Source organism: Schistocerca serialis, chromosome 8 (genome assembly GCF_023864345.2).
Source record: "Schistocerca serialis cubense isolate TAMUIC-IGC-003099 chromosome 8, iqSchSeri2.2, whole genome shotgun sequence".
In the NCBI taxonomy this organism is placed as follows: Eukaryota; Metazoa; Arthropoda; class Insecta; order Orthoptera; family Acrididae; genus Schistocerca; species Schistocerca serialis.
The window spans coordinates 155376754-155448842 of record NC_064645.1 but is presented as its reverse complement, the minus strand read 5'-3'; positions in this window follow the sequence as shown (position 1 = coordinate 155448842).

Sequence of the window (72089 nt, the reverse complement as noted above, 5' to 3'; positions counted from 1 at the left end):
TCCTCAAATTAAGGCCGGTATTTGATGTTAGTAGACTTCTCTTGGCCAGAAATCCCTTTTTTGTCATAGCGAGTCTGCTTTTGATTTCCTCCTTGCTCCGTCCGTCATTGGTTATTTTACTGCCTAGGTAGCAGAATTCCTTAACTTCATTGACTTCGTGACCATCAATCCTGATGTTAAGTTTCTCGCTGTTCTCATTTCTACTACAAAGTGTAATCTCAAGATCGTGGCAACGATTACAGCAGACAGGAAACGTGTCCAGGCGCTACAGGTGTACAACACCACAAGAAGACCGATATATCACCATCAGTACCCGCAGACGGCCACGGAGTACTGCAGGTAGCCTTGCTCGGGACTTTACCGCAGCCACTGGAACAATTGTCTCCAGACACACAGTCTACAGACGACTGAACAGACATGCTTTATTCGCCCGGAGACCTGCAAGGTGCATTCCACTGACCCCTGGTCACAGGAGAGCCAGTAAAGCCTGGTGTGAAGAACACAGTACATGATCACTGGGACAGTGGTCCCAGGCTATGTACACGGACGAATCCAGGTATAGTCCCGAACAGTGATTCTCGCCAGGTTTTCATCTGGCGTGAAACAGTGGCGTTTTGTAGCACGTCTCGTGACGGTTTTCTCAACTTATCGCCAATACCGTGGACTTACAGATCTGTGTCGTGTGTGTTCCCTACGTACCTGCGCTATTAGCGCCAGTTTTGTGTAGTGCCACGTTGTGTGGCACCACTTTCTGCAATTTCCTCAATTTATGAGCATGAGTGTAGTTCTGACACGGTAATAGGAGGTATCCCATGACTTGTGTCACTTCAGTGTATGTGCTAGATATTACACAAATTAGAATAGTTGGTTCCCATTAAGGCTCTCCACGATGCATTGATTATGAAAAGTTAAATATTGCTAGAGTTTAAACATGTATGACGTGTAACAAATTGTACGAAGTTTGTCAACAGTTTAAAAGTAAACGGGAAATGCTAAGAACGGACATGGGTCAGACAGTGTACAAACGCTATATTTCCAATGTATGCAGCTCTTAAGTATTTAGTTAATGGGAATTATTACGCAAATTTAAATCGAGGCTTCTTTCAAGCTATTTTTGTTTCATAACATAATGCTACGAAAAATAACCACAAGAGCTAGCGGTTACTACAAAGGCATCGTGTAGAATAAGTTGTTCCTATACGGTCCACGTACATTAATGTGACCATCGGCTATGGTCGACGTCAGTGTTCATTAACCACTCACAGGCAGCGGCTGGCAGCACTAGCAGTGAAAAATCTAGGCAAAACTGCAAAAATTCTAACATTTAGTCGAATTCACCTACCGCCATATTTTTGCGTATTAAGAAGTTACTTTTAGTTATTTAAGGTTTCGTCTACTGGTAAATTCGTAAACAAATTTGTCACATCCCAGGACGCAACCATTGCATCCTCTGGAATATCCACATCCAAAATCCTGTTTCCACTGCTAAAATTCTTTCAGTTCTTTTATCGAGCATGTAATTTAATTATGTGATCAAAAGTATTTGGAAACCCCCAAAAACATTTTTTTTTCATAGTAGGTACATTGTGCTGCCATCTACTGCCAGGTACTCCGATCAGCGACCTCACTAGTCTTTATACACCGTGAGAAACCAGAATGGCACTCGTGGTGGAACTCACGGACTTCGAACGTGGTCAGGTGTTTAAGTGTCACTTGAGTCATACGTCTGTACGCGCGATTTCCACTCTCCTAAACATCGCTAAGTCCACTGTTGCCGATGTGATAGTGAAGTGGAAACGTGAAGAGACACGTACAGCACAAAAGCGTACAGGCCAACCTCGTCTGTTGACTGATAGAGACGGCCGACAGTTGGTGAGGGTAATAATGTGTAATAGGCAAACATCTATCGAGACCATCAGGATCCACTGCAAGTAATATGACAGTTAGGCGGGAAGTGAGACAATTTGGATTTTATGGTCGAGCGGCTGCTCATAAGCTACACATCACGCCAGTGAATGCCGAACGACGCCCCGCTTGGTGTATGTAGCGTAAACATTGCGTGATTGAACAGTAGAAAAACGTTGTGTGGAGTGACGAATCACGGTACACAATGTGGCGATCCGATGGCAGGGTGTGGGTATGGCGAATGCCCGGTGAACGTCCTGTGCCAACGTGTGTAGTGCCAACAGTAAAATTCGGAGGCGGTGGTGTTGTATTGCGGTCGTGTTTTTCATGGAGGGGGCTTGCACCCCTTGTTGCTTTGCGTGGCACTATCACAGCACAGGCCTTCATTGATGTTTTAAGCACCTTCTTGCTTCCCATTGCTGAAGAGCAATTCGGGGATGGCGATTGCATCTTTCAACATGATCGAGGACCTGCTCATAATGCACGGCCTGTGGCGGAGTGGTTACACGACAATAATATCCCTGTAATGGATTGGCCTGAACAGAGCCCTGACCTGAATCCTACAGAACATTTTAGGATGTTTTGGAAGGCCGACTTCGTGTCAGGCCTCACAGACCGACTTCGATACCTCTCCTCAGTGCAGCATTCCGTGAAGAATAGGGTGCCATTCCCCAAGAAACCTTCCAGCACCTGACTGAACGTATGCCTGCGAGAGTGAAGGCTGTCACCAAGGCTGAGGGTGGGCCAACATCATGTTGAATTCCAGCAGTCTTTTCAGCCAGGCGTCCGAATACTTTTGATCACATAGTGTAGCTCACTATTGAAAGTATCTTCATTATTATTGGCTGTCTGGTTTGTGAAATTTTACTTGTGCCCTAGCGGTGAGAAGTGTCGGACTCATTAACTTTAGTCTAATTTACTCTAATGGATCGAACACGAAACTGATAACATTCAATTTTTCTTTTTAACTCACTATGCTTATATGGATAGGGCTGCTACGCCCTCAGCGAGAAATAATATTTCCTGCTGTTTAAACTTAGCATTCATTCGACCAGAAAGTTTACGTTAACTGTACAAAACCAACTTACTCTATTTTATGTATGACGGCGACGCTTTCCACAATCAAAGATAAGGGGGTGGACAAAATACGGAAATACCATGAGAAATGTATCCTTGACCATGTAAATGCGAACCATGCCTGCAGGTTGCACTGCTGTGGTTGACCACGAACGGTACCTGTCAAACGGTATCACTACGTTGCGTGTGTCAGACATGATCAGAAAAGTGTTCCGTGTGGTTATTATAGCGTTACGTTGGAGCTTAGTGCGCTCGAACGTGCTCATACGTTGGGCGCTTCTGTATTCCGTAACCAAGACAGTCGAAATGTTTGATGCTTCCAGAGGAACTGTGTCGAAGATTGATACCGCACACAGGTAAAACAAGAAAACGTTATCCACTAAGTGACGACGTGGACGAAAGCGTATGCTCAGTGATGGTGACGGACGATAACTGAGGAGGACTGTGACGCAAAATAAGAGGATGACAACTGTGGAGGTCACTGCAGAACTGAATGCCGCACTCTCTAACTCTGACGGCACCAAAGCAACAAAGTGAGACCTCCAGAAGGAGGGAATTGCAAAGCGAGCTGGAAAGCCAAAACCACATTTCATGGATGCGGATGCCCGTAACGGGAAAACGAGGTGCTGAATCCAATGGAAGATTGTCATTAGGTCTCATGAGTCTTGTTCCACACTACTTTGAACTTCTGGCCGAGTTTACATCTCAGGAGCGCAACATGGCGAAGCTGCAGGGTGATACGGGCAGCCACACCGTGGTATTCCATCGGGCCTATAGCTACTCTCGCCGCACTACTGCTAACTGTTATGTGACCATTTTGGCTGATCACGTCCTTCACATGTAACTGTTTGTTCCCCGATGGTGATCCATTGTTCAGAGATTACAGGGACCGTGTTCCCACAGCTAGTGTCACCCAAGATTGGTTTTGTGAGCGCAAGGACGAATGTTCACAACTCCCATGGCCACAGCAGTCACCAGTCTTTTCACTATTGGCTCTGAGCACTACGGCACTTAACATCTGAGGTCATCAGTCCCCTAGAACTTAGAACTACTTAAACGTAACTAACCTAAGGACATCACACACACCCATGCCCAAGCAGGAATCGAACCTGAGACCGTAGCGGTGGCGCGGTTCCAGACTGAAGCGCCTAGAACCTCTCGGCCACCGGCCGGCCCGTTCGCTATTACTGAGACTTTCTGACCTACTTTGGGGAATATAAAATCAGAGAAAATCAGTCTAGATTGTGACCTAGACTGTTTCCTTACTGAATTTATATAGCTTACAAGATCTCTGTTTCCCAAAAATGCTACCAAACATCTTGAATACTTTGGAGAGATGGGTGCGTTATCGCATTCCACTTCCATCACTGTTACTTGACCTTGGCACTATTTTGTAGGAACATTGGTATCAGGTTCTTTTGAAAACCATACAAGACCTGTGTTTAGCCATTCCGAGATGAGTGGAAGCTGTTCGGAATCCAATGGTTTTTCTGCACCGTAGTAGACACGGTAATGCGTTTTTGATATTTTCATATTTCTGTCCAACTCATGTATTTAACGTCTAGTTGAGCTGTCGCTGGTTCATCCTATGCTTTGGATTACACCTTGTAAGAGGTATACGCTGCCTGCGACATGTAAGCTATAAGAGAATCTGAGACCAAAGAGCAGTGTTGACTCCAGTACGAACTGTGTAGCAGTAGCAGTAAGTAGTTGCTAGCGATCAGTCTGGTGTATCATGTTGGCTGGGCCGGTCGCGGTGCAGCGATGCCGGAGCCTGAGTATTATTGTATAAGGTAAAAAGCAGCCTCGCCCATGTCTAGTAATGTTATGTGAACTCCCATGTAAATCTTTTGAAAATGTCTTAATAATAATCTTTGTCATATAAAGTAATTTCTAACAAGCATTCATTTCAATTTAAAGAATTTAATAATTTCTCCAATCCATGATCATTCCGATTGTTGCAAAAGAAAAATCAGTTGCTTCCTTTCATAAATAACAAGTGAATAAGGCCAGCATTGCACAGAGCTGTGCCGGAAAAAGCTATTGTAGGAGCAGATAGTTGGCGACTTTATCGAGGTGAGAATTTTTGCTTTTTATTCAGGATGATCTTACAGGGCCCTGACGCAGCACTGCTGTCGTCCAAATTTTACCAGGTTACTGAATTTATTTTTTTATTACGAGGTTTAGGAATTTTTCTGTTTCGAGCTTACATTAAATGAGAAAAGAATTTTGTGGGTACATTAAATGGGAAACAAATTTTGTGTGAAGGTTAAATGTGAATGAATTTCTGTACAGAGGTTACACTAAATTGGAATCACATTCATTATTCATACTAATATTTATTAATTTTTCTGTGGGGAGGTTACAACCTTCATTGTGATTCTGTCTTTAGTCTCTCGCGGTTATCGCAATTATTCTGTTATCCTCTCCTTCCGCGGCTGACAGCAGCGGTGCGTATCGATATTCGTACCTAGGACTATCTTTGACTTGGCGCTTAGAGTTTCCCGCTGGGCGGTGTGCGACCAGTCAGTTGGTTGGCGTGGAGCAGTGAGGAATTCTCGGCGGGGCGTAGTTTTGCCGGGGCCCGCTGTCGGTCTCTACGCGGTGTCGGAGTGTGTGGCGCTGTTCCCATTGCTACGACGTCCGTGGCTCACCGACCCTGGACACGAAAGTTGAATTTTGACTTAACCTACCAGCAAGTCAAGACTGTTCACAATGTGTCGTTCCGAGTTCGTTGTTGGCTTTTGGGATATTCCCGCGATCAACAACGTGGTTTTCAAGTTGGAAAATTCTAGCCACCCTCTCATGGAGTTTCACTGTATTTGGTTATTTGAATTGAAGTGCGCCAGCGGAATCTTCTGCCTTGTGGCCGTTAACGTTCCGGTTACCTGCCCTGGCCGTTGACGTACATTTCAGGCAGTATAGTTTCCTCATCGTGTTGTTGCTGTGCAGCACGGTGTGTAGTTTGGCAACTCCGTGTATGATTGGCTGTGGGCGCCAATATCTCCTACGTTGTTCCGTTGAATTCTCTGTTGTGCCCTGGTCAGGTGAAGTGGAAGTTATCTTGTCGGTGGGTCCGCTGGCTGTTTGTCGGTTGGGTTGTCGTTGGATCCTGAATGGTTGGTCGACTGCCTGTCTCACCTAAGAGAGCGTTAGTTTTTGAATTACAGGCCGACCCTCGAACATTTGGGCGCCTTTGTGTGTACTGCCTTATTGTTTTATTTGTTTTTGTTGTTTATACTTGTATAGCTTCTAGACGATTTTGTTTTAAATTAGAGTTGTTTTACTCTTAAAGCCTTCAGCCTAGTTTCAAGTACTCTTTCACGTAAGCCTTTTAGCATTAAAAAAAAAAGAATCTGAATTTTTAAGTCTTCGACCTTCATCTGATTGTGAGTGTCAGTTGTTTGTCCTTAAGGAATTCAGCCTTAATTAAAGATCTGTTTAACCTAAGGGCATCGGTATTTTAAACAAAATAATGCTTTGTGAGTTTTAAGAGTTCAGCCTTCAGCCGATTTGAATTTAACTTGTTTACTTCAGCATAACTAAAGAATTGTTTTAAGATAAGTCTTGCCTTTTAAATTTCTGATTATGCTTGCGTTTTAAGTTATTGGCCTTCAACCGTTTTTAAATTAAAGCGGCTGTCAGCCGGTAATTACGTCCCAAAAATTAAAGCTGTGTGTTTAAAAAAAAATTTGAGCTCTTGTAACGTTTGATCAAATAATAAAGTTATATGTTCGAGTATATCTGACAGCCCCTTATTTTGGCCCCTTTCCATAATTTATTCTATCCGTCCTGTCCTGTGGGTTAAGCAGGGTACCTCACTAGTCTGTGACTACTTAATGGAAGTTATCAAACTGTAAATTGAATTTGTGATTTATTACATTTTGTTGGTTGTGTAACACATTGTATTTCCATAGTGCTGAAGATGTTCACATATTTCAAGTGAAACGTTAGATTCGACTTGTGGCTGCTGTGTTATTTTAATTTACGGTTCTATGTGTTCGCAGATGATACAATTGCCCTCTATTATTTCTGGAATTTATCTCACAACAATAACATCACGAAAATCTTTCTTTTACAGGTTGCAGTAATATTTCAAGAGTGTCAGCTAATGACTCGTTGCTATTGAGAGAAATGGTAAACTAATTAAAATAATATCTCTGAGTTAAACGTTGAATTATCAGAAAATGTTGCATGTAATATTTTCCCTCTTACTTAATATTTCCCCTGTTACTCATATCTGGATCCAATTGTTTACTTTCTTAAGAAAAAACACAACGATTTCCGCTCAAGCGAAAGTTACTAAGTGGCTTCGACTTGTGAGGTTGCATTTCAAATATATATCAACGGCAAAATTATCTACACCGCGCAACCCAATAAATTATCGAACTTCGAAAGCAAATGAACTGTGCATAGGTTCTGTTGAACGGTAGATACAAGTAATGGCTATAAAGAATGAAAATAAGTTAAGGGCCTGAAGCAAACCACACTGGCTCCCACTAGTACAATTACAGTGACCAAATTTAACTTTAAATGTTACGGAATATTAAAGGATGGTAAATAATGTGAAGAAGGTTGAAAGAATCTTTTCAATCGTTATTATTGCAAATTAGACCAAGAGCTCCATACTGTTTACTTACTCTTACAAGGGGAGGCCACAACGTTTGGAACGCGGATTTACTGCAAACTTCGTACACTCGTAGTACTCCATGAGGACAACAAAATGTGTAAGCAGTAGCTCGTACTTCTCAAGCGTTATTGAGAAAATCGCAAGATAATTTCGGTCGTAAAATATATACCAGCGGGTGGCCATTTTTACCAGGAAGCGAGGGCAGCCGAGTGGTCGGCAGCTCAGCGTGTTCGGTCGGAGAGCTGGTTGGCCTCTGTAATAAAAAAACTGAGTGGGAGGATCAACAACGAACTTAAACGGATGTCATGTGACGCCCGCAACGACCAAACACAACGATCAGCAACGAACAAAATGAAAAAAAAGGAGGATAGCGTTCAAGACCCGTAATCGCTGTATTGCTGGATCGAGTCGCGATCGTTAGTTTTGTTTTTTTTTAATTTTCAACACAGTCATTTTCTTTACTATTTATATTACAATTGATATAATGGGGAAAAACACGTGTAATCGGATGAACTTTTATTAAATTTACAATGTTATTTGGCAGTCTAGAAATTTTTATTATCACAAATAATATAATATTCATAACTTTATGTTTTCCATGTTTTGACGAAAAATACCATCCTGAAACTTGTATTCGTAATGTCGAAAGCGACGATTATTTGTACATCTTTCGAAAGCCGTGTGTGCCGGTCAAAACTTGCAGGTAACAGGTAGTTTCGTACTCCTTTATAAGGGATTTCTCAAATCACGGACAAGCATACATTTTCAGTATCACTTTATGCGTTTGGTCGTTTACTAGTCGATAGTTATGAATGTTACATTATTTGTGATAATAAAAATTTGTAGACAGCCAAATAACATTGTAAATTTAATAACAGTTCATCCGATTACACGTATTTTTCCCATTATATAAATTGTAATATAAATAGTAAAGAAAATGACTGTGTTGAAAATAAAAAAAAGAAACTGACGAACGGGACTCGATCCATCGATCCAGCGAATACGGGGCCTGAACACTAACCACTCAGTAGCCGCCGCTTCATTGTAAAAATGGCCACGCGCAGGTATATATTTGACGACCGAAATTATCTTACGATTTTCTCAATAACGCTTGAGAAGTACGCGCTACTGCTTACACATTTTGTTGTCTTCATGAAGTACTACGAGTGTATAAAGTTTGCAGTATACCGCGCTCCAAACGTCTTGGCCTCCCCTTGTTAGACTAGCATGAAGCTGTACGTGAATCATAACATAGTAGAATACAATTATTTCTACTGTATACGTAGACTCACTTTAAACAACGAGAATTTCTCTTAAATTACTAAGCGGCTCGTAAAGAGGCACCACAACATATAAACAGAAATATTGCCAAAACTTCACTTCATGGAAATGGTTCAGTGACCTGATGGTCACAGAAAGGAATTCCTTGTACGTAGTTAGAGTGTCTTACATTTACTTCTGTGGAATAAATAACTTAAGCCACAGTAGAGTAACACAAGTTAAGCGTTTTCAGTGATTTCGATTGAGGATAGTGTGTAACAAGAAAAAAGGAGCCCGACGGATAGAAAGAGATTTCATTCCGTAATTCAGCACCCCTCTGCTTACGTAAGAACAGCAGTCATTTTATTTTAGACAAAACTGCTATTGAATAGTTCGTTCGAAGAATCCATTCATTGTTAGAGTGTGTCCTGGTTAGGACTGACTATGCGGAATAAATGTTCCAGTATAGTCGAGACAGCGGTTAAGTATTCCGCCTCTGCCGCTGACGCTACATATTTCACCCAGCGAAACAACAGCGCCAGTGTGGGCGTCGCGTAAAGATCACGGACGGCAATGCGCGGTGCAGTGCGTGGGCTGAAAACGATAATTAGCGCGCTAGCTAATTGGATTCCCGGAAAATGCTTTTACGATGAACAGGGTACGGCGATGTGTTCTGTGCTAATGGGAATGGACGTGACTGTGGAGTCCGCTTTGCCGCACGTCTTACAGAACGCTCACCGGCGTTCAAAAAAAAATAATGGTTCTAAGCACTATGGGACTTAACATCTGAGGTCATCAGTCCCCTAGAACTTAGAACTACTTAAAGCTAACTAAACTAAGGCTATCACATACATCCATGTCCGAGGCAAGATTCGAACCTGCGACCGTAGCAGCAGTGCGGTTCCGGACTGAAGCGCCCAGAAACGCTCGGCCACAGCGGCCGGCTCACCGGCGTTCCAAAGTTCTTCAGAGTCACGTATGCACGTTTGGATTAAACTATAGAGTGAATAAATCCCTCTTTGTATTCTCTATTCAAAACTAATAACGATGTTTATTTGAACATTACACTTTATGTAGCTCCGTGCAATTAGCGATAAATCGCATAAAACTAATTATGTGACAACCACGTCAAATGCTGTTATACGGTGTTCATGCATCAGCGGTTTTCCTTGAGTTTACTGAGCACTTCAGATACACATAACAGAGACTTCAGTCATAAATAATATATTATGCTTCACCGCAGCACTGAGGCAACTTTTCGATTTCACGACTGTAGAAATCAATTGGTTTTGAGGTAAAGAACACACGGGCCCGTTTTAACCCGGAAAAGAATTTCGTTGAAGATTGGCTCTGAGCACTATGGGACTTAACTTCTGAGGTCATCAGTCCCCTAGAACTTAGAACTACGTAAACCTAACTAACCTAAGGTCATCACACACATCCATGCCCGAGGCAGGATTCGAACCTGCGACCGTAGCGGTCGAGCGGCTCCAGACTGTAGCGCCTAGAACCGTTCGGCCACTCTGGCCGGCTCGTTGAAGATTGTTCGGTAGAGAGCGGAAAATGTTAAAATCTGTGGGCGCAAGATCAGGTTAATAATTCAACTCCCGCATAGAATTTTTTGTCAGTCTAGCAGAATACGGGTGGGCATTATCGTGGAGCAACATCACTTCACGCAGCCTTCCTGGTCGTTGTACTTGGACTGCGTCTGGAAGACGTCTCAGTTGTTGACAATAAATGTCAGCGGTGATGGTTACACCTCGGGAAGCATTTCATAGTACATCACATGGTCGCCGTTCCACTAGATGCATAACATCATTAAAAAAAATTTTCTTTTTGAAATTCAGTCTTGATCGCACCACTTATGCTACAAGAACATAGGTGACCGGTTTCGGTCACATCACATGACCATCATCAGACCTGAAATTTAATTTAGAAAGTAATAGAAACCTTACTAGATTGATAATAAAATATGACAAAATGCTTATAAGGATAAAATACAATAAGACTTGTTATACCCATGGCATCCTTCGAAAATGGTAGGTGGAGCACTCTTCTCAGCTGCTGTGATATCAACTGGTGCCAGCAAGTGATGGGCATACGCTTAAATACGAAGATGCTCCGCCTACCTCTTCTCCCTCTACCTCACGTCAACCAATCAGTGTAAAGCGGGTTCACACACAATTGTCAAAACGTAAAAAACTACAATAATAACATAAAAATAGTTATGTATAAAATATCTCTTTACAGCCATGGAACCACTTAAATACTGTATAAAATATCAACAAAATATCTTTTGTTCAGAAAATCATAGGACCCAGTTGTATCCATGGCAGAAATGTACCTTAGAACAGTACGTAAATATTTATTTATTTATTTAACCTGGTAAGATTAGGGCCATGAGGCCCTCTCTTACATCTAGCCAGTCATTCTACTCATTTTATATTCATATGTTTTAGTAGGCATGTTAAACTACATCTAGTACAAAAAGTGAAATAAACAATTACAAAGGCACACCTGGAAAAATACATACATATAGAGTTTATATTCGTAGATCATAAGTACTGTTATAATTAGATATTATTGAAGAGACAGATTTTAGATAGGAGTGCTAGCAGCAGGGTGTGTGAGGGAGACTGACAGTGAAGGTGGGAGAAGAATAGAGAGACATGATGAAACATAATTAACGAAGTATAAAAGAAAAGAAGATTGCGTGGCTAATAGAGATAGATGAAGAGGAAGGCATCTCAGGAGCAAGATAGGAGACGCTAGCTTTGCTATTTGACAGATGAGAGAATTGGCCTTGTACATTAATGTTGTGGAGAACGTTATGAGGATGATAGTAGGAAATGCTTTAACTTCTTCTTAAAAGCAGGCAACTGAGAGGGAGTTTGCAAAAGTTTTTGTTTTGTGAGTGGGCACAGTTAGGATACCAAATAAGAGTGACCTCGTGTTTCGATTATGATGGCATGACAGGTTTTTAATCTCTGAAGCAAGGTACTGGGGTGCTTGCGCGACGAGGAGTCGGTGAAGCAGACATAGAGTGTGGTAGTCACGCGGTTTGTCCGGCCGCAGCCACCCTAGCTCGGAGTATGAAGCACTAACATGATCATATCGGCGAATGTTGCAGGTGTAACGCACACAGACATTCATGGTTAGTTCTAGCCGTCTTTGGTTTTCACTACTCATGCCTTGTTGAATTACATCATAAGAGTGGAGGTTCGATAGAACGAGTGCTTACACAAGCTGGCGTTTCAAGTCCTGTGGAAATATGTTCCGAAACTTTTTGAGAGCATAGAGACAAGCATAAGTCTTTCGACACACTGCGACTGTATTCTCCGCCCAGTTGAGATGCTCATCCAAAGTTACACCCAAGTTCTTAACTGTTTTCTGGTATGGTATTGGAGTACCGTCGAGCAGAATAGGAGGAAGCCGTTCGCGGAAATCTGAAGTTATTAATTTCTGATGGGCTATTAAGATTACTCGCGTCTTTTTTGCATTTAGTTTAAGCCCCAGGTTTTTCGCCCATGTCACTACTGAAGACAGATCATCATTCATCTGAGCGATTGCAGTGTTTACATCTTCAGGTCTGACGCTTAGGTAGAGCTGGAGGTCGTCGGCATAGAAATGATATTTACAGGACAGAACCGACGAAATATCGTTGACATACAAAGAAAACAAAAGTGGTCCTAAGACTGATCCTTGTGGCACTCCCGAGGAAACATGTTTCCAGAAAGATTTTTCATTTAGCAGACAACACATTGCTGTCTGTCTTTTAAGTAGCTTTCAAACCATCTCATTGCACTATCTGAGAAATTAAACCGTTGCATTTTTCTGAGCAATATGTCAAAGTTAACAGTGTGAAAAGCTTTGCTGAAGTCCAGTAGCGTCAATATTGTTGCCTCTCGGAAACCGGATTGAAATTTGTCATATAGGCTGAATTCTTGGAGGTGTTCAGTGATTTGGTCATGAACAATATATTCAGGTGCTTTGGAAACAGCACGCAGTATGCTAATTGGTCGGTAATCTCTAGGAAGTGGGGCATATTCCGTTCACGAGGGAAAAATTGAATATGTCAGTTAAGACAGGTACTAAGATATCGGCAACATTCTTAATCATGGTTATACCGATACTGTCGTTGCCTATTGCATCAGAAGAGATTCTCATTATTGCTTTTCTTGCCGTATATATTGTTACATGTTTTAGATGGAAGGTATAGTTGTTAGTTATCGTGTTTGGGGATTCTTGCGGACGGTAATTATCAGCCATGCGGGTATTCAGAGGTGCAGAGAAGAATTCATTTAATTCGTTAGCTGACACATGAAAAGTAGTTTCCGATTTTTACTTTCCGACCCCCAAGCTACGGAGATTCTTCCATAGAGTCGTGGGCGTCAGATCGCTGTATACAAGGGAGCGAGCGTGCCTGATTTTAGCATTGCGAATGCATTGTTTCAGTTCCGTAGCTTTCTATATTCTTCGAAACGCTCGGGGTTCGGATCTGCCTTGAAACGCCTGTGGTCACCATCCCTATTAGTCATCATTTGACGTAATTCAGCTGTCAGCCTTGTAGCAGGAGATTTTCTTACACGGATTGTGCGTACAGGTGCATGTTTGTCATAGAGGGCAGTGAGTTTATCACCAAGTTCATTAATTTTGCCGTCGATTGTAGGTTCTCTGATTGTTTGATGTCATGAGATTTCTGAGCAAACGGCTGTTAGAGCGTCAAGATCAATACGTTTCGTGTTCCTACAAGTTATGTAACGCTATTTGATCCTTGGGGGCTGCACAGAGTAGGCCAGGAATATGACATCATGTGCTGAGAGGCCAGGGGCCGATGTTTGACCAACATCTCTTACTTTGTCATTCTGTTTCGTTGCGATTACGTCTATAAGAGTATGACTGTGCGCCGTATGGTGTGTAGGTTGTAATGGAAGAATGTTCATGCTATTGCAACTAAACAGTCTTCTTAGGTTTATTGCGGAGGGAGTGTCTCTTAGCTGGTCTGTGTTGAAGTCACTCATTACGATGACATGTACGTATTGACACTGAAGTGAATGTAATTCCGACTGAAAGGAACTCACTGAGCTTATTTTTGGCGGCTTATACACGACGCCAGTCAAGAACTTCCGACTTTGTATATTTATTTCAATGAACATGAATTCAGCCTCTTTTTCTGCAGCAGGGTTTGACGTACATAAGACTTTCGCTTTGAGATCTGTTCGTATATATGCGCCTACCCCGCCACCTCGCTTTTTTGATCTGTCTGCCCTAAGAAATGTGTACCCTGGGAGATGAATAGATGCAGAGGATGTGTGTGATTTTAACCACGTTTCGGATAAGAGGATTGCGTGGTAGTTTAGTTGATTGAAGAGGAGGCTTAGTTCTTCGTAATGTGCAGGTAAAGACTGGATGTTGCAGTGAGCTACTAAAAGCTCTGACGCGTTCCGCTGGGATTAGGGTGGCAGACTGGTTTGTGCCTTTGTTAGACACTACCTGCCGCGAAGGCAGTGGCCGGTGCTTCCGCCAAGTGACATAACACAGGGGTGTCCGAGATTTTGAGCGCCCTGTTTGTGACTCCGCGAGTGCCGAAAGAAAGGCGACTGCAAGCTTAAACTTCCAACTAGAAATACTACGAAATATGACTCCATTTTTAATAAATCAGTTTTATGACATTTTTTAAAAAAGCGTATGTAATATCATAGCACTCTGCAGCTGATCATTCCATTATTACATATATCACCAGTGGCAAATGAAGTTAATATAAGACAGACAGACTGAATCTAGCATTGGTGTATATTTGCAGTCGAACCACAACTCACATATCGATATGATGCCGCAATGGCAAAGACCTCCACAACATCGTTGACTTTGAAACCATTCTGGTACTACCACTTTAGCCGATAGAGGGCACACTGAGTATACATCGTCTATACAGTTATTCTAAAGCTTTTAACTGATATTTTATACAATATTTAAGTGGTTCCATGGTTGTAAAGAGATATTTTATACATAACTATTTTTATGTAATTATTGTACTTAGTTTTTTTTACGTTTTGACGATTACGTGAACTCGTTTTCACTGACTGGTTGACATGAGGTAGAGGGAGAAGAGGTAGGCGGAGCATCTTCGTATTTAAGCGTATGCCCGTCACTTGCTGGCACCGGTTGACATCACAGCAAAATGGTTCAAATGGCTTTGAGCACTATGGGACTCAACTGCTGAGGTCATTAGTCCCCTAGAACTTAGAACTAGTTAAACCTAACTAACCTAAGGACATCACAAACATCCATCCCCGAGGCAGGATTCGAACCTGCGACCGTAGCGGTCTTGCGGTTCCAGACTGCAGCGCCTTTAACCGCACGGCCACTTCGGCTGGCGATATCACAGCAGCTGAGAAGAGTGCTCCACCTACCATCTTCGAAGGATGTCATGGGTATAACAAGTCTTATTGTATTTTATCCTTATAAGCATTTTGTCATATTTTATTGTCAATCTAGTAAGGTTTCTCAAAATATCAACGGGTGTACTGCCGGTCTACAGTGTCCAACGGGCACAATATTTCGGCGATCATACATGTCGCCATCATCAGGTGAACTGACGGACTGAGCTCCTGTGAACTTGCCGGCACGGATATCCGTACGCTATGGCTGCTCAGAGGGAACTGGGTTCGGTCGCGGCGGCGGCCGATTTAAATACCCTCCGCCCGCGGCGCGCTCCCTCCGCCGCCCGCGTCCCGCGCCACGGTCGCGCGGTGGAACAGATTGCGACGGCGTCTGAGATGACGTCGGTGTGATGGCTCTGTCCGCCGTGGTCGTCACAACTACACGTTTGCTCGATTTACTCTTGATTAACCCAATCGCTGGTTCCCAAGCCTTGCTAAGATTATAGCCACAGTCACGGTTTATGACGTCGTCATTGGTGCTCATTTCGATGGCCTCTCTAACAACGCTGTCCCAGTATCTCGACGTCTGTAGCAGAATCCTCGTGCGTTCATACTCCATAGCGTGATTTTCCGACAAACAATCTGGTACACGCCGGCCTTCCTCAAACCGAGGTCATCTTTGGCGCTCCCCACCAGTGCACGAGTTTTATTCGGAGGACAAAACACAGTTCCCACCCGGTGTTTCTTCAAAAGTAGTAAGGTTTCTATTACTTTCTAAATTAAATTACAGGTCTGATGATGGTCATGTGATATGACCGAAGCCCGTCACCTATGTTCTTGTAGCATACGTGGTGCGATCGACTGAATTTTAAAAAGAAAGATTTTTAAAAATGTTTTGATCGCTGTTCCAAAAATGTTTATTAAAATTGCATTACATTATCTTTTGTGGATGCGCACCGATCTTTTTCCGGTGAGTTGCTGCTTTGTTTCGGCTCAATCATTACTCGTCACCGGTAATGGTACAGGATAGGAAAGCTCGTTGTTGTTCAAGAGCTATTTGATGCACTGATGGCCACACGCTGATTTTCGTGATTTTGACTTGTTAGAGCATGAGGTACAAACATATCCGATTTTTGAACCTTCTCCATTGCATGCAAATGTCGAACGATGTTGGAATGATCACATTGCATAACATTTGCCATTGGTTGTGGACTAATGCGTTTGAATATTCTTCTTCAAACCTCAAAGGTCTTCCTAACGTGGAGAGTCACTAATGCCAAAACGATCCTCTTTTAAACGAGAAAACCGTCTTCTTGCCGTGCTCTGTCCAATAGAATTTTCCACATACATGGCGCAAATGTTTCTGGGTGCCTCCGCTGCTGTCACCCCACTATTGAACTAAAACAGAAGAATATTTCGGAAAAGTTCCGATTTCTCCGCTTGGCTCTCCATTTTCTAGCGTCCACAGCTCCACTAACTATCTCCAACTGACAAAATGACGATATGTAAACTCAAATAGCAACAGTGAACCACAAATAACAAAGGACAATCGAAAAACAAACCCATAGTATCCGGAATATCAACATGCAAAACAACAACGGTACAAACTTATAAACCGACCTAGTGGTCCAAACATTTAATAATAATAAGTTAGATACATGCCACTGACACTCACATCTCTTTTCAAGTTTAAAACTTTATTTCCATTCGGACTGTCTGAGATATGTTGAGAGGAAAATCGAGGAAGTGGAAATTACTAAGACGAAGAAAACAGTGACCTCGTCGCTGGAATCTAGCAATACTTCTTGTTCGTTTTGGCCATATGAGGACCACCTTAACTCATGTCAGCTTCCTTTCCACTGGTCTTTCTTCTTGTCCCTTATTTTTCCATTCTCTTACTTTGCAACCTTCTTCGCTCTTCTGTCTATGATGAATGTGTACTGAGCCTAGCTCTGCCCTATAGATTTGTGAAAGTCTGAATTCTTCATTTAAAAATCACCCTGTCGTATATCTCCAGTTCCTGTACTTCCATTTTTTCCAGATCTCTTTGTACCTATTTTATCCAGCGTACTTTGGTTCTCTTATTCACCAGACGCCGTATTATCTGCTGTTTTAAGTTTACCTTGTCAGTTCTAAGGATGTGTCCTAGGAAAATGCTCCTTCTTTTCCTGATGTCCGAGATTCCCTCTATCTTTGTTGCTTCGTTCTTCTTGTAAACTGACCATTCATAGTCTTCGAGGTCCCAATATCCTCCTGAGAATCTTTCTTTCCATCAATTCTAGTCTCTTTAGTACGCCTGATCTGACTAGATGAAAAGTTCCTGCTGAGTATAAGGCTTCAGGGAGGTTCATTGTCCAGTAATGTCTCGATTTTGCATCGATCGGAAGATTCTTCTTACTGTAGATGTTCATAGTTAGTTAGTATGCTAAATTCTTTTTGTTTATTCGTGCTACCACTGCTTCCTTTTATCAACCCAGTTTCTATCCATTCTCCCGAGTATTTAAATCTCTCCACCTTCTGAACTTTCCCTCTTTCTATTGTCGTGGATCTAGGAGCTTCCTTGATGTTTGGCATATACAGCGACTTCTCAATAGAGATCTGTAAGCGTGCGTCAGTCGTTGTCTCTGTGGATGCGCGGTTTCACTAATCGCCTGTTCTAATCATACCGACAGTATCACAATATCATCTGCGAATGCTAGAAAATCTATCGGTATTCCTTTTTTCTTGCATCCCAGTCGTACTCCACCCAATCCTTTCATCTCACGTCGGCACTGCCTGAACATCTTATCAATTATATAGCTAAAGAGCAAGGTGGAGAGCGGTAAATTTGGAACAGTGTTCGTCTAACTGCTGATTCATGAGCTTTCTGAACTCTAAAAATGTGAACACGAAACTTTCGCTCTTCTATTTTTGATACACGAATATCAGCTCCAAATTCAAAATTTGTACTGCGCATGGTATCCCCTTTCTGAAGCCTGCTTGGTACTCACCAGTCTGTGGATTTTCTTCTTCCGTTTCGTTCAGCAATGCTTTTGAGAATGCCTTGGAAGTCACTCTTATTAATAATATGCATCTGCAGTTCCCGGGATCCTACTTTCAAAGTGTAGGACATGTTAGTGCCAACGCCCATCTTTCTGGAAGCAGCTCTTCTTCCCAAGCCTTAGTTACGTGCCAGTTTGATGATCATGTTGTCATTCGCATACTTCAAAAGTTCAACGATGACCCCATCTTCCCCAGGAACTCTATCATTCTTCAGGGTGTTTATGACGCTCCTACTCCCTTCGACAGTTGGTGGCTCTAACTCGGGATTTATTTCTTTCTCCTTGTACCTGAATGTCTCATAGTTATGGAGCTATCCGAAATACTTGTTCCAGATCTGATTGTTTTCCATGTCTTCATGTCCTACCTTTCGTTCTTTGTTCATAACATATCTACTTAAGGTTTTCTTGAATGTTCTAAAGAAATTTCGTGTATTGTGCTCTCGGAAGTCCTCTATTTGAGTTAAGCGTTCCTACTCATACGTAATAATAAAATGTTGTTCTGCTTTTTCAAACACAATTTTTGTTTTTTTACTACCAATACAACTTTCGGAGATTTTCTCCATCTTCAGTGGGCTGTATTTATTATCTATTGAACAACATTTATAATATTTACGCATTATGATGTTTACCTGTTGTTGAGATCAAAAATTTTACATCACTGTAAGTATTGACGGAAATGTTAATACGAGGAATAAATATATACCTTATTAATACATATAGGTGTTCGCAATACCAAATTTACAGCACAGCTATAATTATTCCCTTCCAGTATCTTATCTACAATTAATAAGCTTTTATCTGTGTTTTGTTACGTAACTTTTTCAAATTCTTGGCGTAATATGTAATGGGTATTTTTTTCTGTAGCAGTACTATGCGTTGTTTTGCAAACTAAGATTCGCTATTTTACTCTTTGACTACCGTTTTTTATGCTTTGTGAAGTGTTGATTGGGGAGAGGGGAGCAATTTTCGTTATGTTCTCTACATGTCGACAGACACAAACAATCAGAGTGCCCGATACATACAAACAGTAAGAGCACCCTATGCACTCTGACAGCCAAATCACACGATACATAGATATTTTTACGAATCATTAGAAATTGTTTCTTTTTCTTGAGTAAAAAATAGTAAAGTATTAGTTTATCTATATTTATTTATGAAAAAGTAATGACAAAAAATACTACAAATTTATGGTAACATCATTTTTGTAAAATGTTGGAAGACATTTATAATTACTATTTTTACTGTCATTATTGTTTCACTAACAAGTTATTTTAAAGATAACTTGAAAACCATTTCCAACAAACTATTAATCAATAAAAAATCTCTATGAACTTAAAGCAACGGTCTTTGAAAACCATTATCTGTGTAGTACTAATTTGTAACTTCGGTGCGATTTGATCTTTGTGCAGCATGAACTTGGTAAAAAGCGGCTGAACTGTGCTACGAGTGTCGTTTTGTGAAGTTCAGACATATCTGAATAGCAAGATTGTGCAGTATCGGAAGGATGAAAATTAAATATTATGTTTGGAAGATAATGAGCTCGTAACCAATTGTTTCTAAGTACATATTATGATATCAAAACGTAACCTCCCGCATACGGAAAAATAACAGTAGATACTGATCATCAACAAAGACGTGGAAATACAATGGATAAAGGCAAGAAGTTATTCCGAGTGTTGTAGATACTATGAATACCTTTATTTGGCCAAGGCCGCATTGTAGAAAACTAATTACTAGTTTCAACCGCTTAAACGGTCATCTTCAGGTCAGGATACAAATGAGCGGTGCGTAAATCAAGAGAATAAGTAAGACACTGAGTCATTAAAGTGGATCTTATTCTCTTGATTTAGACACTGCATGTTTGTATCCTGATTTGAAGATAACTGTTTAAGCGGTTGAAACTGCAATGGCTATTCGGAAAGTAAGGAAGATCGTCCGCTTAGTGGAAATCACAGTGAAAATTCGATGAAGCTTTGCACAGATGTGTTTGGCAACGTCTCTAGTATGCCCATAGATAGCGCAGCGTCGCTCTTCTCAGCTCTGAGCGCACAGTCAGCGCGTAAATATGGCTGCAAAATAGTGCGGGAGGAGGGGGGGGGGGGGTGCCTGCCGAGAGATTTTGCCTCGTTTCATGCAACTTAACGTAAAGTACCTGTCTTGTATTTCCTTCTTCATGACAGTCCTCGGCCGCAGACTGCAGGGACAATGAGGAAGCTCCTGCAGCGTTTTAGATGGGAAGTGTTTGATAACACACGGTGCAACACGGACTTCGCTCCCTCTGATTTTCATCTCTGCTCAGATTTACCATTGCCTATGAAGACAGTGTTTTGGAACAGACAGCGAGCTGCAGCCCAGACTCGAAAATTGTTGGAAAGTACAGGAGGTTGTCTTCTATGACGAGGGTGTTGAAAAGTTGGTACAACGCTACGACAGATGTCGATATTGGAGTGGAAACTATGTAGAGAAGTAGCTGGAAGGGTAGCTAACTATTGCAAATAAAACAGTTTTAATTTTCACTGTGGTTTCCATTTTGCGACCGATCTTTCCTTACTTTCCGAATAGCCCTCGTAGTAATCACTGTTTTCTACATTGTGACCTCGATCAAATTAACCTGTCAGTAAAATTTACAACATTCAATTATGGAGATCGCTGTCTGCATGCTGACTATGTCAGATAATTACAATAAGTTTAGTAATGAAAATTACTGAATTAATTTTTCTAAGGTGCCGCTAGAGGGAATGCGCTGAGCAATGAGTGGTTCTTGCTCCTTGTTAAAATAATTTTTATTTTTTCCAAACAAGTTCTGCATATTTATTTTCTCATAAAAAGTAGCACAATTTAGAAATTTAAAATATAATTACTTTTTCTAGACCAAAACTGTTACAGTGGGGGCAAACAGCTTTGTAGCTGCTCAACAAGAAGAATTTACTCAACACCAAAATGCTCACGTAACCGTATGAAATTCCAGTACAGTGAAAACACATCAAGTATCAATGCTACTTCGTAATAAAAAACTGACTTAAAATAGTTACATATTAAAAGTCACACACCAAACCATTACGCAAAGAGCAAATTCTGTTTCAAATTTTTAGCATAATTTTCATAATAAAAATACAATCCATACACGCATCACTTGCAACGCGACAGTTAAAGGATGGCCAGCCGCGGTGGCCGAGCGGTTCTAGGCACTTCAGTCTGGAACCGCCCGACTGCTGTGGTCGCAGGTTCGAATCCTGCCTCGGGCATGGATGCGTGTGATGTGCTTAGGTTAGTTAGGTTTAAGTAGTTCTAAGTTCTAGGGGACTGATGACCTCAGTTGTTAAGTCCGATAGGGCTCAGAGCCATTTGATTTGAAGTTAAAGGAGGTTGAAAATGGTTCAAATGGTTCTGAGGACTATGGGACTCAACATGAGGTCATCAGTCCCCAAGAAATTACAAATACTTTAACCTAACTAGCCTAAGGACATCACGCACATCCATGCCCGAGGCAGGATTCGAACCTGCGACCGTAGCAATCGCGCGGTTCCGGACTGAAGCGCCTAGAACCGCTCGGCCACAGCGGCTGGTGAAGTTAAAAGAGGAGCCGGTTGATTTCATAGAACATAACGAAAAATCAAATGACATCAGATACAGAGGCTATGGCTATGGCTCTGAGCACTATGGGACTCAACTGCTGAGGTCATTAGTCCCCTAGAACTTAGAACTAGTTAAACCTAACTAACCTAAGGACATCACAAACATCCACGCCCGAGGCAGGATTCGAACCTGCGACCGTAGCGGTCTTGCGGTTCCAAACTGCAGCGGCTTTAACCGCACGGCCACTTCGGCCGGCTCAGATACAGAGGCCAAAAGAATACGCATCTGAAGAACTTGGGGAAACGAGAATTGACAGATATGAAGCATAGTTAGAAGGCAAGTACTGGTTTCATAATTTGCGTTTATCAGATTGCATTCACTCAGTACACATAGCAACGCACACCACTTAATAACAAATGCAGACCTCTAACACAGGACAACAGCCCTGTGTAGTAACACACTCACACAGGCAATTCCGCTGTCTCCAGGTTCTGCTACTGTAGCAAAAAGCCAGACAGCCCTGAAGGAAACTGGGCACAGTCTCGCCGTATCACTAGTCTCCGGCCAACGCTTTATTCCCTCTTGTTGTTGCCGTCCACCGCGGCAGCCACAGCGTGCAGTTAAATCCAACGGCCGCTTCCACTACCGGTCTCTGGCCCTGGTAAATCGTCGCTCTCCGACCAAAACCAGACTCCTGGCTGTTTTGTGGAAGTTCGCTCGGTGGCGCCTGTATCGCGATGCATGCGGCACAGCGCCGCCACTGAGCTCCTCAACCATGTACGCCGCGTAGTGGTGCGGGTTTTAACGTGTGGCGGCTGGGTGACCTATTCTGACGATACACACTGGTTTCAGGAGCTATGTGTATTAAACTTACTTGGTTGTTTCACTGTCCTCTCTTAGCCTCTTCCGTTTCTTTCTGTAGGTACGAGGGCAGTTCAATAAGTAATGCAACACATTTTTTTTCTCGGCCAGTTTTGGTTGAAAAAACCGGAAATTTCTTGTGGAATATTTTCGAACATTCCCGCTTCGTCTCGTATACTTTCATTGACTTCCGACAGGTGGCAGCGCTGTACGGAGCTGTTAAAATGGCGTCTGTAACGGATGTGCGTTGCAAACAACGGGCAGTGATCGAGTTTCTTTTGGCGGAAAACCAGGGCATCTCAGATATTCATAGGCGCTTGCAGAATGTCTACGGTGATCTGGCAGTGGACAGAAGCACGGTGAGTCGTTGGGCAAAGCATGTGTCATCATCGTCGCAAGGTCAAGCAAGACTGTCTGATCTCCCGCGTGCGGGCCGGCCGTGCACAGCTTTGACTCCTGCAATGGCGGAGCGTGCGAACACACTCGTTCGAGATGATCGACGGATCACCATCAAACAACTCAGTGCTCAACTTGACATCTCTGTTGGTAGTGCTGTCACAATTATTCACCAGTTGGGATATTCAAAGGTTTGTTCCCGCTGGGTCCCTCGTTGTCTAACCGAACACCATAAAGAACAAAGGAGAACCATCTGTGCGGCATTGCTTGCTCGTCATGTGGCTGAGGGTGACAATTTCTTGTCAAAGATTGTTACAGGCGATGAAACATGGGTTCATCACTTCGAACCTGAAACAAAACGGCAATCGATGGAGTGGCGCCACACCCACTCCCCTACCAAGAAAGAGTTTAAAGCCATATCCTCAGCCGGTAAAGTCATGGTTACAGTCTTCTGGGACTCTGAAGGGGCTATTCTGTTCGATGTCCTTCCCCATGGTCAAACGATCAACTCTGAAGTGTATTGTGCTACTCTTCAGAAATTGAAGAAACGACTTCAGCGTGTTCGTAGGCACAAAAATCTGAACGAACTTCTCCTTCTTCATGACAACGCAAGACCTCACACAAGTCTTCGCACCCGAGAGGAGCTCACAAAACTTCAGTGGACTGTTCTTCCTCATGCACCCTACAGTCTCGATCTCGCACCGTCGGATTTCCATATGTTTGGCCCAATGAAGGACGCAATCCGTGGGAGGCACTACGCGGATGATGAAGCAGTTATTGATGCAGTACGACGTTGGCTCCGACATCGACCAGTGGAATGGTACCGTGCAGGCATACAGGCCCTCATTCCAAGGTGGCGTAAGGCCGTAGCATTGAATGGAGATTACGTTGAAAAATAGTGTTGTGTAGCTAAAAGATTGGGGAATAACCTGGTGTATTTCAATGCTGAATAAAACAACCCCTGTTTCAGAAAAAAAATGTGTTGCATTACTTACTGAACTGCCCTCGTATAATTAATAGTAACTAAGGTGGTTGTGGAGAGGGCCAAAGTGGCGTAGTGGTATTCGAACAATCAAACATGACTATGGTGGAACGGGAGTATCAGCAACACCAGATGCCAAATGGCAGAAAGAGCGACATGAACAGTTTCTGGCCGCTATAAACCTGGATAAATGTGGCAGAGGGCCGGTTTTCAGATGAACAGGTATACGTGGCTGTCAAATGTGTCCGCATAGCCCAGAGAAGTCAGCTCAGCAAACTACAGGCGAAGTTGAAATCCAAAAATGTCCTTTGAAAGAAACTGAGGCTCTATGAATATGACGTGCAGATTCACCAGAAGTGCTTCGTATCAGAGAAGCTACGCTGACACTGTAATTCAACAAAAGAGTTGAAGCAGTTTTTCATAAACGATGATCTTCAGCAAAATTTGTGTTAGGCAGTGAGGCGACATTTCACATCTCAGAAATAGATGTTTTCCCCTTTTTGGGGGTGGAGGGGGGAGGGAGGGGAGATCCTCAGTCTTCTAATTGGTTTGATGAGGTCCTACACGAATTCATCTCAGAGAAGTACTTGCACCCAATAACCTCAGTTATTTGTTGGGTATATTCCAATCTCAATCTTTCGCTACAGTTTTTACCGTCTACAGCCTCCCTCAAGTACCATGGAAGTTATACATATTTTTTAACTCCTGTCTTTTCATCCTGACCCTTCATCCTGTCAATGGTTTCCACATACTTCTATGATCGGTTCTTTGGAGAACGTCCCCATTTCTATTCAATTTATGTAATTTTCAACAGTCTCTTATACAACCACATTTCAAACGATTCGATTCTCTACTTTTCTGGTTTTCTCACAGCCCATTACATCAATGCTTCAAACGTATTGAGGCGTGGCTTGCTCATTCTATGTGCTGCATTAAACCTTCTTTGCGATTCTGTGTTTAGTCTCCCGCGGTTATCGGGATTATGCTGTTGTCCTCTCCTTCCACGGGTGGCAGCAGCGGTGTGAATCGATATTCGTATCTTGGACTATCTTTGACCTGGTGCTTATGGTTTCCGGCTGGGCGGTGTGCGAGGAGCAGCGAGGAGTTCTCCGCGGCCGTTGGCGGTCTCTACGCGGTGTCGGAGTGTGTGGTGCTGTTCCCTTTGCTACGACGTCCGTGGCTCATCGACCCTGGACACGAAAGTTGAGTTTGGATTTAGTCTACCAGCGAGTCAAGACTGTTCACATTGTGTCGTTTGGAGTTCGTTGTCGGCTGTTGGGATGTTCCCGCGAGCAACAACGTGGTTTTCAAGTTGAAAAATTCTAGCCATCCTCCGGTGGAGCTTTGGTTATTTGAATTGAAGTGCACCAGTGGAATCTTCTGGCTTGTGGTCGTTAACGTTCCGGTTACCTGCCCTGGTTGTTGACGTAAATTTCAGGCAGTGTAGTTTCCTCATCGTGTTGTTGCTGTCCAGCACGGTGTGTAGTTTGACAGCTCCATGTATGATTGGTTGTGAGCGCCAATATCTTCTACGTTGTTATGTTGAACTCCCTGTTGTGCCTTGGTCGGGTGAAGTGGAAGTTATCTTGTCGGTGGGTCCGTTGACTGTCGGCCGGTTGGGTTGTCGTCGGATCGTGAGTTGTTGACCCGACTGTCTGTCTCACCTAAGCGAGCGTTAATCTTTGAATTCCAGACCGACCCTCGGACATCTGGGCGCCCTTGGGTGTACTGTCCTTTTTTATTTGTTCTTCTTGTTTGTACTTGTATGGCTTCTAGCCGATTTCTTTTTAATTTAAGGTTGTTTTGCCCTTTAGGCGTAAGATTCTTTAGGCCTTCAGCCTAATTTAAAGAACTGTTTCATGTAAGACCTTTGGCATTGTAAAGGTTTAAGGTTGTTGAATTTTAAGTGTTTGGCCTTCAGCCGATTTTGAGTTTGAGTTGTTTTGCTCTTAAGGCCTTCAGCCTAGTTCAAAGAACTGTTTCACGTAAGGCCTTTGGCATTTTTTTAAAAAGAAATAGCTTTATGGAGTTTTAAGTGTTAGACCTTCAGCCGATTTGAATTTAACTAATTTGCTCTTGAAGTGTCTGATCCTTTGGACCTTCAGCCTAAGTGAAGAACTGTTTCAAGATAAGGCTATGCCTTTTAAATTTCTATTTTGGTTCAGTTTTGACTAATTAAAAACTGTTTTACGAAAGGCCTTGTTTTTTAAAAAAAAATTAATGTTGTTTAGCCTTAAGTGCTGGGCTTTCAGCCGACTTTAAATTCAAATTGTTTGTTCTGAAAATCTCAGATTCTTTGGGCCTTCAGCCCAAATAAAGAACTGTTGTAAGACAAGGCTTGCCTTTTAAATTTATGATTAGGCTTGCGTTTTAAGTTATTGCCCTTCAGCCGTTTTTAAAATAAAGTGGCTTTCAGCTGGTAATTAAGTCGCAAAGATTAAAGTTATGTGTTTAAAAAAAATAATTTTTGGGCCCTTGTAATGTTTGATCAAATAATAAATTTGTATGTTCGAGTGTAACTGACAGCCCCTTATTTTGGTCCCTTTCCACAATTTAAACTACTTGTCCTGTCCTGCGGGTTAGCCAGGGCGTTTCACGTATATTCTCAAAATATTTCTTCCTCAAATTAACGCCTATGTTTTATACTACCGGACTTCTTTTGGATCGGAATGCCCTTTTTGCTTAATTTACACTTATTTGACTCTTAAAACACATTTCCAAACCTGTGCGGCTGGTCTCGGCGGAGGTTCGAGTCCTCCCTCAGGCATGGGTGTGTGTGTTTGTCCTTAGGATAATTTAGGTTAAGTAGTGTATAAGCTTAGGGACTGATGACCTTAACAGTTAAGTCCCATAAGATTTCACACACATTTGAACATTCTGAACATTTCCAAACATCTACCGCTTCATTCGCTTCCCCAGAGACTCGACATTCTTGGAGCAAAAATACATCGATGAGCAAACATTAAGACCACAGGCCAGTGTTAGATTAAAGGCCACTTGGTGACGTTTCGTGCTGGCCACATGATTCTGCGCAGAACCTCTTTATTCCTTACCTTATCAGCCCAAGTGATTTTCAACATTCGTCTGTAGCACCACATCTCATATGCTTCGATTCTGTTCTGTTATGATTTTCCCACAGTCCATGTTTCACTACCATACAATGCTGTAGTCCAGACGTAAATTCTCAGAAATTTCTTCCTCAAATTAAGGCCTATGTTTAATACTTGGAGTCTTCTCTTGGCCAGGAATACCCTTTTTGCCATTGCTAGTCTGCTTTTGGCGTCCTCCTTGCTCCGTCCGTCATTGGTTATTTTACTGCCAATGCAGGTCAATTTCTTAATTTTATCTACTTCGTGACCATCAATCCTGATGTTAAGTCGCTCACTGTACTCATTGCTACTTCTCATAACTTTGCCTTTCTTCGATTTACTCTCAGTCCATATTCTGTACCCATTAGATTATTCATTCTGTTCGGCTGATTATGTAATTCTTCTTCACTTTCCCTAAGAATAGCAAATCGTATCATTGATGTCCTTTCACCTTGAATTTCAATTCCATCTCTTGAACCTTCCTTTTATTTCCATCATTGCTTCCTCAATGTGCAGAGTGAAGAGTAGGGGGAAAGATTACATCCCTATCTTACACCCATTTCAATGCGAGCACTTCATTCTTGGTCGTCGACCCTTATTAATTCCTCTTGGCTTTTGTACTTACTGTATATTGCCCGTCTCTCCCTATGGCTTACCCCAATTTTTCTCAGAATTTCGAACACCTTATATCATTTTATATTGTCGACCACTTTTTCCCGGTCGACAAATCCTATAAACGAGTCTTCATTTTCCTTCAGTCTTGTTTCCATTATCAACCACAAGGTCATAATTGCCTCTCTCGTGCCTTTAACTTTTCTAAAGCCAAACTGATCCTCACCTATCACATCCTCAATTTTCTTTCCCATTCTTCTATATATTATTCTTGTCAGAAGCTTAGATGCGTGAGCTGTTAAGTTGATTGTGCGATAATTCTCGAACTTGTCTGCTCTTGCAGTCTTCGGAATTGTGTGAATGATACATTTCCGAAAGTCAGATGGTATGTCGCCAGACTCATACATTCTACACACCAGCGTGAAGTTTTGCTGCCACTTCCCCCGATGATTTTAGAAATTCTGAGGGAATGTTGTCTATCCCTTCTGCCTTATTTGATCTTATGTCCTCCAACTCTGATTCTAATACTGTGTCCCCTATTCCCTTTACACTTATCCGTTATCTCCTCTGCATTTAGCTGTGGAATTCCCGTTGCACTTAATGTTACTACACTTGCTTTTAATGTCACCGAAAGCTGTTTTGTCTTTCTTGTATGGTGACTCTGTCCTTAAGACAATTATTTCTTTTTCGATTTCTTCACATTTTTCATTCAGCCATTTCGCCTTAACTTTCCTGCACTTCCTAATTATTTCAATCCTCAGCGAGCATGATTTCTTCGCAGTTACCTTCTTTTTACCTACGTTTTTCTTTCCAACTTCTGTGATGGTCCTTTTTAGTGATGTCCATTCCTCTTCAACTGTATTGCCTATTGAGCTGTTTCTTATCGCTCCATCTACAGCCTTATAGAACTTCGTGTCTCGTCATTACTTAATACTTCTATATCCCACGTCCGTGCATATTGATTCCTCCTGATTAATCTCTTAAATTTCAGCCTATTCTTGATCACTACTATATTGTTATCTGAGGCTATATCTGTACCTGGGTACGCCTTACAATCCAGTATCTGAGTTCGGAATCTCCGTCTGACCATGATGTAATCCAACTGAAATCTTCCCGTGTCACCCGGTCTTCTCCAAGTATACCTCCTTCCCCTGTTTTTTTTCTTTTTTTTTTTTTAAATCTTATGGGACTTAAATGCTAAGTTCATCAGTCCCTAAGCTTACACACTACTGAACCTAAACTATCCTAAGGACAAACACACACACCCATGCCCGAGGGAGGACTCGAACCTCCGCCGGGACCAGCCGCACAGTCCATGACTGCAGCGCCTAAGACCGCTCAGCTAATTTCGCGCGGCCCCTTGTTATTCTTAAACAGAGTACTTGTTATTAGTAGCTGAAACTTGTGACAGAACTCAATTAGTCTTTCTCCTCTCTCATTCCTTGTCCCAAGCCCACATTCTCCTGTAATCTTTTCTTCTACACCTTCCCCTACACGGGAGGAGGACGGTTCAATCCCGTCTCCGGCCATCCTGATTTAGGTTTTCCGTGATTTCCCTAAATCGCTTCAGGCAAATGCCGGGATGGTTCCTTTGAAAGGGCACGGCCGATTTCCTTCCCCATCCTTCCCTCACCCGAGCTTGCGCTCCGTCTCTAATGACCTCGTTGTCGACGGGACGTTAAATACTAATCTCCTCCTCCTCCTCCTTCCCCTACAACTTCACTTCAGTCTCCCATGACTAATGCATTTTCTATTACCCTTTCAATATCCTCACATACTTTCTCTATGACTTCATCTTCAACTTGCAACGTCGGCATATATACTTTGTCGGTGTTGGTTTGCTATAGATTCCGATAAGACAACCCTATCACTGAACTCGTCATAGTAACACACTCCCTGCCCCATCTTCCTATTCATAACTAATCCTACTCTCGTTATACCATTTTCTGCTGCTGTTGATATTACCCTATAATTATCCGGACGGAAATCCTTATCTGCTTTCCACTTCACTTCACTGACTCCTACTACATCTCTACATCTAGACTGAACCTTTGCAGTTCTCTTTTCAGATTTTCTAATTTCCCTCACACGTTCAGGCTCCTTCGTTGATTATTCAATCTTTTTCTCATGGTCACCTCCCCTTTGGCGGTCCCCTCCCGCAGATCCGATTGGGGGACTATTCCGTAATCTTTTGCCAATGGAGCGATCACCGTGACACTTATCAATTACAGGCCACATGTGTCTAATGCAGTGGTTTCTATTACCTTCTGTATCCCCCTGCCGTTGACCGTTGCTGACTCTTCCGCCTTTAGGGGTAATTTCCCACCCCTAGGACAAGAGAGTGCCCTGAATCTCCGTCCGCTCCTCCGCCCTTTTTGATGAGGTCGTTGGCAGAGCGAGGGTGACTGCCTATGCTGGAAGTCTTCGGCCGCTAATGATGATTATTAGTCAAAATTTAAGCAGTGGCGGGATTCGAACCTGGGACCGAGGACGTTTCGATTACTTGTCCACTCTGTAAAGCACGACAGGCAGCGATTTTTGGCAGATCAGATGACACATCCGCCTGTGCATGAACATGGTTAAGAGCACACTGTTGAACATGGTTCTCCCCAGTAGACGACCATTATGTGTACCATGTTGATCCCTACTCACTCTCAATTACGGTTGCTGTGCGCACGGGTTCGTCGTGTTTTGACCGTGGGTCAATGAAACCGTTCCACTCTTCTCATGAATCACGTTACGTTTTTTGTGGCACCAGATCGATAACCCTGTCTGGATACGCCACTATACAAGTAAACAGTAGCTCGGAATACGCAATGGTTTCCATCTGATCTGTAATACTGATCGATAGCAACGTGACATCTGCGAATTAAGTAAACATTATTGTGACTCACATGCATTTCTCTGTGTTTGACGACTTCCCTGGCGTTGGCATCCTCCAACAGATACAATCCAGTATCGTGTTGTGGTGGTTTTATGAGCGTGATAATAAACACACGTTGATATCGTGCTTACCAAACTCACCTGATCTAAACCCAGCGGTACACATCTCGAACGCTTTCGGACGAGATGTCCCTGTCCACAACCCACCGGCTCATAATTTATGGGAATAGCGTGACATGTGCGTACACATCTGGCGCCACGTAGCTTTGAAGACCTGTCAAGGACACGTCGAATCGATGCCACGTAGAATAGCTGCTGTACTGATCTTCAGAGCTGAACCAAAACGTTATTAAATCCGTGGACTAATCAATGTACATCCGTGGACTAATCAACGTACATCTTTTCTCGATTCAGGTTTAATGTATTCAATTCTAGTTTCATGTTTTCACTTGTCCAGTAATCCTTATTCCCCTAATTCCGGAAGGAACCTCATCTCTTTTTCTTACATTTGTGGTTTGTGGTTTTAGTGTCAGATATCCACAACCATAAAGCATCATTAAAACCCTTGCGTTTTTACGTTGTCTTTTTTCACACCCGGCCGGCTGCAGTGGCCGAGCGGTTCTAGGCGCTTCAGTCTGGAACTGCGCGACCGCTACGGTCGAAGGTTCGAATCCTGCTTCGGGCATGGATGTGTGTGGTGTCCTTAGGTTAGTTAGGTTTAAATAGTTCTAAGTTCTAGGGAACTGATGACCTCAGATATTAAGTCCCATAGTGCTCAGTGCCATTTGAACCATTTTTTTTTCACTCCCACATTGTTCTCACTCTGTCTTTTCATGCACTAAACAGTTCGTAAGTTAACCATTTCTTTTTCTACATTTTAACAATTCTACAACTACATCTTTGTACTGCATCACGTATCTCACTATGCAGTCCATAAGAAGAGTCCATCGTACATACTCGTACATTACCCACTTGTTATCTTATTCGATGCGACGCACAAAAGATTCTCCAATAACCGGCCCAATTTCCCGGCTTTCAGTCAACGGTCCACAAGTGAGATATTGTACGAGGGCAGGAGAATGTTGTAATCGTCCTTGCATACCAATCCTACTCAACGAGTTTTCTTGAGAATGATGTCAGGTTTTTTCCTAAGCTCCCCGTACGTTCTCCCCATACCTTCAAAGATCCATCACACTTTCACAGAACTCTCTCAGCATATCGAAGTCTTATAGTGACTCGCAATGTTCTTTCCACATGGTATCACACTGTGATGATGATGTGGTCCCATACTCCTTGACAGAGTGTCGGGTACGATGCGGGAGACCCGCAGCGCCGTAGTAGGCAAGATCCTAGCGGAGGTGGTTTACCATTGCCTTCCTCCGACCGTAATGAGGATGAATGACGATGCTGACACAACAGCACCCAGTCACGTTGAAGCTGGTGAAAATCCCTAACCCCGCTGGGAATCGAACCCGGGACCCCGTGCTCGGGAAGCGAGAACGCTACGGCGAGACCACGAGCTGCGGACGTAGCACACTGTAGCAAGTAGTAATTTCCTTAGAATCCTCGGTATTTCAATTATGTAACAGGGTCCAAAAATTCACTACTAATCTTACAATCGGACGGTGTCAAATTGTTTCCCTTGTTTGTGCTTCTTTATTCATATTCATTACATTGAGGTGACAAAAGTCATTGGATAGTGATATACACATACACAGATGACGGTAGACCCGCGTGCACAAGGTATAAAAGGGCAGTGCATTAGCGGAGCCGTCACCTTTACTCGGGTGATTCGTGTGAAGACGTTACAGACGCGATTATGGCTGCCCGACAAGAATTACCCGACTTTGAGCGCAGAATGGTAGTTGGTGCTAGTCGCTTGGAACATTCTGTTTCGGAAATCGTTAGGGAATTCAATATTCCGACATCCACACTGTCCAGAATCTGCCGCGAAATACCAAATATCAGGCATTACCTCTCACCACGGGTAACGCAGTATTCGACGGCCTTCACTTAACGACCGAGAGCAGTGGCATTTTCGTAGAGTTGTCAGTGCTAACAGACAAGCAACATTGCGTGAAATAACACACAAATCAACACGGGACGTACGACGAACGTATCCGTTAGGACAGTACAGAGATGTTTGTCGCTAATTGGCTATGGCAGCAGACGATGTCTTTGCTAATAGCACCATATCACCTGCAGCGCCTCTCCTGGGCTCGCAGGTATATTGATTGGACCCTACACGACTGGAAAATGGTGGCCTGTTCAGATGTGTCTCGATTTCAATAGCTAAGAACTGATGGTAACATTCGACCGTTGGTGCAGCCCCTACGAAGCCTCGATAGAAGTTACCAACAAGGAACTTTCCAAGCCGGTGGTGGGTCCATAATAGTGTGGGCTGCGTTTAGATGGCATGGATCCTCTGGTCCTACTGAAACGACTATGACTGGAAAAGGTTATGTTCGGCATTCTGAGACCATTTTTTGCAGAATTTCATGGCCTTCATTTTCCCAAACAATTACGTAATTTTTATGGAGGACTGTGTGTCACCGGCCCACAATGGTTCGTGAATGGTTTTAAGAATATTCTGGACAACTCGAGATGATGATGTGGCCACCCAGATAGCCTGACACGAATCCCATCTAACATAATCGAAAGGTCAGTTCGCACCCAAAATCTTGACTGGCGATACTTTCGCAATTATGGACGGCTATACAGGCAACATGACTCAATATATCTGCAGAGGACTGCCAACGACTTTTTGAGTCCATGCCACGTCAATTTACTACACTTGGCGCGACAAAAGGAGTCTCCGACACGATATTAGGAGGTGCCTCATAACTTATTTCACCTCAGTGTTCATCATTGTTCATTACCCGACTATCCTCAAACGTCGAATTTTTCTTGAAGAGCATAATACAGTCATCGAACAATCTAATACTATCTCTGTCGCTCTCTCGTGCATCCTTTATGATTATTGTAAGTTGAGAAGTTGTTTATTTTACTCAGGTGACTGGCGCTTTGCACTAAGTATTACTTCATCGCTGTTGCCAAAGCTGATACTTCACCACGGAGATTCCGTTGGTCTGAATATGGTTTAACTGAGAGTTGTTACCACAAATACATAAAACAGCGACTAGGACTGTTTGAAGATCACTATTTAATCATCCTTTTGTATGTCAATCCTTTTAGCAGGATTATCCTGGGACGACGGCCGTTTACTATCGTGACAAAAAATAAAAACACCTACAGCTGTCCTTATGATTTTAATTTATTTTGTCGCAACCAGTTTCAACGCTTCATGGCGTCATCTTCAGGCCTGTATGCATAAAACATTAAATATAGCATTATCACCTTATCAATCAAGTTACACAGAAACAGGTCAAAACAGAATGAGAACAACGGCAAGGCTCTACAAATGAATATACACAGAACATTTGACCGAAGGAACAGATGCATCCATTGTCACATATCTAAAATGTACCATCACGAATGTACACTCAGTACATTGTACAATTATACTATCTATTAAGGGGGGTACGACGTCAGACGGGCCGACTTGGAGCAGGAGAGACACCACAGGACATTTTAAATTCAATTGTCTATACTTTTACAAATAAATTCATAAAACTTTGTCAGCATGACCAGGAAGGATTCAAGATTCACACTCGTAGCAGTAAAAGCCCAAAAACATAAGGAAATAAATTTTTTACATGTAAAATTTCATAATTTTTCACTTACTATTGGCTTCATTTGTTGCTATAGGTACACTTTTCTTCATAAGTAAGAGAGATTCAAAATGGTTCAAATGGCTCTGAGCACTATGGGACTTCACGTCTGAGGTCATCAGTCCCCTAGAAGTTAGAACTACTTAAACCTAACTAACCTGCCCGAGGCAGGATTCGAACCTGCGACCGTAGCGGTCGCACGGTTCCAGACTGTAGCGCGTAGAACCGCTCGGCCACACTGGCCGGCTTAAGAGAGGTTCTTCCACGAATTTTCCACTGCTTATTAAACACGAACTCCTTAATGCAAAACTTTAGAATTTTCCAAATCTATTAAAATCTGTGGTAAAAGTTGAGATAAATAATTATAAAATTTGAATTTCTTCTAAACATGATGTTTAAATGTAACAGCTCATTCATTTTTCCATAAATTAAATAAATTCTAGAGTTTCATACACCTGTAAGTATGGTTTGCATGCTGTGCAAAATTCATCGAAGAATCTCTCTTACTTATAAAGAAAAGCGTACCTATAGCAACAAACGTAGCCAATAGTAAGTGAAAAAATTATGAAATTTCACTTGTAAAAAAAAATTATTTGGTTATGTTTTTGAACTTTAATTGCTAGCAATTTGAATCTTGAATCCTTCCTGGTCGTGCTGACAAAGTTGTAAGAATTTATTTGTGAAAGTATACACAGTGGAAATAAAAATGCCTTGTGGTGCCTCTCCTGCTCCAAATCGACACGTTTGACTTCCTGCCCCCCTTAAAACTTCTTTAAATACTATTCATGATTTTTATTTGACAGTTGGACATGCATTATCTGCACAACATAGAAATAAATTACTGTAATACAAAATAACTGTAAAAAAAGCAAAAAGAAGAAACATGACCTATGTGTGGTGTCAGAGTATAAAATGCTTATTTGTAGACAGATGGGGGGCATACACTATGTCATATCTATAACATGAACGTCCAACACGTGGTATAAACCGAATGTATGACCCACATATATAGAACGTATGAAAGACGCCCACAAGGAAACTGTTCGTGATGCAAACATTCATATGCGAATGCGTCATATATCGTGTACTGCCATGAAACAATCACACACAGGGATACTAAGTAGCCCGCAAGTATGCAGTGTCTCATGAAGGATGACAACAAAACCAGAAAAGCTTACTGAGTAGCACACCGCTCAAAAAGAACTCTTGTGTGTTAAACCTATTGATCACGAGGAAATAATTGAAATATGAAATATATAGTAATGATTTAATACATTGTAACCAGTACACACTTAGGTCTTTCGATGACATTAAAACCAAAAGCCATTACATGCCAGCAATTAAAAAATTTACAGTCATTCAAATCGTGTCAAAGTCAAGCCACATTATCAATTGACTAGTGAGGAGACCACACACCATGGTCATAATTAAAACGTAAGTAACTGTAATTTTTCCATCAGACGTAAACTGTTAACAACAGACAGTTATCTGTATGTTGGCAGTACATACACTATTACACCATCTGTCGTCGATGATTTGAAACTCTTTATTTCTATTGTACTACCTTTTCAAGATCTGATACTACCAACACAGGTATTTCTTGAAAGCCGTCTCCTATAAATGATTTTCACGTTATGTGCCAGTAAGTCAGTTCCAAACCCTTCAAGTGGTTCAAATGGTTCAAATGGCTCAGCACTATGGGACTTAACATCTGTGGTCATCAGTCTCCTAGAACTTAGAACTACTTAAACCTAACTAACCCAAAGACATCACACACATCCATGCCCGAGGCAGGATTCGAACCTGCGACCGTAGCGATCACGCGGTTCCAGACTGAATCGCCTAGAACCGCACGGCCACACCGGCCTGCAAACCCTTCAAGTGACTCAGATTCTCTAGTCAGTGCTTTACCTCTGCTAGAGTAATGTTGTCTTTGGCTAAGTAGTGTAAATCACCTCTTTAATCAGTATTTTGAACGCGGAGTCTAACCGGTCAACCATACTGATTGGCGACGAGGCTTTCTGTTCGGGCGGGACACGTGGTCTGCCGGACAAATTATTCTCTATTCTGAATTTTCGCCTGACGCTGTGAACATCGTTCTGCCCGCTGCCAACTTGTAAAATATGGACATTTGTGTCGTGCTTTTGAGTTAGCCATTTTAAAGCTGCGCCGTCCAGGATTATCGGCGAGACCGTTAGCTGCTGGTGCTGCACTTGCATAATTCTGTTTTACGGGTTTTTCCTGGTTTATTTACGGGGCGTGCTTTTGCAGTTGCGTATTTGTTTGGAGAACGACAATTCTTTGTCCGATTCCTGTCTTTTTTAGAATACGTGAACATCAATACCTATTTGGGCACTTTTCACATTGATTTCAAAATGTTTAAATGATACTAATGGGATTATCATAAATATACAGTTTTTTTTTTTTTTTTGTCTTTTGCAAATGTGCGGTTCTGTACAGCCATATGTCCGCCATCGGACATTTTTACGCGCTATTCGCGTGCTTCTGTGTCAACAACTAAGTTTAAATGCAAGGCTTTACTAAATTCTTTCGCTTACAAAATCATTTTTCAGTCGTTCGATCTTCGATGCATATTCCCACATGTACTCATGTAAGCTTTGTTCATGCATGCAAGACGTTCACGTGCAAACTATTTCAAATATAGTTCAACTAACCTGCCTTCAGCAGCCAAAATATTTCTCGAAACTCCCTTCAGGAGGCATATTGTTTTCCAATTTGCAATTTTTAGCTAAGTAATGTAAGTGGGTGTTGCAGTGATCTTCGACACATGTCATGCAACGAGGAGTGCTCTGAGATTTAGCGTTCAAATGATTTATTTCCATTCGTAAAGTATTAGAACATCTGCTTTGCACTTATCTTTCTTATAAGGAACGATACATTTACGATGATAGCTTGTCTCAGGGCAGTTAGAAGATCTTGGTTCCAGTTTATCTAGATTTAACTTACCAAACGGGCCCCATTACTGTTTCTGTTCCGCTCCGAAATTTCGTCCACTTCGTTGTATTTTACTAAGAATAGTCAGATGTTGCATGTTCGCATTGTTGTCATATTTTGTTGTTGTTCATTTATGTGTCAAATTTCATACAGAGGAGAATATTTTCATGGCATTAATGTTGGAATCTACAGGTTAAAATTATAGAGGATTAGTGCCTTTCAATATAAACAATCTATGGACTGTTGACTTATTACCTATCAGAACACACATTTAGGGTAGCAAATGGGAAATTCGTAACTAATGATAGAGTGTCCTTTATTTTTGTGTAATTCCTTTTTACTTATTAATACTGTTTAGCTTTAATTATGCAACTACATTCATGGACCATGGTCTCCAAGCTGTGAGGACGGGGCGTGAGTCGTGCCTGGCTTGCTCAGTTGGTAGAGCACTTCACTTGCCCGTGAAAGGCAAAGGTCCCGAGGTCGAGTGTCGGTCCGGCACACAGTTTTAATCTGCCAGGAAGTTTCAAGTTTGTGTTTTTATGGTGCCATTCCCACAGATCCAACAACGAAGCCGTGACACTTGCTTCGAACATGGGGGCAACGTTCAATAAGTAATGCAAACACATATTTTTTCTCGAATAGTTTCAGCTGCAAAAATGCGGGATTTGTTGCTGATCACAGTGGAATATTCCCGCCTCAGACAATATAGTTCTCTGGATTTTCGATTGGTGGCTGCGCAATACGTAGCCTTCAGAATGGTGCGTTCCGAGCAGAGAGCTGTCACTGAGTTTCTTTTGGCGGAGACCTAGAGCATCGCAGATATTCATAAGAGCTTTCAGAATGCCTACGGAGGCCCGATAGTAAACAAAAGCACGGTGAGTCGTTGGGCGAGACGCCTGCCATTATCGCGACAAGGTCGTGTAAACCTGTCCTATCTCCCGCGTGCCGATTGGGCGCGCATAGTTGTGACTCCCGCAGTGTTGGAACGTACTGGCACTCTCATTCGAGGTGATCGACAGATCACAGTCAAACACGTCGCTCCACAACTGGACGTCTCTGTCGGTAGTTCTGACATACCAGTTTGGGTACTAAATAGTGTGTGCTCGCTGAGTTCCTCCGCCCCACCCCCCAACACCTAACACGACACCATAAAGAGCAACAAAGGACCACCGGCGTGGAATTGCTTCCGGAGTGTGAGGCTGAACGTGTTGATTTTTGTCGAACGTCGTCACAGGCGATGTAACGGGTTCATCACTTCGAACCGGAAACAAAACGACAATCCTTGCAATGGTGCCAGACCACCTCTCCTGCAAAGAACAAAGTTGCACCCTTAGCTGGTAAAGTCATGGCGACGTCCTTCAGTGCTACTGAAGGGGTTATTCTGATATCCCCGCCCCTTCATGGTGCAACAATCTACCTTGAATTGTATTGTGATTTCCTCAGGAAACTGAAGAAACGACTTCAGCTTGTTCGCCGCCACAAACATGAAAAAGAATTTGTCTTCTTCATGACAACACAAGGTCTCACTCAAGTCTGCGCACCCTAGAGAAACTCACAAAATTTCATTGGGCTGTTCTTTCTCTTCCAGCCCGTATCTCTAACCTTGGGGCTTTCGTCTGTTTTGCCCAATGAAGAGCGCACTCTTCGGGAAGAAGTACGTAGATGAGGGGAAGGTTATTGACGTAGCGAGACTTTGGCTTCGACGTCGACCAGCAGAATGTTACTATGTGGGCACACAAGCCGTCCTAGCAAAGTGGCGTAAGGCTTATTTGTAATTTGTAGCAAGAAGAGTGGGGAATAATATGGTGTAATGGAATCTACTTTCAGGAAAAAACTTTTGCATTACTTATGGAACGCCCCCGTGCAATGCTGCGCTAATACAGGAAGTACCGCACTCTGTTGCCAGGGCGTGAGAATCATTTCATTGTCTAGACAGTTTCCACAAACAGTTCCGTTCACTTTCCATCGGTCGAGACAAAAGATCCCAACAAAAACAGCTCCAGGCCATAGTTTAACCTCAAACGATATCGCCGAACACATTCAATGAAGTACATCGTAATTCCAGTATCACAAACTGTGATGAATCTTATGTTTCGAAAATAATTTTTCCGCCACCACCTTAACAATTTCAAAATAAATTTACCGGTTTCAGGCACCTCCGGCCTTCTTATGTCATAAGACAGATGCCGTGGTTTACTCCTACCGCTGCGCACAAAATTATCGATTTACTAAATGTCTAATGTTTAATAACAAACTAGCTAGCCGCCCCGTCTTAGCGCACTGAGTGCGAAATATCGATAAATGGACGACTTGTCGGACACAGCATTAACTTTGTTTACAAGCTACTGGACAGAGTTATAATTAAAATTCAGAAAACAGTGTAAAGGAACTGAATATAACCATTTTCATATAACTTAAACGATTTTAACTGTACGCCAAGAAAGTTCTGAGGAAGCACAGATGGTCTCTGTTCCATACTGAAACCGGTGTTTGGAGTAACATTTCGTGGCAGTGCTGGGAGCTGCTAGCTACCGATGCAGCCGACCTAGATCTGCAGTCGGAGAGGTCTTACACAATTCCAAGGAGTTTTGCTATTCACTGCTACATGGCAATGGCATGAAATTCACAGTGACGGGGAACTTCTGTTCAGATCACAGATTTGCTTGTCCTGGTATGCAATGGGCTATACAAGAAGTCAACGACTGCCTCGAAATGCTCGTCAGAAAATGTAGTTTCAGCGTGATGGTGCACCACCTCACATCACACGTGCTGTTCAGAGACATCTCAACAGACGATGTGGTGAAAGGTGGATAGGTGGAGGTGGTCCAACTCCGTGACCCCTGCTGTCGTCGGATGTAACACCTATGGAATAGCTCCTGTGGCTAGTACGCAAAGTTTAATTTACGAGACTCCTGTAGAGACAGAGGAAAATACGCTGGTACGAGTTCTGGCCGCTGCACTGGTAACTGAAGACACACCAAGTAGGATGAAGAGTGTGTACCAAAACATACTTTGTAGGTACAAAGTCTGTAACAACGTTGGTGGTCGCCACATCGAGCAGCTGTTTTAATGCATCAGTACTTCTGTACGTACAGTATCCTTGGTTCTGTTTTGTTTAGGAATAATGTATACACGTAATATTTAAGTCTTCATACAAACAAATGTGCTTAAGTGGTAAAAGGATGTTTCGTTATGGTTCCTTTCAAACTGTTACCTATTAATTTGCACTGCGTCACGCCTAATTTAATTCTTCAATTACAAGTGGATTAATCAAACATCTGAATTGAAACTGTCGTAGAAACGGTACTTTTACGAACATGGGTTCCTATTCGAAATATTATGTACTCACTCCCCTCTAGAAGTTTGTAACGGGAATTTCCGAACACGCTTTAGATAGATGGAAGAAGAAGGAAATTTTCGAGCTCCAATGAACGTAAATACGTGGACCAATAAATCCATCACTTTCGTGGACATCATACTCTCTTTAAAATATGTTGCTACATTGTCATTTCTGAGGGTATAGGTCCATGACATTTTTTCAGGTTTTGAAGCTTCCAGTCAATAAAGAAATTGACTAAAAACTCGAAAATGAACGAAATCCGTGTTTCTAAGATGAAAAAGTTGTCTCACAAGCACAGTAACGGTTACACTAATAAAACATGTGGCACACGTGTTATAACTGCCCATCTTCTTCTTTGGCAGGCTCTTTTAGAGAGGTGCACGTCATTGTTCCATAGTCAAGCGAGCTGTACCCCATAATGATACGACTGCTAATTCACACGTTAGACAAAACACTCTTAATGTAATGTGTGGGTCAGTGAATCATAATATAAAAAGAAATCCCTAACAGTGTGTTGGATATTCACACTAGCGAATCATGTTTACAACATACTCAGTCGACTGGGTTGACGCGATGACGTTAGTGCTGTATACATGAAAGGCAAAACTGTCCATAATACTGCCAGAAAAATTAATAGGGAATCAAAACGAAAATTAATCAATAGTACTTGATCGAAACTTCTCCAATTTGCAATCGAGGGAGCCGATCGAAAGAGAGTGACGTTTTGATGACTGTCATTCTTACCATCTCTTGGCGAAGTGTCGAAGCGGCATCTGTGTTGAAACTTCATCAAAGGGAGATGAGAGTCAGACTCATAGAAAAATGGCCGCTTGTCTTTAAACTATAACATCATAACAACATTTGAAGCGCAGGATACGAATCTTCAATCTTTTTTTCTCTAAGCTACGTGCACGAAAAGTAACCCGTGTATTTACGTCAATATTTTCATTAATTCACTTTTAGTCGAATAACATGAGAAACTGGCTGAATCGAAGAATTCTCGTCTTTCAACGGTTGACGTAGTTTAATTTCTTCTATAGGTTGTGTCTAAAGTAATGTCCATAACTGAGCATGCAGCGTTTTCGTAACGGGTTTGTCAGCATTATCTCAGCGAAGTTACCTCTCCCCCCCCTCACCCGCCCCCTCCCCATTCACCCCGAAACCCATTATCTCCCTCCGAACATATGATGGTTCTATCAATAAACGCAAGAGAAATCAAGAATAGTTTCAAAATTGAAAACCATAAGAGAAGAATATAATAGTATGTTGCCGGATAAATACATGTAGGTTTATTGGTATAGGTTACTGAACAGTTCTGTGATACGTGTGTTCTCATCAGCATCGATAGCAAACGTACACTAACAATGATAGTTCAGGTACGCCGACGTCGCAAGCCACAGATGAAGAAATAGAGAAAATATATGAGAGTGCTGAACGGGTAATTCAGTAAGTAAAGGGAGATGAAATTCGAATACTCATGAAGTAAAGGAATGCGCTTGTAGGGGAAGGAGTAGAAGAAAGGGTTATGGGAGAATATGGACTTGGTACTAGAAACGAGAGAGGGGAAAGACTAATTGAGATCTGCAATAAATTTCAGGTGGTTATAGCGAATATTCTTTTCAAGAATCACAAGAGGACGAGATCTACTTGGAAAAGGCCCGGAAATACGGGAAGATTTCAGTTAGAATACGTCATGATAAGGCAGAGATTCCGAAATCAGATACTGGATTCTAAGGCGTACCCAGGAGCAGATATATAGACTCAGATCGCAGTTTCTTGGACAGAAAAGTAAACTGAAGTATAAGAGACTAGTCAGGAAGAATCAATGCACAAGGAAGTCGGATAAAGAAATATTGAGGAATGAAGAGATACGTTTGAAGTTCTCTGAGTTTGTAGACACTGTGATAAGGAATAGTTCAGTAGGCAGTTCATTTGAAGAGAAATGGACGTCTCAAAATAAAAGGCAATCATGATAACTTAGGGACCAGAAGGTAAATGCGAAGAAAGCAGGGGTAATAGAAGGAATACTTCAGCGATTGATGCAAGACGGAAGTAAAACATCTTCAGGGAAATTCAGGAATACAGAAATACAAGTCGCTTAGGAATGGAATAAGTAGGAAGTGCAGGGAAGCATAGACGAAATGGCTGCATGAAAAATGTGAAGAAGTCTAAAAAGAAATGATTTCCGAGAGAAGTCTCAGCATATAGAAAACTCAAAACAATCTTTGGTGAAATTAAAAGCAAGGGTGCTAACATTGAGAGTGCAATGAGAATTCAACTTTTAAACGCTGAGGAGAGAATCGATAGGTGGAGAGAGTACATTGAAGGCCTCTAAAAGGTGGAATACTTGTCTAATCGCATGATAGGAGATACAGCAGTCGATATCGAAGATATAGGAGATGCAGTATTAAAATCAGAATTTAAAAGAGCTTTTGAAGATTTAAGATCAAATAAGGCAGAAGGGATAGATACCACTTCATCAGAATTTCTACAATCATAGGGGGAAATGGCAGCAAAACTACTATTCACGTTGGTATGTAGAATGTATGAGTTTGACGATATATCACCTGACTTTCGAAAAAACACCATCCACACAATTTCGAAGACTGCAAGACCCGACATGTGTGAGAATTTTTCCACAATCAACTTAACAGCTGAAGCATACAAGTTGCTGACAAGAATAATTTATAGAAGAATGGAAAAGAAAATTGAGGATTTGTTAGATGATGATAGAGAATGAGATTTTCACTCTGCAACAGAGTGTGCGCTGATACGAAACTTACTTGCACATGAAAACAGTGTGCCGGGCCGAGACTCGAACTCGGGACCTTTGCCTTTCGCGGGCAAGTGCTCTACCATTTTTTTTTTTCATTTTGTTCGTTGTTGATCGTTGTGGTTTGGTCTTTCCGGACGTCACGTGACATCCGTTCAAGTTCGTTTGTTGATCCTCCCACTCAGTTTTTTAATGCAGAGGCCAACCGGCTCTCTGACCGAACACGCTGAGCTACCGTGCCGGCTGTTCACAGCCTTACTTCTGCCAGTGTCTCGTCTCCTACGTTCTAAACTTTACAGAAGCTCTCCTGCGAAACTTGCAGAACTAGCACTCCTGAAAGAAAGTATATTGCGGAGACATGGCTTCTGTAAAGCTTCTTTAAATTGAACAAATGCTGCAAGTTCTACTCTGAGATGAAGAGGTTGACACAAGAGAGAAAGTCGTGGTGGTCCGCATCAAACGAGTCAGAAGGCAAAAAAGAAATAAAAAGGGAAGGGAATTACTAGCTGTCTTCTGTTGTAGTCGAAATGGTATGTCATGTTGCATCAGCAACTATTTTCCGTCTTTGAAAATTTACGTTAAAGAATGAAACAGCTTTAAGTCATGCGTACTCGATGTATCGATAGTGGACTTCCTGTTGACCTCTGAATGTTGTGAACGGAGAATCCCTGAGAAGTTCACAAACCGCGTCGAGTTTTTCCGGACTTAGGTAATGAATTAGTGTCAAACATAAGCCTGAAACATAAATCATAATTCTGTGGCATATTATTAAACAGATGTAAAGGGTTGACTCTGTCAAATCTTGCGTAAAGTGACGTTATTTCTAATCGGATATTGTAAACAGACGTCGACATTATTAAATATGCAATGAACCGTTTCCTACAACATGACCCAGTATTTCTTTTCGTCACAGACAGACAAGTAAACAGCATTAGATATATAAGAGAGATAGCAGATGACGTTAGTCCGCTATGCAGATGTAAAGAGGCCAGTGCAAAATGTGAAATAACTGGGGACAGAACGAAAACAGTAGAAAATCTTGCACCTAGACACCATTTCAATTGCCTGTTTTCTAACAGTGCACTTTTGCTTGATGTCTTTGTCAAGTTCTGTCTCACTGGATGTACTACAAATGGCCTCGGTTCAATGGGGAAGTAACTCTTGGTCTATAGTCTTTGGTGTTAAACTGGTTCTCGTCAACGATCAAAGTCCACGTAAGCCTCTAAGCACAGGTGCGTTACGCGAGCAGAGTTATGACGCAGAGCGCCAGATTTCTGGGAAAGAGTGCCGAAGCGACCGGCCGCTGGGCCCATGGAGACACATTTCATGCCGTCGTTTTTAATTTCAGAACATCGGCCGACCATTAATCAAAGCGACAAATTCGTAACAAATGGAAATGAATAGTAATATCTTTGGAATTTATGGGGAGGCCCATAATTTCGCCATCACCGTTTAGGAGCGGAAGGGAGAGATGTACGACGCACAATCTCTATCTCTCTGTCTCTCTCTCTCTCTCTCTCTCTCTCTCTCTTTCTCTCTCACACACACACACACACACACATACACACACGCACACACTCGCCCCGTAACTCTCTCGTACGTGTATAATAGCATCCATATGCGTGTGTAGGATGGTAGGATGAAAAACGTGTGTGGGATGAAAAACGTGAACACTGTTGTACGTAGACATACCGTGTTAAAGGAATTGATTTTCTCGCTACAATATATTCTACCTGCCATGATTCATCGAAAACACTTTATAAACCAAAGGATCGTATCTCGCCACAAATACCAGGAACCTCTGTAATGGGGCATAAAAAATTAAAAAATAAAACTGCAGGTCTAGTTTACATTGACAAGATGGACTAGTTGACATACGAGGGCAGTGTCTCTGCACTGCCCTATAAAGAACATTATTCTCCCGCCCTCCAGTTTCAAGACATGGTTAAGGAATATGGGAAGGATGAAGTGACGCCTCCGGACCGCCCTCAAGGGGTATATCAACGCTGCGACCCAACCCACACTTATAACACTGCCCCATTTGAAAAATTTTAGACGAGAAACAAGCTAGTTTTACTTCCCTGGTGCGAATGAGTATTAATCATTGTTGAACTCGTCTCCATTTAAAGCGGGGGCAACAAAGTTATGTGGATTTCAGAAGAAATAAAAGGAGACATAAACCGCACGCTGTTTACCTGTTATTTCGAAGCACAGGAAAATACTGACAGTAAAGTATTTTGAAAATAAATCTGTCACAACAAGAGTGCCAGTCCCACGGTTTCATGAAGGTATCTGAATTTATACCTGGTAACGCGTGTTAATAAATTTCGTTATGTTAATAATGGCTACATTAACGCAGTAGTCTTCCTATTATATATTCCACATATTCAGTTGAGTTTTCATTTTGTATTCTCTTCCTTCTACATAGTTAAAGTTCTTGCACCGTAAGTTGTGTGTCTGTGTGAATGCCATATCGTAACCTTAAACTGTAGCAGATTTATTATCTTGTGGTTTTTTTTTATGTGGATATCTTAGTTAATTTTTCTTTGTGTGTGAACTCAGACTGTCAGTAGTGAGTTTTGCGTGAATCACAATTTCATTCGTGGAAATGTCTTTACTGTGATCTCTCGCTTACAATTTTCATATCGTATCAATTTTCATATTATTTTATATTACATAGATATTTAATTTCTGTTAATGTAGAGTATGTTTAGAACATTTTGAGATGCTGTACTTGCAGCTTTAATGTATAAAAGCCTGTCGTTGTTTCCTTAGATTCGCTTAAGTCACTTGTAAATAATTACACTGTAAGTACAATTCTCCTTGAGATATTTCATAATATTATCTTCGTAGGGCACACTTCAGTCACGGCGTTTTTCTTAAAAAAAAAAAAAAAAAGTTTACTGTAGGTTTGATGCACGGAGTGGTCAGCGTTACAGAATGTCAGTCCCAAGGGCCCGGGTTCGATTCCCGGCTGGATCGGAGATTTTCTCCGACCAGTGTCTGGGTGTTGTGTTGTGCTAACCAGCGTCACTTCATCCCCATCGACACGCAAGTCGCCGAAGAGGCGTCAGATCGAAAGACTTGTACCCGGCGAACGGTTTATCCGACGTTACCAGTTTGAAATTTTGCTATCTTGGTGATCAGGAATAACTAGTTGCTTGTTTTCGTGGGTGTCTCATAGCTGACTATATTCCCTCCGCCTGAAAGTTTGATTCTCATGCGTTGTACCATTGTTTGTTAGACAGGACTTCATATCATATAACTCATGTCATACCCCATATTCATATATTTGTTGTTGTTGTCAGGGTGGTACAATATACCAAAATCAAATACAAAAGAAATACGCTCTACAGCAGGTTACCAACTTTTTCTCGGTATCCAGAGATACAAGCTGAATGCAATACTCTGTTGGAGTGTACCAACATCTCGTCTAGCATTTTATATACCTGGTGTCCGAAAAGTAATTTTCTACATATTGCACTGACGTTGTGTACCAGATTTAATTTTAATTATGTATTTGCCTGCAAAAGAGGTTGTGTACCTATAGGACCATCACTCGATTTGCGTCCTCACGGACATCTGCCAACTGTATGGTACCTGAAGGTGACAACAACCCGAGAAAGACAGCAATCACTATACTGCACGAACTGTGCCACGTACTATATCAAGACAATGTGACAGACTCCAGCATCGCTTCAAGGATGTATTTCTACCTTATACGGCCAAGCCTCAAATACACATTCCCAGCAAGCGGATATTCGGTGAAAGCTCATGTGAAACAGCTACAAACCGTATGAAACAGACCTCTGGAAGAGTATTGTCCCGAAGACAAGGTCTTGATAGCAGACCAGCAAGTTTGACAAACCAGATGGCCCGGTCCGAACTATCACTTACACTTTCGACACTGAAGCCGGTCACTAAGCCAGTGAATTGATAAACAGAACGGTGTTGTACGATCGCGGTGAAAACAGACATTAAGATCCTCACTATCCATAAATACAAGTATGACAAGGACGTATTGACTAACATGACACTAAACTCCAAGAGTAATGCAAACAACCAGACAGCACGAGAAGGAAATGTCATGTGCAGACTACCTTAGGAAAAAAGTAAGCACTGAGTCACACTATTCCGGCAGTCAGTTCATCTTTGACAATGACAGTGTTGAATGTCATGCATAGCTTATATTCTGTGCCAGCCCAGCTACCGACAATATTTCATCCACGAAGTCCACTGAGAAAAACCGTTACACTCATTAAAACTTTTCTCCTTCTAGAAAACGACATTAAAGATTGCCGCGCGGAGTAGCCGCGCGGTCTAGGGCGTCTTCTCACGGTCCACGCGACTTCCTCCGTCGGAGGTTCGAGTCCTCCCTCTGGCATGTGTGTGTGTGTGTGTGTGTGTGTGTGTGTGTGTGTGTGTGTCGTCCTTAGCATAAGTTAGTTTAAGTTAGCTTAAGTATTGTGTAAGCTTAGTGACCGGTGACCTCAGCAGGTTGGTCCCATAAGACCCTACCACAAATTTAAAAAAAAAAAAAATTAATGATTGGCAACACGTGTTGTCATATTCGTGAGGAGTTCGGCTTGAAATCTGTCCTGCTACTCTCAAGTGATTTTTGCGGTTTTATGGGACCAACTCCTCGGCAATAACGTGATGATTTCTTCACAAAAATCACGTGATATATATTCCGCAAGCACAGAACATGCTCCGTTCATAGAGACCAAGAGAGGTGATACAGTAATTAAGGTTGTATTGTTGTTCTGGTCTTCAGTCCTGAGACTGGTTTGATGCAGCTCTCCATGCTACTCTATCCTGTGCAAGCTTCTTCATCTCCCAGTACGTACTGCAGCTTACATCCCTCTGAATCTGCTTAGTGTATTCATCTCTTGGTCTCCCTCTACGATTTTTACCCTCCACGCTGCCCTCCAATACTAAATTGGTGATCCCTCGATGTCTCAGAACGTGTCCTACCAACAGATCCCTTCTTCTAGTCAAGTTGTGCCACAAGCTCCTGTTCTCCCCAATTTTATTCAATACCTCCTCATTAGTTATGTGATCTACCCATCTAATCTTCAGCATTTTTCTGTAGCACCACATTCAGAAAGCTTCTATTCTCTTCTTGTCTAAACTATTTATCGTCCACGTTTCACTTCCATGCATGGCTACACTCCATACAAATACTTTCAGAAACGACTTCCTGACACTTAAATCTATACTCGATGTTAACAAATTTTACTTCTTCAGAAACGCTTTCCTTGCCATTGCCAGTCTACATTTTATATCCTCTCTACTTCGACCATCATCAGTTATTTTGCTCCCCAAATAGCAAAACTTCTTTACTACTTTAAGTGTCTCATTTCCTAATCTAATTCCCTCACCATCACCCGACTTAATTAAACTATATTCCATTATCCTCGTTTTGCTTTTGTTGATGTTCATCTTATACCCTCCTATCAAGGCACTGTCCATTCCGTTCAACTGCTCTTCCAAGTCCTTTGCTGTCTCTGACAGAATTGTAATTAAGGTAATGTACTCATATTTTTAAGGTAATGTACTCATGTTTCTAAGAAGCTGAGTGTGTACCTGCAGCACCCAGTGTTAGATTTTCTGTGATTTTGCCGAATTAATTTAGGTTAGTTCCAGCGTAGTTCCTCCAAAATGAAAATGTTCGATATACACAGATCATCCAGGAAATTATGACCATCGACCTACTATCGATATAAAGGCGTCCAGGAGATAGCAGTGTCACCTCAAAAGGAATTATTGCTTCTCAGACACACGCACGGAGCATGTAGTATCGGTCAGCGAACTGTTCAGTGTGTAGAATGGGGAAGCCGCGCGATCTATTTGATATGTTCATTTGACAACACAAACGGTCGTCAAGCCACAGTCACTAAAGCAATGAAATTTTTAAAGGGTTACATAAGTAGTTTCGATGCACTGAGTCATCATTTTCAAATGTAATCACAGATTACATTCTTTCAAATACTGCTGCAAAGGTAGCAGAATCGGGTCGCAAGACATCATCATAATTTCTGGTTGATCAGTCATTTCACACCCAAATGCAGTGTAGAGGAAAACATATTATATACTCTTGCATTATGTCCTGTACTGATGCAACGATCAACAAAGCCTCACATGTCGTAATCTTATAACGTGCAGCAAGCCCAAACCTATAATACAGGACGCAGTCGTACTGTGTTCTGCTGATGATATCTTAGAAATACGATGGCCTGACGATGGCTTGACGACCGTTTGTAGTCTTAAATATCATTCAGTCACACTCCTTGAAGACATTTATGCCGAAATACAAAAACGATCTATTTGAGTTCGACCGTGGGCATATTCTAATAGCCTGGAGGCTCGGACGAGCATTTCGGAAAATAAACGATTTGTCGGGTGTTCAAGGAGTGCTGTGGTGTGTTTTGAGCACATAGCGAAAACAAGGTGAAACCCGTCCAGAAGACGTGATGTTTGGCGGCCATCCCTGACTACAGGTGTCGGACATGAGGGGCCGTGCTGACTGGTAAAACAGGACAGTCGGCGAACTGTAGCGGAACTAACATCAGACTTTAATGCTGGGCAGAGTACAAGTGTGAATGAACGTACAGTGCGCCGAACACACAACGATGGGCCGCTGCAGCTGATGACCCATGCATGTGTCAGTGCTTACACGACGGCTGAAATAGGTACGTGACCATCGGCACTGGACTAGTACAGTAGCAGAGCGTTGCACGGTCTGAAGAATTCCGATACTTTGTTCATCATGTCGATGGGAGGGCACGAATACGTCGTCTTCCAGGGGAACAGTTCGTTGACTCCTGCACTACGGGAAGGAGACAAGCAGGCGGCTGAAGCATTATCTACATCTAAATCCATACTCCGCAAGCCACCCGACGGTGTGTGGCGGAGGGTACCTTGAGTACCTCTAACGGTTCTCCCTTCTATTCCAGTCTCGTATTGTTCGTGGAAAGAAAGATTGTAGGTATGCCTCTGTGTGGGCCCTAATCTCTCTGATTTTATCCTCAAGGTCTCTTCGCGAGATATACGTAGGAGGAAGCAATATACTGCTTGACTCCTCGGTGAAGTTATGTTCTCGAAACTTCAACAAAAGCCCATACCGAGATAGTTACATGCATGCACAGGTCATCCTCGTTTTCAAGAAGGGACGTCGAACAGATGTGCAGAACTATAGACCTATATCTCTAAGGCGATCAGTTGTGGAATTTTGGAACACGTATTATGTTCGAGTATAATGACTTTTCTGGAGATTAGAAATCTACTCTGTATGAATCAGCATGGGTTTCTAAAAAGACGATCGTGTGAAACCCAGCTCATGCTATTTGTCCACGAGACTCAGAGGGCCATAGACACAGGTTCACAGGTAGATGCCGTGTTTCTTGACTTCCACAAGGCGTTTGATACAGTTCCCCACAGTCATTTAATGAACAAAGTAAGAACCTATGGACTATCAGACCAATTGTGCGATTGGATTGAAGAGTTCCTAGATAACAGAACGCAGCAAGTCATTGTCAATGGAGTTGCTAGATAACAAAACGCAGCATGTCATTGTCAATGGAGAGAAGCCTTCCGAAGCAAGAGTGATTTCAGGTGTGCCACAGGGGAGTGTCGTAGGACCGTTGCTATTCACAATATATATAAATGACCTTGTGGATAACATCGGAAGTTCACTGAGGCTGCCCAGCGTGGTGGGGAACTAGAAATGCTTGCTCATTTACAAAACTCGACCAGATGTGTGGTCTCATTATGTGGCATTGTTCATGAAGATAATATCTGCTTTCTTCAGGTGGGGAACTCTTACATGGGCATCCATGGGTCCAGTGGAGCCTGTACAAGAGACCATGACGGTCAAGGAGTATCGTACACTGGTTGTGGACCACTTACACTCCTTCATGACGATCATGTTTCACGAAGGCAGTGGCATTATTCAGCAAGTTAACGCCCCAGTCGCAAGGCCACGTGTGTGATGGAGTGGACACAGTGGCGACCCCTTAACTCGCCAGATCTGAAACCGATCGAACACATTTGAATGTGATTGAACTCGGTGTCAGAGCTCATGGTTCCCCCTCCCTGGAATTAGGTGAGATGTGTGCAGATGTGGTGCCAGCTCTCTCCAGCGACCTATCAAGGTCTCACTGCTTCCATGCCACAACTCGTCGCCGGCTTTATCCTGCCAGAGGTGGACACACCGTCTTTTAGGTAGGTGGTCATAATGTTCTGGCTGATCAGTGTATATCCACTTTATTTCCTATTAGCTGTTGTGTTTCGCCGCCAAAGCACGGTAATCCGTTGAAACTTCTTGGCAGATTAAAACTGTGTGCCGGACTGAGACTCGAACTCGGGACCTTTGCCTTTCGGGGGCAAGTGCTCTACCAACTGAGCTACCCAAGCACGACTCACGCCCCGTCCTCACAGCTTTGCTTCTGCCAGTACCTCGTCCCCTACCTTCGAGTCTCGGTCCGGCACACAGTTTTAATCTGCCAGGAAGTTTCAAGCAACAAGCTATTGATACAATTCCTGCCCCTATATTTTAGTAATCCATTATATATGCCATCTGGCACTGGAGATTTTCTATTTTTAAGTTTTTTATTACGCTGCATATTTCCTTCAGTGTAAAGTCTATTTGGTTGTCATTTTCTGTGCTTTGGTGACTAGTTTCAATTAACCTTTCTTACGTCCTTAGACTGTAATTGAAACTAATTTTCTCACTGAATTTTGTTTACATTTTGTATATGAATGTGTCCATTGCTATCCTTCATTCGCTTGTGGAGCATCCACCATTTGTGATCCATAAAGATCTCGTTCCATATCTTTTGTATTTCGCTCCCAATAATCCGCTTTTACTTTTCGAATATCCGAGTTCACTCTATTGCGAATGATATTCGTATAATTATCTTGACCTTGTCTGGCCCTATATTTTGGGAATGCTTTTTTCTTCGTAATAACCAGTTCTTCAACATCTTGGCTAAACCATGGTTTCCTGTATGTAGTAGTACCGCCTATCACATTTACCCTTTTCGTAAGCAAAGCCTCTCGTGCAGCCTGTTGTATATTCGATCTGGGAGTAGTTCATCTAACTTCTAAATTTTATTCGTCTAGGCGTGGGTTACTAAGGATTTTTCCTTTAGTCTGTTTTAATACGGCATGTTAGTACTCTCATCTTCAATTATTTCTATTTTAATCCTTTTTTCAGTCAGTCTCTCAACCTTTTTTATTTTTTGGTCTACGTTTCAGGTTAGATTTACACATCAGCAACCCACGAATCGATCGCGCATTGGCTGGTGTTAATGTTCTCACGTCTAATATTTGACTTGGATGAACGGCTCTCTATTTGCTATGATGTAATCAATAACAAAGCACTGGCCTCTTTCATTACTCCATGTGTATTTACGCACCGGCCTATTGTCGAGCGTGTGTTATTAATACGTAAATCTTTCACTGTGCAGTAATGGATAAGGTCTCTTCCATTTCCATTTATTTCTGTTTCATTCAACCTTTGTTTAATGCCTGGAATAATAGAATTACCAACACGTCCATTGACATCTCCCATAAGTAAGATTTTTCTCGTTTTGGGAATAATGTCAATTACAGTTTCTTGTTCAGGTCGTCCCACATCAGATGCGTATGTAGAAAGTATGTATAGATTCATTTTCGTCGTCACCTAGATTATCCTTTCATTGCTATAGTTAACATCAGTAATGTTATTACTAGATTTCATGTGAATTTGGCCCCCCATTCCTGCAAGTGCTTGTAGATATTTACGACTGTACCTGTGTCTTTTCTTTTTACCTTAGTCACTGCACATATGCTTATTTTATGCTCTTTAGTTTACATAGTCATTTCCTGCTCTTTGATATTCCATGACGCTATATACCGCTTGGCAACTCTTAAGTACATTGTTTTCCGGTTCTTCGTTCTTTTCTGAGCCATGTTCACCATACTTTTATCCGTCATATTCCGACACTTATTATTTTTGTTGCGAGCAGCCTTAGAATTTTTTTCCCTAGGTAGGATGCTAACCTTACCGAGGAACCCCGTACCTGGAGGATAAGAGCCCTAGGCGAACTACCTTAACTACGGTTCTCAGAGGCCCGATACCCATGAATGTCGATACTGAAGAGGAAAATGAAACATACCCTCGGGCCTCGACACTTAGTACCATTGGGGTTGAAAAAGCAAGATTTGGCCAAGGGAGACCAATAGGAAAGAAAACAGAAGAAGCCTTACACAAGTGAGTGGAAGTAATGTCAGACTAAGCTAAGAGCTCATGTGGTTGTCATTCGCATACTCCCAAGACGGAAGCCCCTTAGGGGGACTATACATCGTCAGGTATCTCACCAGCTGACCAGTCTGACATGGGTGGCTCTACCAGGAGCAGAGCTGCACCTTCATAACTCAGTGTATCATTGAACACACAAAACTCCCCACCAGCGATAAGATAGTAGTCCATGAGGGGTGGCTAATTATTATCATTAATTTGCTACTTATTATGGATATTAAAGAAGGTGAAAATTCGAGCGAATAGTAACTGTGAACAGTTGTATCAGAGAAACTATCAACGGAAACTGAAATTCGCTATGCAATTTGCGATGCCGTAGTGCCGTGTTATCTGTTTACCGATGTGGCGTCAAGCAAGGACATGCGCCCACCGTGTTGTGCGTACGTTATTTGCTACAGCTACGGAAAGGGTGTACAAATCTCCAGACGCGTGACGAGCTACGAATTTGGCAAATATCAAGTTTTTAAAACAATACCTGCAGTGTGTCTTAGTAGCAAAAATTTTCGCACTGTATTTCTTTTGGTGTGTTCCACGGCAATAAAGTTTTAGGTCAGATTAGGACATATCGGATGGACAGTTCGCTTGTCATATTCATCTTTCTGTAGACTCTGAATGCCAAATTCAAGGTGTCTCTTCAAAGAGTGTTCAGGAGCAATTCGTATGGTGCTTCGGCAGATGTTTGCAACTTCGTTTTTACAATGTGTAGCCGGAGTCAGCCTCCCAGATACTGCTCATCACATCTTTCTTGCAACACCCACTGTCAACGGAATGCGACGTTTAGTTCCCCATTACACACACAAAAAAAAAAAAAAAAAAAAAAAAAAAAAAAAAAAAAAAAAAAAAAAAAAAAATTTGAAATGGAATATTCGGAGCCCATTCGATAGGGCAGTTCCAAATTAGCCTAATGTGATATTTGTTGTATCGCTGTGTTTTTACAGAGAGAGCAAAACACGAAGAATAACCAGTACTCCTGCAGCAACATTGCCACCCTCGCCCGTGCTGACTGACACCACCACACAGCAGGACTGCTCACTCGCTACTGAAGTACTGGTTATTGTCCGTGTTTCGCTCTCCCTGTCAAAACACAGCGATACAACAAATCTCGTACTACACTAAGTTATAGGGTGCACTAGAACTCCACCGACAAACTGTCGGAAGTGGTAGTAAGGAAGAATACAAAAAAGTCAAGTAAATATGAACTGTAAAATGTATCCCTTAAGCGCAATGAGCATTAGTTCTCTTCAATGGTATTGTGAAACACAGCCGGCCGTTGTGGCCGAGCGGTTCTAGACGCTTCAGTCCGGAACCGCGCTGCTGCCATATCATAATTGTAGTGTCTTACACCCACTGGAACCGCGCGACCGCTACGGTCGCAGGTTCGAATCCCGCCTCGGGCATGGATCTGTGTGATGTCCTTTAGGTTAGTTAGGTTTAAGTAGTTCTAAGTCTATGGGACTGATTACCTCAGATGTTAAGTCCCATAGTGCTCAGAGCCATTTGAACCATTTGTGAAACACATCTACTGCAAGCTCTTCGCTTTCCATACATTAGAATCCGGCAAGATGGGAAAAAGCATGAAAAGAATATCCAGTAGGCATGAGCTCTAAAATGCATACCTTAAGAGCTGTGAGCAGTTCAGCAGAAGAGATGTATTTCATAATAGTTAAGATGGACATGCGCTCATAGCTCTGAAAATATTCATTTAAGTTCCGACGTTGACATTTTTTTTTTCTTTTTTGGTCCATACTACCACTTTTGGAAGTTTGTCATTGGAGTTACGTTCCAACCTGTGTGTATACAGGGTGATTGTGCTAAACGGGCAGAAACGGCACGAATGAGTCTTGAGAGGATAACGGGAACAAAAGTTGCATCGACATATGACCGGAAATGCGTGGAGTCTGCTGCAGTGCGCGGCGTCCTGTGATAAACCACCATTGTTCCACATGGCCCCCTCCCTGTGTGCTCGAATACGACACAACGCCCACAGACTCGCACATTCAGATGTGCCATTCTGAAACTGAATGGCGTCATATTGTAAGGTTACTAGGTTACTATATTATTTTTTTGTATTTAGTGAACCCTTCCCCCCCCCCCCCCCCTAATGAACCATGGACCTTACCGTTGGTGGGGAGGCTTGCGTGCCTCAGCGATACAGATAGCCGTACCATAGGTGCAACCACAACGGAGGGGTATCTGTTGAGAGGCCAGACAAACGTGTGGTTCCTGAAGAGGGGCAGCAGCCTTTTCAGTAGTTGCACGAGCAACAGTCTGGATGATTGACTGGTCTGGCCTTGTAACACTATCCAAAACGGCCTTGCTGTGCTAGTATTTTCCCCGTAGGCATGCAGCTTTATTGTGTGGTTAAATTATGATGGCGTCCTCTTGGGTAAAATATTCCGGAGATAAAATAGTCCCCCATTTGAATCTCCGGGCGGGGACTACTCAGGAGGACGTCGTTATCAGGAGTAAATGGGTATATCACATAACTAATGAGGAGGTATTGAATATAATTGGGGAGAAGAGAAATTTGTGGCACAACTTGACTAGAAGAAGGGATCGGTTGGTAGGACATGTTCTGAGGTATCAAGGGATCAGCAATATAGTACTGTAGGGCAGCGTGGAGGGTAAAAATCGTAGAGGGAGACCAAGAGATGAATACACTAAGCAGACTCAGAAGGATGTAAGTTGCAGTAGTTACTTGGAGATGAAGAGTCTTGCACAGGATAGGGTAGCATGGAGAGCTGCATCAAACCAGTCTCTGGACTGAAGACCACAAGAACAACAACAACAACAAAATTTAGTGAAAGTGATAAGAGCTCTATTTTTGTTCGATATATCATACTTCAAAATTGTGCACTATATAATTTTCAAACAAGAATCTTATAGTCAATAACTTTGGAGAACGTTTCTCGTGTAGAACAGCAGTCATTCTTCATACTTTGAAATAAACATAAAAAGTCTTGACCGCAAGAAACGTTTGTTTTTTGTGGTTACCTATTTCGGTCAGTTACTGACAATCTTCAGACCTCATACCGTAATGGTAGGCGACGACGGAGGACAGAACAGGCGTTACGCTCAAAGCAGTTGACGTTCGTGGAGTTGCGTAACGCCTGCTCCTTCCTCCGTCCCCGCCTACTATCACGGTATGAGGTCTGAAGATGGTCAGTAACTGACCGAAACAGGTGACCGCAAAAATAAAAGCTTCTTGTTGTTCACTTTAAAGGTACACTCCTGGAAATTGAAATAAGAACACCGTGAATTCATTGTCCCAGGAAGGGGAAACTTTATTGACACATTCCTGGGGCCAGATACATCACATGATCACACTGACAGAACCACAGGCACATAGACACAGGCAACAGAGCATGCACAATGTCGGCACTAGTACAGTGTATATCCACCTTTCGCAGCAATGCAGGCTGCTATTCTCCCATGGAGACGATCGTAGAGATGCTGGATGTAGTCCTGTGGAACGGCTTGCCATGCCATTTCCACCTGGCGCCTCAGTTGGACAGCGTTCGTGCTGGACGTGCAGACCGCGTGAGACGACGCTTCATCCAGTCCCAAACATGCTCAATGGGGGACAGATCCGGAGATCTTGCTGGCCAGGGTAGTTGACTTACACCTTCTAGAGCACGTTGGGTGGCACGGGATACATGCGGACGTGCATTGTCCTGTTGGAACAGCAAGTTCCCTTGCCGGTCTAGGAATGGTAGAACGATGGGTTCGATGACGGTTTGGATGTACCGTGCACTAATCAGTGTCCCCTCGACGATCACCAGTGGTGTACGGCCAGTGTAGGAGATCGCTCCCCACACCATGATGCCGGGTGTTGGCCCTGTGTGCCTCGGTCGTATGCAGTCCTGATTGTGGCGTTCACCTGCACGGCGCCAAACACGCATACGACCATCATTGGCACCAAGGCAGAAGCGACTCTCATCGCTGAAGACGACACGTCTCCATTCGTCCCTCCATTCACGCCTGTCGCGACACCACTGGAGGCGGGCTGCACGATGTTGGGGCGTGAGCGGAAGACGGCCTAACGGTGTGCGGGACCATAGCCCAGCTTCATGGAGACGGTTGCGAATGGTCCTCGCCGATACCCCAGGAGCAACAGTGTCCCTAATTTGCTGGGAAGTGGCGGTGCGGTCCCCTACGGCACTGCGTAGGATCCTACGGTCTTGGCGTGCATCCGTGCGTCGCTGCGGTCCGGTTCCAGGTCGACGGGCACGTGCACCTTCCGCCGACCACTGGCGACAACATCGATGTACTGTGGAGACCTCACGCCCCACGTGTTGAGCAATTCGGCGGTACGTCCACCCGGCCTCCCTCATGCCCACTACACGCCCTCGCTCAAAGTCCGTCAACTGCACATACGGTTCACGTCCACGCTGTCGCGGCATGCTACCAGTGTTAAAGACTGCGATGGAGCTCCGTATGCCACGGCAAACTGGCTGACACTGACGGCGGCGGTGCACAAATGCTGCGCAGCTAGCGCCATTCGACGGCCAACACCGCGGTTCCTGGTGTGTCCGCTGTGCCGTGCGTGTGATCATTGCTTGTACAGCCCTCTCGCAGTGTCCGGAGCAAGTATGGTGGGTCTGACACACCGGTGTCAATGTGTTCTTTTTTCCATTTCCAGGAGTGTATTTTGGCGACATGTTACGCCACAGAGGTTCTGAGTAAAAGCAATGAGGTCTTTGGTTGCATGTAGCATTTTCGTTGCCAGTAGTATTTGGTGAGAAGTGTGGGTGGCAGACGAGTGTTGATAATGCTACTTTGTGGTCTGGAAGTAAGTAACGGAACGAAGAGATACAAGTGCAGAGTTTGTAGCTTTTTTTGGAATATGATTTGGTAAGACTGATTTCAGAACTATAAAAATTTTCAGGTAACGTTGTCGCTGCATTGCTTCGTCGCGTGCGACTTATGATGAGATTTTGAAAGACAAATTTTCGATGATTTTTATTTATTGGTTCACGTCAGTTAGTTTGATGGTCCAGACGTGATTAAACAAAGTTGTCTCCTCACTTAGCTTGCATGAGGGGTTATAGATTCACCGCACATTTACTATTCTATTAATTAATTTCATGGCGGGGTCACATGTTTTGCAAGAAGTGCTTTTTGTAAAGATTATTGTAATTTTTAATGAATGAGGTTCATAAAACAATTCTAAATACTAGTCTCATCTCAGTCATTTCGAGTTTCGACCACAGTATCCTCACGAAAATTATGCTTTGTAATTGTGTGTCGCCGCATCGCACTTCGCGGAGCACAGTGGCTCAAACTGAAGCATGATCTGCTTAGTATAGATGCGAGACCTTGTATTGCACTGCCGCAGATATTCTTTCCTTTAGCGTATTTAATGCTGCGTTGTATTTTTATTTTCACCACTTTAAAGCAGTACCAAGTTTCCGTTGCTACGACGTAAGTCACAAAACTTGTAAGGGCTAGTTTAAAGTTAAAATCGGGACGCCGTTGAATAATTCACAGTTACAAAATTATTATCAAGTTCAACTTACCTTAAGTTCAGTCCTGATCTCGTTCTTTATGCAGATAGTCTTATCCCTACACTGCAGTGTTACATTTTGGTATGTATCGTTTAATGTTTGATATTTTATTTGGTCAGTTGGCGTCCACTAATTTACAGGTTATTTTCATAGAAGCATTTTGGATAGTTATTCTTTCACAGTTCGGTTTGTAATTTTATGCAGAATATTTACTCTGTCAGTGCTGTGTGTTGGAACTGCAAGTCACCAATTCTAGCACTGTTCACTGCACTGTATACCGACTTTCATGGGACAGCTTTTATAGGATACAGTTTTACGTTTTCTAAAAGTTTATTGCAATACGGTTATAATATTTCAGTCATTTTGCTTTTCTTTTTATCAGATAGTATTTACGCCACCAAGCCACTTGCATTGTTCAAGTTCACATCACTTTACAGACACACACTGATATGTCATTCACACCGACACAGTGAAAACAGTGTCAAAGTTTACAAAAGTTTAATGATCAAGGAAATTAACGTCTGCTTCGACGATAATAACGAAATCACAAATACAGTGTTTCTCAGGTATGAAGACTTTACAGTATGGTGATTCCAGAGTCTGACGAAGTAACGCAATTAGGATCTTCATAGACAACTACAATTGTATGGAAAATATTCTAAGTCCGCTGAAGCTGCCGGGAATAACACTAACATGTTGTTGTTGTTGTTGTTGTTGTTGTTGTGGTCCTCAGTCCAGAGACTGGTTAGATGCAGATCTCCATGCTACTCTATCCTGTACAAGCTTCTGCAGCCTACATCCTTCTGAATCTGCTTAGTGTATTCATCTCTTGGTCTCCCTCTACGATTATTACTCTCCACTGTTCTGCAATACTAAATTAGTGATCACTTGATGCCTCAGAACACGTCCTACCAACCGATCCCTTCTTCTAGTCAAGTTGTGCCACAAACTCCTCTTCTCCCCAAATGTATTCAGTACCTCCTCATTAGTTACGAGGTCTACCCATCTAATCTTCAGCATTCTTCTGTAGCACCACATTTAGAAATCTTCTATTCTCTTCTTGTTTAAATTATTTATCATCCATGTTTTAATTCCATACATGGTTATACTCGATACAAATACTTTCAGAAGAGACTTCCTGGCACTTAAATCCATAATCGATGCTAATAAGTTTCTCTTCTACAGAAACGCCTTCCTTGCCGTTTCCAATCTACATTTTATATCGTCTCTACTTCGACCATCATCGGTTATTTTCCTTAAAAAATAGAAAAACTCATTTATTATTTTAAGTGTATTATTACCTAATCTAATTCCCTCAGTATCGCCTGGTTTAATTCGACTAAATTCCATTATCCTCATTTTACTTTTGGTGACGATCATCTTATATCCTCTTTTCAAGATACTGTCCATTCCGTTCACCTACTCTTCCAGGTCCTTTGCTGTCTCCGACAGAATTACAAAGTCATCGGCAAATGTCAAAGTTTTTATTTCCTCTCCATGGATTTTACTTTCTGCTCCAAATTTTTCTTTTGTTTCATTTACTGCTTGCACAGTATGCAGATTGAATAACATCGGGGATATGCTACAACCTTGTCTCACTCCCTTCCCAACCACTGCTTCCCTTTCATGCCCTTCGACTCTTATCACTGTCATCTGGTTTCTGTACAAATTGTAAATAGCCTTTCGCTCCCTGTATTTTACCCCTCTCATCTTCAAAATTTGAAAGAGAGTATTACAAATCAACATTTTCAAAAGCTTTCTCTGAGTCTACGAATGCTAGAAACGTAGGTTTGCCTTTCCTTAATCTATCTTCTAAAACAGTTCTTAGGGTGAGTATTGCCTCACGTGTCCCAACATTTCTACGGAATCCGTCTGACCTTCTATCAGTTATTCCATTCGTCTGTAAAGAATTCGTGTTACTATTTTGCAGCTGTGATTTATTAAACTGATAGTTCGGTAATTTTCACACCTGTCAACACCTGCTTTCTTTGGGATCGGAATTATTATATTCTTCTTGAAGTCTGAGGGTATTTCGCCTGTCTCATACGTCTTGCTCAACAGTCTTGCTCAGTAGAGTTTTGTCAGGGCTGAATCTCCCAAGGTTATCAGTAGTTCTAATCAAATGTTGTCTACTCCTGAGGCCTTGTTTCGACTTAGGTCTTTAACTGCTCTATCAAATTCTTCATGCAGTATCTTATCTCCCGTTTCATCTCCTTCCGCTTCCTCTTCCATTTCCATAATATTGCTCCCACGTACATCGCCCTTGTATAGACCCTCTATATACTCCTTCCACCTTCCTGCTTTCCCTTCTTTGCTTAGAACTGGTTTTCCATCTGAGCTCTTGATATTCATATAAGTGGTTGGCTTTTCTCCAAAGGTCTCTTTAATTTTCCTGTAGGCCGTATCTACCTTACCCCTATTACCTATCTTACCCCTGCTTAGCCAATTTGCACTTCTTGTCGATCTTGTTTTCGAGACTGGTGTATTCCTTTTTGCCTGCTTCATTTACTACATTTTTATATTTTCTCCTCTCATCAATTAAATTCAATATCCCTTCTGTTATCTAAAGATCTCTACTAGCCCTCGTCTTTTTACCTACTTGATCCTCTGCTGCCTTCACTATTTCATCTCTCAAAGCAACCCATTTTTCTTCTAATGTATTTCTTTCCCCCATTCTTATTAATCGTTTCCTAATGCTCTCTCTGAAACTCTCTACAACCTCTGGTTCTTTCAGTTTATCCAGGTTCCATCACCTTAAATTGCCACCTTTTTGCAGTTTCGTCAGTTTTAATCTACAGATCATAGCCAATAGATTGTGGTTATAATCCATATCTGCCCCTGGAAATGTCTTCAAATTTAAAATCTCTGTCTCACCATTATCTATCTGCAACCTTACAATGTCTCCAGCCCCCTTCCAGTATCTGTCTATCTATCTGTCTATCTATCTATCTATCTATGCAATCTGTCTTAAACTTTCCAGTGTCTCCAGGCCTGTTCCACTAACATAGGAACAGAAAAGTTTATCCTGGATACAGTTTGATTGCATCAAGGAAGACATTGATGAAGTCTGAATGGATTTCTCCAAGAGCGTCCTAAGACGATGGGATGAGTAGTACCCGCACGCAGCCTACGAGAGGCTATCGAAGCCGGCAGAATTTACCTGTGCAGTTCTGGCGCCGACCCTTATAGCGGCCGGTGACGGAATACTCGCGGCACTATTTTTTGGTCAAGTGTATGGTGGACACGAATAGGTCCCTTGGAAGTGGCGACCTCTGCTAGCATTGGTACCGTCGCCTGGTGTCCGTCCGTTACTGCGGCAGGGCGAGTCCGCGATGTTGATGTATACAGGGTCCATGTACGCTGCACGTGTGCCCGACGTGTCCGACCGGTTGCGATTTCTTTTACGTAAATCTCCGGTACAGCACACACGAAGTTAAAAATTGGAAACCTGTCCAGTTTAGCTTACATTACACAACAACGAACGTGAGTTACAACAGGCAGAATGAATGCTTTGTTTCAGTGGGTCCAAATTCGGGATGGGCTTCAATTACACGACATGTGTCAGGTACCTGCACAGGTAGGCAACTAAAAGTGCTGAGGTCCTGCAACTGGGCGGACCAAGTAATTGGACCACCTCATCTAATCCACTGGCCAGAGTTGATGTTGTCGCATGCCTCCATACAGGAATGTGGAAGTGAGCTGGAGCAACCATCATGTAGCAACCACATTGCCCCTTGTATGTCTTCCAGCGGGGGAGATGGGGTCACCCGCAAACATGCCTCATCAGTCAGGGACTGTGGGTGGGTGACTGGTCCCACAAAGCGATCACAAACAATCCACATCTACACATGGAGGCTGGACTGGTGCTGGTAGATCGCTGACCCTCTTTAAAGTAGTTTCATCTCTGAATAGGTAGATGGATGTCTGAAATTCCTGCACCATAGTGCCCTAAGCGACACACCATCGAAAAAACTTTGCCGCACAGGCAAGTCCGTAGATAATAAGACCTGTATGGGTTGTAAGTGATACGAACAGTGAAAGCTGCATGGGGAATGTTCCACACAGTCTTCAGGCGTTTCGCTTGCTGGCAGACGACCTGCCTCTTTCTGGTTCAGAGGACACATTCTACAGTATATGTTCCACCATAGCCTGTGTATGTACCGGCACACCCACCTTTCAAGGTTATGCATTCCCTTAAACAAGCCTGAGACAAACGACAGAACACTGTTGGAAATGGTTTATGGTGTGGTTTCGCCTGTATGGGTTGTAAGTGATACGGTCAGTGAAAGCTGCATGGAGAGTGTTCCACACAGTCTTCAGGCTTATCGCTTGCTAGAAGACGACCTGCCTCTTTCTGATTCAGGGGACGTATTTTATAGTATTCAACACATGTTCCACCGTAGCCTGTGTATTTACCAGGACACCCACCTTTCAAGGTTATGCATTGCCTTAAATAAGACTGTCTGAGACAAACGACGGAATGCTGGTGGAAACAGTTTATGGTGTGGTTACTGTTGATAGGGATAGCTTTATCGGTACAGCTGTGTTGCCAGGTGTTAACACCAGGTTGGCCTGTTCCTAGATTGAATACCAGGGTGTCTCTCAATGTTGCACTTAGTAACACACGTCCACACCAGAGTGACTCGGAAGTATGAGTTACTTGTGGTTTCAATGTCTGTTTTTACACAGTATATCTTCACACTGCAAAGTCCTTCAGACATGCATCTAATGCGGTGCATGCATTTCAGAAGGACATTGTTATGTGAAGGTACAGACACTGCATAAACAGAGACATTTTAACCAACACTGATGTATCAATGCCTCGATGGGCTACGATGACAGTAAACTATTTAACATTTACTGAAATTTCCATCGGTGCTTGGCACATCTACATCTACATGGTTACTATGCAATTCAGGCTTAAGTGCCTGGCAGAGCGTTCATCGAACCATTTTCATTCTACTTCTCCACCATTCCACTCTCGAATGGCGCGTGGGAAAAAGGAACACCTAAATCTTTTCGTTCGAGCTCTGATTTCTCTTATTTTATTATTATGATCATTTCTCCCTACGTAGGTGGGTGTCAACAAAATATTTTCGCATTCGGAAGAGAAAGTTGGTAATTGAAATTTCGTAAATAGATCTCGCCGCAAAGAAAATCGCCTTTGTTTCAGTGACTGCCACCCCAACTCGCGTATCATATCAGTGACACTCTCACCCCTACTGCGCGATAACACGAAACGAGCTGCCCTTCTTTGCACTTTTTCGATGTCCTCCATCAATCCTACCTGGTAAGGATCCCACACCGCGCACCAATATTCCAGCAGAGGATGGACAAGTGTAATGTAGGTTGTCTCTTTGGTGGGTTTGTCGCATCTTCTAAGTGTTCTGCCAACAAAGCGCAGTATTTGTTTCGCCTTCCCCACAATATTATCTAAGTGATGTTTCCAATTTAAGTTGCTCTTAATTGTAATCCCTAGGTATTTAGTCGAATTGACAGCCCTTAGATTTGTGTGATTTATCGTATTCCCAAAATTTATCGGATTTCTTTTAGTACCCATGTGGTTGACCTCGCACTTTTCTCTTTTAGTGCCAGTTGCCACTTTTCGAACCATACCGAAATTCTCTCTAGATCATTTTGTAATTCGAATTGATCGTCTGATGATTTTACTAGACGATAAATTACAGCATCATGCGCAAACGGTCTAAGGGGACTGCTCAGATAATATTAAAAAGGAAAACACTTCCTAATGTTCTGCAAAACTATATTTATTTTATCACTAAACGGCTCTGGTTTCTCAGGATGTCTTCAGGTGATAAGTGACAGTGGCGAACACAGATACACATGATGTGCGACATACAAAGATATTATTTGTACACAAAATACAAAACTGACAAAGTGTTTACATAGGATACATAAGAAAAATATTACAATAATTAATGTAACTTAAAAAAAGAAGTAAACAGAGGTTTTATGTGGAGATACATATAATAAATGATGAAAAATAAAATGAATTTACAGTTTGAATCTAGTATTTGCAAGGAAAAGTTAATTTAACAAGGGAGAAAATGGAAAATCAGTCTGATCGTTTAATAGTTTGCTGGCATTCTGTGTCATGTGCTTGTCGAATTTCATTATTTCCATTATGGTCGTATTTATTACTTTTTTGGCAGGAAGTAAAGGTTCATATTCTACATCACATGATCAGTAAAGGTCGAATCTTTGTTCGTTAATCGCCAGCTTCTCTCACGTTCACGTAGCCCAATTGCGACAGCTCTGCCTGACTGACAAATATACACATTTTTGCAATGCTTTCACATGATTTTATATATATTACACTGTCACAAGGGTTGCATTTTGCCTTCAATATTGAATACAAAATTTGGGACTAGTGTAGCAGGGGATACAACCCGTCGGCTTTGGACATTGACGTCACAAGTCGCCAATCGAGAAGCGATTCTTCTTAGTGTTGTAGCTCCCTTTAGTGGCTGATAAGTGTTTTTTGGCTTTTTTAAAAAAAATCTCACGAGATAGAATAAACAGATCCACTTTATTAAGCATTCAGTAAAAAAACGAAACTGAAACATAACGGCAAAAGCGAAAATGGTAAACTGCTATCTGGCGACTTGTGACGTCATTGTCCAAAGCCGACGGGTTGTATCCCCTGCTACACTAGACCCCAAAATTTGATATGCTATTGGTGTTATAAAATGCAGGCCTGTAGTTTCGAGATTAACTTCTTTGCAAGACTGTCTGAAATGTTGCAGGATATAGAATTTTGCACCAGGCTTTGGAAATATCGAGTAACTGCTATTGGCCAGCGTACAGAAGTGGTGTCATTTTAATTCATTTTCTTTTTTCGTAGAATATTATCGATCACGGCAGAGCTATACCCATTGCTGGAAGCAGCTTGTTTGATGATTTGTAGTTCAGTTTCATAGGCTGATTTGGATAATGAAACAGGTATGAGGAGATGGACCACCGCATAGCAAGCTGAATATTTGTGGCTGTGTGAATGAATGCTCGGAGCTTGCAGGGATTACTGTATTAGTAGCTACGTTTTTCCTTAAATGCTAAATACTTGTTTTCTTGTACTAATATCTACATTATGGGCAAAGAAATTTATATCCAGCCCTCCCAGCTCCATTGTAAACGGAATTTTCTCGTTTTGCGAAAGCCAGTTTTTGACAAAATAAAAGTAATTTTGCATAACATTGGGATGTATTTTCGTTTTTAATGTTAATAAAGTTTTTGTCTCCCCTTGTGTGGGAATCACCAAATGTGTGAGTGTAAGGACTGTGGGCTCTATGACATGTGGAAGTTTGGTTCAGTCCTGGAGGTGTGCTCGAATAGCCGAAGCGGTTAAGGCGACCGCTCACAATACGCGGGAAATCCGTGTTCGAGCCCTGGTCTGGCACCAATTTTCATTTGTCACAAAGAGCTGACGTCAATCCAGAATCGGAAAATGCGGATCCATTTTATAATATCAGTGAATCCTATGCCCCTGTCAATGAGTGTGTGTGCTGATGTAGTGGACAACATTAATGTCCTCTGCAGTGTGGTGCAGCTACTCGACTGGTAGAGAGAGAATATTGCTACTCGCCTGGTGTGTGTTCTCATCTGAACTCTCAGTCTTTGAAAATTGAATTTTGTTTTTGAAGCTGCATTATGACTACCAGTGCCTGCCATCTTATTACTTTATGAAAGCTGTGGTGGTCCACACGGACCTCTTAGCCAGCACCCATGGCCACCACACTGCAGCAAAATTGAGCTACGCAGCTGAGGCAACGGGCACTGTTGCCCATGTAGCACCGCGTGGAGGTGGGACTGCGTGGAGTTCTTATGTCTGCACTTTGGTGTTACACCGGGTGATCAAAGAGTCAGTATAAATTTGAAAACTTAATAAACCACGGAATAATGTAGATAGAGAGGTAAAAATTGACACACATGCTTGGAATGACATGGGGTTTTATTAGAAGAAGAAAAAAGTTCACAAAATGTCCGACAGATGGCGCTGGACAGCAAAACATCAGCGACTGCGGATGACAATCGTGTATAAAAGGAGTTGTACTGAGAGAGAGAATCAGATGCGCCAGCAGTCGCAGCATGTTGACGTTACCTGAAAAGGCGCTTATAGTGAAGCTGTATTATCAGAGTGGGGAATGTGCTAGTTCAGCGTTACGATCCTATCGCCATAGGAAGGGGATACGAACGGGTCCGTTGACAAATGCAGTTGTGGCGAGTATGATTTCGAAGTTCCAAGCCACGGGTTGTTTGGACGATAGACCCCGCAATGGCCGACCGAGCACAAGGCGTAATGCTGCTAAGACAGTTCAGGAAGAAATGGACACTGTAGCGGGTTCGTCTATGCACGGGGAAGTCAGCGCTCGTGCAGTCGCACGTCGCCCCGGCATTCCATACACTACTGTTTGGTTGGCACTGAGGCGTACCCTCCGATGCTATCCGTACAAACTCCATCGGCATCATGAACTGTTACCTGGCCATTTAGTGAAGCGGAGGGCATTTGCGGTGTGGGCGTTTCAAAAGATGGCGGAAGATGACGATTGGTTGAGTAACGTGTTGTGGACCGACGAAGCTCCTTTCACGCTCCGAGGGTCTGTCAACGCCCACAATTGCAGAATTTGGGCTACCAAAAATCCTATAACTGTCGTGGAAACTCCATTGCACGACGAGAAAGTCACGGTATGGGTTGGATTTGCCACATCTACCGTTATCGGGCCTTTTTTCTTCGAGGAAATGCCTGATTCTGGATTTGTAACTACTACCGTGACGGGTGAGAGGTACGCCGATATGTTACAGAATCGTATCATCCCCAGCCTCGCTGATAAACACCTGCTGGAACGTACGGTGTTTATGCAGGATGGCGCTCCACCCCATATTGCTAGACGCGTGAAAGATCTCTTGCGCGCGTCGTTTGGTGATGATCGTGTGCTCAGCCGCCACTTTCGTCATGCTTGGCCTCCCAGGTCCCCAGACCTCAGTCCGTGAGATTATTGGCTTTGGGGTTACCTGAAGTCGCAAGTGAATCGTGATCGACCGACATCTCTAGGGATGCTGAAAGACCACATCTGACGCCAATGCCTCACCATAACTCCGGTCATGCTTTACAGTGCTGTTCACAACATTATTCCTCGACTACAGCTATTGTTGAGGAATGATGGTGGACATATTGAGCATTTCCTGTAAAGAACATCATCTTTGCTTTGTCTTACTTTGTTATGCTAATTCTTGCTATTCTGATCAGATGAAGCGCCATCTGTCGGACATTTTTTGAACTTTTGTATTTTTTTGGTTCTAATAAAACCCCCTGTCATTTTAAGCATGTGTGTCAATTTGTACCTCTCTATCTACATTATTCTGTTATTTATTCAGTTTTGAAATTTATACTGACTTTTTGATCACCCGGTATTTTATTTACTTACAGCAATTACATTTATTTTTTAAAGAGAAGTAAGAAAGGTACAGGAATATGGGAGCAGAAAATTATAAATTTATGGTATTATTTAAGAAGAGAGTAAAAGAAGACAGGAAAGAGTAGATATATATAAATATTCATCGACACCACCTGTGGAAGGGGACTTGCTATTGCACTCCAAGTCCAGCGTCCCTATGTGATGCTACCCATTTTAGTAACTATCCACATGATCATCTCTCTTCGGGAAAACTCAACCCGTTCAATCCATGCAGATCTCATCTATGTCGGTATTGTATGTTAGAGTGCTGTGTGACTTGATGTTTGTTACGTTACATAACAATTTCTACTACAAGGTTATTTAGTAAACAAATTCTGCGTGCCTTTGGAACAATATGGTACCTATTTCTTTCTTGTGCTCTTTATTGTGTCAGCGTTCATTTCTTGTATTTTGACCTGAGTTGACAATATCACGGGAGCCAACTGCAATTAGTTCCCATGTTACCACATGGGACCCTAACTAACGATAAGTAGCTGTCCTTCGTATGATATATTAGGATTTCGTCGTCCTGCTGTTGAGTGCAGATAAGAGGAGCACTCTTCAACAACTCAAGGTTTTTGTTTATTGCATTATCCAGGTAACAGTTACAGATTTTATAAATAGAGCTTCGATGTGTCAAAAGCCCATATACGAAGAGATAATCCGCTCAGAGAAAAGTTCTTCCGTTCTGTAGAATCCACAAGCATTGGGTGATAATTTTTGTACAGGCTGAACAGTGCCATTGATATCATACGAGCACTTAATGGCATATTTTGCATACCATTTTTCTTGTTTATCCATTTTCTTCCTTTTAATTCAGGCTAAAAATACATAATCTGAGCTCTTAGAGACAAGATTCTAATTTCGACAAAATAGTTGTCCAAGAAAATGATGTTGCAGCTCGTATGTTTCACCTGAACGAGGCAACGACAGCATGTCTGAGAGCTGGCTAGTAGTTGATGCTGTGAGTGTCACTTTGGGAAGGAACTTCACCAAATGATGCGGAGGCGTCACTTAACTGATGAACTGCGGTGGAGAGCCATTAGCAGATTGGAGGCAGGTGCAACTCTGGCAGAGGTGGTAAGTCAGGGCAATGGTAGTCTCGCTGTTAACCGAAGGCAGCAGGAACGAGATACACCTTCCATATGACCAGTCACGGGAGGGCATCCTTGTTATGAATTGTGTCCTTCTGGCAAACATAATTTAAACACAACAGAATCAAAACAACAGACGTGAATGGCAGTCATCACCGCAGTTCACCAGCAACTGTTACGGATGAAAGTAAGTCACTTCTGACGCCCTTTCCTGATTTAAACCTCTTACAAAAACATCTCCGCAAGAGAACACACTCTTAATAAATTAGTAGAGTGACTTCCGAAACAGTTTTTGTATTAAGACCATACCACGCTTTGACATTAGTTATCCTTGGTAACGTTTCACACGCTAGGATCTGTGTATATTAGGGTTCAATGCTTCTAGCTCTTAAATCAGCACTGGATACTCTAACAAACCTACCACAACAAAGGTAAAAAATTAATTATGGTTGTAGTGTTGCTCACGCTGCTAAATGTTGCATTTTCGGGCAACAACAAAGTTATATATGTGGCAGTTGTCATTAGAGCACAGTTAATAAAGTCATTTCTTGAAATAATGGATAAACTAGGCATTCATCTTTTCGTGTTTCCCACGCTGGTCTCGTTGTGAACTCATGGCTCAATCGTCGAAAATCTAGATAGTGATGATTCCAAGTTCGGATGCAAAGAGGCCTAGGTGTTATTCTGCGATATTCAAAAGTTTTATAGATGTGTTTCATAAACCATTTTTGAAGATTAAACTTTTGCAAGTTAGGACAATGGTGATGTAAAAAATTAATCAGCACTCCGAATTTAAGTTACATTTCTTTTTTATTACTTTTGTTGCAATATCACGTAACTCGTTCCAAAACATTACTTCACAATATAAAACATAGTTGAAAATATCTTCCTCACTGTTAAAGTTCACATTTCATAAACTGACTACAATTTGCGTCTTTTTAACATGACGACCAAATTTTGACTCTCTAATAACCGCTTACGCGCCCAAAAATCAGAGTTACAAGTACGTCAAAGATCACAGTGACAAAAGAAAGAAACACATAAGAATAATATCATTGCAATATATACATATCGATGTATCGAAGTACCTCTAAATTAATTAAATCAAATCTAAATGTTGTCACAAAATATGTTAACTATTTTACAGAAACACAGTAGAATATTGCAGGTATCGAGAGTTTGAGGCGAGGTGCCGTAATGGTTACGTAATTCAACTACCATTACAATACCAAATCCACATTGCTGTCATCTTTATTATGATGAAATCATTAAAATGAAAAGATGTCCTACGAGAAGGACGCAGGGCACTGCGTAGTATGGTGAATACGGAACTCATATGGTATCAACATCTATATTACGTGAAATTCTTGATTTTCGGCAAGAGGTATCTTTTTATAAGACTCGTCGTTCCGTTTTTGGGAGTAACGTCTTTAGGTCGTTTTTAAAGTAGAGAAATATGTTGTTATAGCAATATGATTTCTATAAATTGATGTGACTATAAAAGAACCATTCTTCAATTTGTCTCAATGTAATTTCAAATACACTGCAAACTGAAGCTCGCGTTTTGCTTACTATAATGAGGATGTTCTTTTTCTCCATTTTTATCTTAGCCGTCATACGACGATCTGGCGTTGGAGTAAGTCATTGTAATGATGTATATGTACTGCGTAGTTCTGTGAAGTCAGAGCATTAAGTCGAATTGACGCGACGGTATGGCAATAAGGAGCATTCGCATTTATACGTCTCCATTACCATTAAGTGCATGGAATTGCTCACTTTGTTGACTCATTAAAGCGATAAACCAGGGCAGAAATTTCAATTTCAGCCTTATTTTTGCTGACTTAAAATGTGTCTTACAAAATCTTTTTTTACGATTCATTCATATATAGAACGTGCTTGGGTGTCTGGTACATCCAAGCACTCAAGTGCAACAGATGTAATATCATAATAGTTCCTGACGGAATCGGGGACCTCTTTTGTTGTGTACGAATTCATACTCAAGGGCAGGGAGAGAGTGAAGCTGAACAGAAGCAGAAATGATGAGCGAACAAATTAAAACAGTAAACAGAAGACTTGCTTAACTTTTACTTCTCTAAAGGTTCATTACAAATAATGCAGCGACAAATAGATTCCAGCTAATAGCAACAAGGATGAGATTCTCTGAATTAAACCTCGAACGATGGTGTCGGAGACGTGACTAGCCCGCGTCTGTATA